We start from the raw sequence: 72,089 nt of genomic DNA, 5'->3' as shown, positions 1-72,089 counted from the left end.
AGCGGGGAACACATCCTCACTGGATCTCTCCTCTAGTTGCTTACCTTCACTTACCACTTGCAGTCATTTGACTTGTCTCTGACCCACCAGGTCTTTCCGTCAGTTGTCAAGTCCGTTGACCCAACTGGACTTCTGTCGGTTGTCAGGTCCCGTGGATCCAACCAAACTTCCTGCCATATATCAGGCCCGGTGGACCTATCTGGACTTTCCACCAGCTATCAGGTCTGCAGACTTAGTTGGATTTCAGACTAGTGTCAGGTCTCTCAGACCAGTCAACTTCTGCACACTTGGTAGAAAAGGTTAGACAAACATCACATCTAACTTTAACTTATTTGCCATACATCAAAATCAGATTATTAGTGCAACCTGCACTAACAATCTTCCCCTTTTTGATGTAATGATAACTCGAGATAAAGTTAGAAAAAATACAATAAGGCAATAAAGCATAAAATATTTAAAGTGAGTAGATTTTTCTAATCTAACCCACTATCCTCCTACTTTGTCATACATCAAAAAATACATGCATAAAGCATAAATAATTGAGGAGCAATTTGTGCAAAAGAATTTTGCAATATTAGTTTTTCAAGCAAACCTCAAACAAATATGTCAAGTAATTTTGAAAGAAAATAAGGTTTTGAAAAACCATCTACTTAAAAGAATTGCAAAGCGATGGTTTTAAATAAAAACTTAGCTTTATTTAAGGCAATATAAAAAATTTTGCAAGTAAGTTTTCAAAAGTAATACTTTTTCAAAAATATTTTAAAGTTTTTTTCAAATTAATTTCCAAAGATTTAAATTTTCTAAGTAGGACTTTTTAAAGAACTTGGACAAAAAAGTTAAGAAACAATTTAAGGAAAAATTCTCTATGTAAGATTTTCAAGAGAAAGTTTAAAGAGAAATTTCTCAATAATATTTTTAAGGGAAGTTTAAAGCAAACGTCTAAGGAGTTATTTTTAAGAGCATTTTTTTGAAGTAAATCTTTACAAATAATTTTTTCTAAAGTTTAAGTTTGAAAATTTTTCAAAATAATTTTGGCAAAACAATGTTAAACAAAATTATCTAAGTAACAATTTCAAAGTGATTTCAAAAAACTTTTCTAAAAGTAATTTCAAAGTAATTGCAAAGAAAATTTTCTAATAAAGATTGTTAAGGTAAAAGATAATAAAGAAATTCTTCAAATTAATTTTTATAACATTTTAGAAGTAATTTTCACATAGAATAACTTTTCAAAATATTCTAAAATATTTTTCTAAAAAGTATTAAAATCATGTTTAAATGCTTAATTTAATAAGAGGTTTTCAAAGGTTAAGTTAAAGCAATTTTCGAAAAAAAAACTTTCTAAGTTATCCATTTTCAAAGTAATTTTGTAATTTTTAAAAAGTTTAGTGTCTTTAGATTTTCAAATTTTAAAACTTTGCAATAATTTTAAAAAACATTGTCAAAGAGAAGAAAGTTAGTTTTGAAACATTTTATATTTTTCAAACAAGATTCAACAAAGCATGTTATAAGGATTATTATATATTTTTTGACAAATTTTACAAGAATTTTTTCAAATCGATGTTTCAAAGAAATTCAGCAAATTAATTTTGAAAATATTATCGAAATGTATTTTAGAATAAAGTAAAAATATTTTTCAAAATAATTTTGAAGAAAAAATTTCTAAGAAAGATTTTCAATATAAGTTTGAAAGAAATTCAAAGTAATTTTACAGAAAAAATTTAAGACAGATTTTCAAAATGGAAGAAAATTTTTTCAAAAAAAAATGATTTGATTTTTCAAAAACTTTCTCAAAGAAAATAATTTTTCGTAAGTTGCAAAAAAAAAATTGTTTTTTTAAAAAAAAATTCCACATCAATGTTTCGACATATTTTTAAAATAATTGAACCCTTTCTTCCTCTTAAGTTAACACTCCCCCTTAAATTATACTAGGGCTTGGACATATTAAATTAAACATATTTTCAAATCTCTTGCTCCCCCTTAACCTAGCACTTTCTAGTTATTTTTGTTAGCAACAAGGATTTCTATCTTAGTGTCTAGGAAATTTACTATTCGTAAAACAAATGTTCATCAAATATATTATTTACACCTTATTATGATTGTTCACTTAAGTTTGATTAATAATAATAAAAAATAACCTTAGATTTAGGTGTATTATGTTAAAATTAAGTTTTAGATTAAATGAAATAATTTGTTATTAATTCAATAATAGTTAATCATTATCAATGATTTATTGATTAACTTTTACTTAACTCAATTCAATAATTTACTAAATATTTGATTAAAACAACTTATATTTCATATTAACTGATTGAGTTAATTGACTAATGAATGAAAGTATTAGTTTTAATTTTAAGTTTTGATTAGGTTAGCTTAAACAAATTCATTGATTAAAGTTAAGTTAGGATTAACTAAGTAGTAAGTTTGAATTAATTTAGAGTTAAATTTGTTAAAGTTAGTAAATAAGTTTTGGTTCAATTTGAGTCAATATTTAATTAATATAAATTATGATTTAATTAAAGTAAAATTAAGATTTTTTATTAACATTGCACTTAAAGTTGATTAAGTTAAATAAAAGTTAAGCATTAATTAACTTGTAAATTCAAGGTTGATTTAAAGTGCATTAGAGTAAAATTAATGTTTTAATTTGATTAAATTAGGGTACTAATCAAGTTAAGTTAAATCATAAATAATGTTAGACTAAACAATTAAATTTTAATTATTTATTATTAATTGCTTAATTGAGTTTAAATTTTAAGTTAATTGAAATTTGATCGTTTGTTAATAAATATTTAAGTTTTAAGTTAAGTATTTTTTAAAGGATTTTTTTATTATAAAAAAAAATTAAAGGATTGTGTTTTTAAAGGGTTTTTGAAAGAATTTTTAAAGAAATTTAAAAAAAAATTAAATAATTTTTAAAATATTTTTTAAAGGATTTTTAAAAGATTTTTAAAATAATTTTTTAAAAAATATTTTTAAAAGAATTATGAAAATAATTTTTTAAAGGAATTTAAAAAATAAATAAAATAATTTTTTAAAAGATTTTTACAATAATAATTTTTTAAAAATAATATAAATATATATATATGATACATTAATTAAAATATGTTTAATACAATTTTGATTTTGGTGTTTAATTAAATTAATATTCATATTTAATTTAGTTTAAATTAATTTAATCCTTATTTAATTAAATTTAAATTTAATTTAATTTTTAATTTAATTTAATTTTAATTTAATTTTAATCTTAATTTTATTTTTAATTTTAAATCCTTAATTATCTCACCCGATCTATGTTTTCAAATAAGGAATCTAATAGTTTTGTGAGATAAGTTAAGTTTAATTTCAGGGTTGTGTTTAACATTATGTTAGATTCAAGTTTAGCTTTGGGTTCAACAAGTAAGGATTCTTTGGATAAACTTTTGGGTTATGGTGAGTCCCCTAAATATCATTAGAGTAACCATGCTTTCGAGATTTTTCAAATAGTCCTATCCACTGAACTTAGTATAAAACTTTAGTCTAACTAGTTAGGATTCATAAGAGGTAGCTTCAGTTAGTTCCACTAAACTAAATGCATCAGGTCGAAATCATATCTTCCTAGACATGCATAGACATAATTTTCCTAACCTACTGTCATCTAAAACTTCACCAGTATCGTTGATCAAGTTAAACTTTTGTCCCTTGTTGTCTAATCCTAATTACCCAGCCGAGTAAACTATTATTTTGGAGGTGCCAACTAATTTGGAGTCTCCCCTGAATTATTGAACTTTTAGTTTTATGTGGATTTGGTTTGGTTCTTCTTGCTTGGTTAGACAAGTTTTAGGAACTCTTTCTTTAAGTTTAATTTAATTATGTTTTAATTAAGGTTTAATTAATTGTAGTTTGGATTAAATTTACGTTTTTAATTTTGAATTAATTAAATTAGTTAACTTGTCTTTTTTTAAAGGAGTGTACTTAATATTAAATTTTCTTTCCATTTTAATTTTATTAAGTAATTATCTTTCTTTAAGAGATTATTTTTAATGCTTAAGTTTTTATTAATTATTAATTTTAAATTTGCTAAATTTGGTTTTGATTTTATAAAGTGTTTGATTTTATCCTTATATTTTCTTTATCTTTTAAGTTTATATTATTAATTGAATTTATTAGATTAATTTTATCTATATTCTTATCTTTAAGATTTAATTTTTTATTAATTAAATTATCTTGGTTTTAGATAGAATTTTATAGATTGATATTATCTAGATTATTAAATAATTTATTAAGGTATTTATTAAGTTTATCTAAATCTATTTTCACATTTTTAAGTTTTAAATTTAAATTTATTTTAATGTTTGAATTAATTATTTCTGAATTTTTATTTAATTTTAAAATTCTAAGTCAATTAATTTATTTGAATTGATTTGGTCAATGTTCGTTTGATCAAGTCAAGGTTGTTTCCAATTTGATTAAAGTCTTGATTGTCTTGATCAGAATCTAGATTATTTTGTAGTTCTTGAATCATATAAATCTAGATTATTATGGACCATATTTGGGATAATTTCATATTTATCTAAATTATCATGCAGATTATTTAAACTACTACTGACAGTGGTATTTTGGTAAATTATACTAACCATAAGCGCATCTCCTAATTCAGTAGACTTCTTCGTTGGATTTGACTCGAGTATGGATTCACTTTTGATTTGCTCCTCTACCTTCACTGGCTCCTCATGAAGCTTGGTCAGCGGGTCCAGAACTCATGGGCATCTTTTAACTTGCCTATCTTGCTTGTAATTTTATTAGGTATTAAGTCTGAAATTAATTTTATTACCTTTTGGTTTGCTTCTATATTTTGGGTTGATCGCCTCAACGTCATGCCGCCATCAAAGTCGTTCATACGGATGAAATTTTCCATCTGCATCCTCTACAGATTGAATTCGTGCCGCTTGTACATCTCATATGGTGGTGGTTCGTGGATGCTCCATTTTTCTTGATGAGACATTAGTATACAGGCAAAAAATATAGACGAGAAGCAATTTTCAAGACTTTGTCTTGGGATAAGTAGTGTGAGAGATAAAAAGAAAATAAAGGTGTTTCACCAATTTTGAAAAATAATAAAATAATAAAAAATAATTAAAAAATATTATGGAAATTTTTTTTTAAAAGGATTATTTCACCAATTCTAACTAATGGTGAAAAAATGACAATGAATTTTTCAAAAAAAAAAATGGAGGGAAAAAACAAAAGGCGGCATCAAAAAGAAAGCTAGGGGTGGTACCCGCTCTGATACCACTTGTAGGATCGAAAGAAAGCTAGGGGGTGAATAGCGATCATCAAAAAATTCGAATTAAGACTAAGTTACGCAGCGGAAGAAAGATAAACTAATGCTAACAAATCGAGTTTTACTTGGTTCGGAGCATTCGACGACTCCTACTCCAAGGCCCGCACTCGTCGAGTGCTTTCGTTGAGCAATCCACTAATAGTTCACAAAAAGTTTACAGGAGTTAAGTACAAGAACTGGAAATAAAAGTTACCAACAACAACAAAATGAGAAAGTCTTGGTCGCCGGTTGTCGGAGGAGCTTCACAGCGTCGCAGGAGTGTTTTTGGAGCAAAAGAGAAATTTGTCGTCATTGTTGTTCTGAAGCTTCGGATCAAAGGCCTTTAAATAGGTCCATTCCAGGTGCATGGAACTCGTCCGGGTGCTTGGACCATGCGGCTTGACCAATCAACGTGCTCCACATTAGCTTATGGATAATTTTTCGGTTCCAAGCACCTGGACCGAGTCTGGGTGCCCTGATCGCCTGGGCACCTTGGGCGAGCCTGCTCTAGGCGCCCGGACTCCGGGCGCCCGGAGTCCTTTTCTTTAGCATTCTTCTCCCTACAAGAAAAAGGTTAGTCCTGACAATAAAAATTATATCTACCCTACAAAACAGAGTTAGCACAACATAGCAGATAGGGTAGTAATTCGATCCTGTCTTCTCGAGACCAGAATCTAGTCAAGATCTCAACTTAAACAATAAAAAAGAAATACATAAAATAAGTAAGAGGAAAAATGAATTGCTTGGTTATAATGTAGGTGGTTCTTAATCTAAGGCAAGTGAAAGTGCACTAAAAGTTCTCCTTTGTTGAAGGCGAAGTAGCCTCTTACAGACTTTGGAAGCTCACAAATGACTAAAGAAATGAGTACAATAATTGTTATTCAATTTCTAACTCCAAGAAGCTTTTTATAACCTCTTGAGAGAATATTACCATTGGTTGATATGGCTCGAAGGCGCCTCTAAAGGGATCCAGGGCGCCTCTAGTGTGTAGGATCGGAAAGAATGCAAGAGGGGGGTGAATAGCGATCATCGAAAATTCGATTTTAAAATAGATACACAGTGGAAGAATAAGAAGCAATGCTAACACGACCAAGTTTTTTACTTAGTTCGGAGCTTTCGATGACTCCTACTCCAAGGCCCGCACTCGTCGAGTACTTTTGTTGGGAAATCCACTAATAGTTGAAAATGATTACAAATTGCAAGTACAAGAACTATATATAAAAATTATCGATAATAAAAAACTAATTAAAGCTGAAGTCCGGTTATCGGTGGAGCATAGCAGCGTTGTGGAAACCTTTTTGGAGCACCAAGCAGAAGAGAAAGTCGTTGCAATTCATTTTCCTGAAGCTCTGGGTCGAAGGCCTTTAAATAGGTCCATTTTGGACGCCAAGAACCCCTCCAGGCGCCTGGACCACATGGCCCGACCAATCAACGCGCTGCATGTCAATGCCTAGGATTTGGAGTCCGATTTTTTTTTTTTAAAAAAAAAAAGTTTTCCACATCAATGTTTCAACGTATTTTCAAAATAATTGAACTCTTTCTCCCCTTTAAGTTAACATTCCCCTTAAATTGTAGTAGGATTTAGACATATTAAATTAAACACATTTTCAAGGCCCTTGCTCCCCCTTAACCTAAGCACCTTCTAGTTGTCTTTGTTAGCAACAAGGATTTCTATCTTAATGTCTAGGGAATTTACTATTCATAACACAAATATTCATCAAATATATTATTTATAAATTATTATGATTGTTCACTTAAGTTTGATTAGTCATTAATAAAAAAATAACCTTAGATTTAGGTGTATTAAGTTAAAATTAAGTTTTAGGTTAAATGAAATAATTCAATAATAGTTAATCATTATCAATGATTTATTGATTAACTTTTACTTGACTCAATTCAATAATTTAATACTTATTTGATTAAAACAACTTACATTTCATATTAACTGATTGAGTTAACTGACTAATGAACGAAAGTATTAGTTTTGATTAGGTTTAACTTAAACAAATTATTGATTAAAGTTAAGTTAGGATTAACTAAGTTGTAATTTTGAATTAATTCAGAGTTAAATTTGTTAAAGTTAGTAAACAAGTTAAGGTTCAATTTGAGTCAATCTTTAATTAATATAAATTATGATTTAATTAAAGTAAAGTTAAGATTTTTGATTAACGTTGAAATTAAAGTTGATTAAGTTAAATTAAGGTTAAGCATTAATTAACTTGTAAATTCAAGTTTGATTTAAAATGCATTAGAGTAAAGTTAATGTTTTAATTAAGGTACTAATCAGGTTAATTTAAATCTTTAGTCAAATTAAGTTTTTAATTAATATTGAACTGAGTTCTTAATTAAAATTAGTTTAAAGTTAAGTTTAGATTAATATTTTGAGTTTTTAATTTAATTAAGTTTTAATTAATTATTTAATTCAATTTAAAGTTTAAGTTAATTAAATTTTAATTGATTTAATTATTTGTATAATCAACAAGATCAGATTTTCAGTGGGTGGACCGGGTTCAACCAGGGGATCGGTCGATCGAACATCGGGTTTAGTCGACCGAACCAAGATAAGAAGCTACTTGATCGAGTAGGGTCAATTAGCTCGGAGATCATCGGTGGATCAATCGACCGAACGCGGGATCGATCGACCGAACGAGGACTTATCCGAGCAGCAGAACTTGGATGAGAAGTTGGGCCAATTCAAGCAAGATTGGTCAATCAGTCCGGGGGATCATTCGACCGCGAGATCAGTGGATTTGGATCAGATCTGAGTGATTATAAAAGGAGGGTCGACCAGCAGCTTCTAAAACAACACTTTTCTGGGATCAAGAACGAACAACTGCGCGCACTCCGGAAACGTCTAAATGCTGCTCCAACGATGATCAAGCCAGAAGATTGATTTCACCAAGTCGTCGGTAACAAGTTATATTTAAGATTTGTAAAGCTTCATACTTGTATTGTTCTTTTGTAAAGCTTTCCGAACTGATAGTGAATTGCCCAACGATCGCGAGCCTTGGATTAGGAGTCGGCAAAGGCTCCGAACCAAGTAACCAAAAGTGTTAGCGATTGTTCTTGTGTTTCTCTCTATCTTCCGCTATGTTATTCTGTGTTTTCTAAAATGAGTGAAAAAGTTACGAGTGTTATTCACCCCTCGCCCCCTCTAGCACATCATCGATCTTACACTGTTCACTCTACGGGAAACGCGTCCTCACCTACTATTCTCAGGAGAGTTTACCTTTTGTCAAACTGGTTCTCCAGATCGTTTGAACTTTTTCTTAGTATCTAAGACTTTAGGACTTTCCATTGGATGCCCGAACCCTTACCTGTCTAGTCTTCTGCTTGGTGTCCATGACCACAAGGACTTTCACCTAGTGTCCTTGACCTTATGATTTCTGCCCGATATCCTCAACCTGCCAAGACTTCGCCTAGTCCCATGGACTAGGACTTCCTTGCCTAGCCGCAACTAGGATTTTTTATCTGCTTAGTGTCTACTAGGACTTCTTTGCCTAGACTCAACTAGGACTTTCATCTTACCTAAGATCACTTAGGATTTTCCTATACACTTAGTCAGACTTGCTAGATTAACAACAAACCTTAATTTTGAATCCTTTGTCATTTTCAAAACTTATGTTCGATTATTTGGTGCTTCCTACACCAACATCCATGTCTATCTCATGAGCACTGCATATGTTCCCATCACACTGATTCTCACCTTTTGAGTTTGATGGTAATTAACTTCACCTTCATCTGATCTAGAACTTGCTTATAGTCGAAAATCCACTCCACTTTATTGATCCAATCGACAAAGCTCTTTGCTTGCAATGTACCAGAATATTCGGGTAGTTCAACCAGAAAATTGAGGTCTCCATAGGGCTCCTCCTGACCACGACACTCCTAGTATGTAGCTTGTTGGTGATAAGGGCTCTCGAAGGAAGGCTAAAATCCACAATTTGAGATCCCATGATTTGAGTTCTTACAATCTGAGATCCCATGCTCTGAGAGCCCATGAGCCTCAATAATTCATGTCACCTCGGCTAAACGTTAGGTTAAGTCTGCGACTTGCCTCTATAAATCCTCTATCATCATTATTTCATGAACACTATAACCATGACGCGAGACTATCAGCGGGAACCTAGCTACCGCGACCACGAGCACAACGATCATCCATAGGATCTACACCTTTCTTTGGTACAAACTGATGTCGGGTAGGATAGCAACTATCCTGTGAGCTGACGAGAATGAGAGAATAGAGGAGAAAGCAAGAAGAGAATCTGAAGAAATAAGGAGAAAAACCATCATTTTCTAAAAAAGGAAATTTTATTAATAATTGAGGGATAAATCCTCTTACAACTAGATAGGAGTTTATATAAACTCTAGATCCTAAGACAAAGAAAGAAAAAAAATCTCAATATATATATGGACCTCAATTCCAATCTTGTAGAAAAAGAAAAGAAATCTTTCCAAAAAAGGAAATCTCTTGGCAAAAATTAAAACTAGTAAAACAAGATGTTGTTTTAGACTAATTATGACCCATAATTACTAGAAATGCCAAAAATATCCTAAATATCATAAAATAAAATTACTAAAAATAATAATCAAATCTTCGGAGGATTGGATGAGGGTCTAAATAATGGAATTTGGACCTGAAAATTGACAATTATGGGTACCCCAAAATAAATGTAGATTTTCAAATTTTATACACATGGCGACAAACAAAACCTAATTCTAAGTCCTAAGTCAAAAATTATAACTGTTTGAAGTTCAAGGGGTTATGTTAGATTCTGCATCAAAATCATCATTTGTGGCCCCTCTAGAGATCATGTTGATGATTCCTTGAGCTAGTTGATTATTTGGGGGAGGTGCGTTTGGTTACGGTCTAGGTACGGACATATTATGTCTAGGGGGGTTTCTTAGGATACCTAGGCGACCTTGCCTCGGAGGGGACCGGGGGGAGGTTGATGTTGATATGAGGAGGATGTTGTAAGTAAGGCCCTCACTTAGGGTCTAAGGACCATGGCTCGTTCTAGTTAATTTTCTAATATCCGACAGCTATTAGTAGTGTGCCCATAATTATGATGAAAGACATAGTAAGCATCTATTTGAGGTTGTCTTAGACCTCGATCAAAGCCAAAAGATTTTTCTCTAAAGTTGATGTTCTTCACAAATATACATCGCCCTCTCCTTAGATATCCATAAGGGGGCCAAGGTTCCAAACATCGTTCAGGAATCTCTACTCATCGGGTCTGCCTTGATTCTTGTCGAGCTCTCCAAGCTTCCTCCATGTTTATATACTTCTCCACTTAGGTGAGAAGTTCACCATAATCATGCAGTGATTTCTTTGACAAGGAGTGAAAGAAATCTCTCTCCTTCAACCCTTGGGCGAAAGCGCCCATTAGAATCTGTAACATGACTGAAGCAATATCCAAAGTACTTTGGGTGAACCTCTGTAAATTGGTGTATGGGGATTCTTATGATTTCTGTTTAAAGTTAAAAAGGCTAAAGGGAGTAGGCGAGTGAGTACCTCTTGGAGCTAAAAAAGTGACGTAGGAATAACATAGCAAAGTCGTCGAAGGATTGTATAGATCCTATCTTAAGGGTATTAAACCATTGCTGGGTTGATCCGATAAGTGTAGGGAGAAAGACCAAACATTTGACTCTCTTAGAGTATTGATGTAAGAGAGTTGCATTTCAAAGCAACAAAGATGCTCCTTTGGAACGACAGTGTCGTTGTATTCATGAATGTGTAAGGGTTGGAAGTGTCAAGGCAACTCCTTCATGACTAAATTCTAATATCAACATACTAATTAAACTATACTTGAAGATTACCTGCTTGAGATTAATCTAATTTTGAAAGGCCAAGGTAGTCTGTATTAGTTTTTTTTGTCATGCTTTGATTAGCAAGTACTCTTTACAAGCTTTGTATGCAACTCCTATACATACATTAATTTAGAGGTTGTTATCTTCTTAAAATAGATCTGAAACCTATGAGAGTTGTATTTAATGACGATAATGGAAAATAATCTCGAAATAATTTTAATCAATTGAGATTTATTATATTTGGTATCACAATCAAGATCAACATTAATCAAATAGCAAAAATAATATTTCCAAATATATTATATTTATTACTATGCTTATAAATTGTATATCATATTTAATCTTTCCATTATTGTTTTGACAACTTGTATAAATAAATCTATTGGTTTTAGTAAACATTAATCAAAGAATTATTCTCTATTCTATTTCCTTTCTTTATCTATTAGTTTCAACATGGTATCAGAGCCTACGAGTTTCTGCATCGATGTTTTATATCATCATCTACAGTGCGGCAACCTCGGCAACTTCAACAATGGCAACTTTAGCAACAGCAGCTTTTCTTCTCCTTTCATCAACTCTTTTCCGTCGACGGTGGCAACTTCGATAACGTTAATCATAGCGAGGCAAAATTATTATTTGTTCATTTTATTTTTCTCTTTATTTTTTTTCTCTTCCCTTCTCCCTTTTTTTCTTTTATGTTTAATTATTATTTGTTCGTTTTATTTTTCTGTTTGTTTTTTTCTCCTCCCCTCTCCGTTTGTTTTTTCTTTTCCATTTCTATTAAGAAAAAAAAGAAGCAAAAAAAATGAACAGAGAAAAAAAAAGACAGGGAAAAAAGAAACAAAATTGAAAAAAAAAATGTCTTCTGTCAGTTCTACTGGAATTCAGGCGCCATCACAAAATACATCTTTCCCTTTTCATATAGTTCTTTCTTTTTCCGTTAATCTTGACCATGATAACTATTTACTTTGGAAATTACAATTTCATCATTTACTTTGTGTTTATGACTTGATCTTGTTGATGGTACTTCATCCTCACCTCAAAAAGATGATCCATCTTATGCTATTTGGTTTAAGAAGGATCAATTGGTCTTGTCTTGGTTAATCTCATCAATTACTGAACCTATACTTCCAATGCTTGTTGGCCTCAACACCTCTCGTCAGGTTTGGGAAGCTCTTGATCATTCTTTTGCATCCCACTCTCAAGCATGGGTTTTCTAACTTCATCTACAATTACAGTCTGTGCAACGAGGAGATGCCTCTATCAATGACTATATGTAATCAGTCAAGACCATTGCCAACAATGTAGTTGCAATTGGACATCTGGTCTCTGATCTAGAACTATTAATGTATGTTCTTACAAGTTTAGGTCTTCAATATAATAGCTTTGTTTCTAGTGTGACAACTCGCATGGATCAAGTATCACTCGAAACTCTTCATAGTATGCTATCCTCTCATGAAAGGGTTCTACAAACATAATCTCAAAGAATGTCAGATTCTCTGTCTTTATCAGCATGCATGATTAGCAAGTGCCACAAACTGATCAACATAATCAGTCTCCTCCTCAACATGGTCATCAAAATCAGATTGGAGGTTTCAGAGGCCAAGGTCGAGGTCGAGGTCGAGGTCGAAGTCAAGGACGCTGTCAGATTTGCTTCAACTATGGTCATTATGCTCAAAATTATTATAAAAGATATGATTTAAATTTTCGAGGAGGACCTGTATCATCAAATCAACTCCTCCCTCATCTTGGCAATCTAGTACTCAATTATCTCATTCTGGAGCATTCTCACTCTCCATTCCTCCTAATGCAACGTCATTGGTTCCTGAAACTTGAGGATGGCATCCGGATTATGGAGCAACTCATCATGTTACATCGGAGTATGATATTCTTACAAAAGCTTCACATTATCATGGACCCGACATGGTACAAATATGCAATGGCTCAGGTTTGTAAATTGCTTACTTTGAAAACACATCCTTTCATTTATGTGGTCGTACTTTTCACATGCGCAATACTCTTTATGTTCCTTCTATCACTAAAAATTTACTTTTCGTATATCATTTTTTTAATTTCATCCTCATCATTGTCTTGTAAAGGATCCCACGACAGGAACTATTCTACTCTAAGGGGACACTAAAAACAATCATTATCATCTTCAACCCACCTCTCTCAAAACCTTTGTTGGACAACGCACGGACAAATTCTCTTCGCATGCATGGTCATCCATCTCTACTCCTTATTCAGGACATTATTAATCGTTTTGGTTTACCAACTTCTTAATGTCATCATCTCATTAATGTGAAACTTGTATGAAAGTAAAATCTCATAAACTACATTTTGTATTCTCTACTCACAACTCTAGCTTTTCTTTAGAAATTATTCACTCTGATGTATGGGGTCCTGCTCCTATTCTTTCTAATCAAGATTTTCTTTACTATATTATTTTTATTGATAACTTTAACAAGTTCACTTGGATTTTTCCTATGAAAAGAAAATCTGATCTCTTCTATATTTTTTATCATTTTCAAAAACACGTTGAGCGTTATTTTGATCGTAAAATACTCCCCCTTCATTCTGATTGGGGTGGAGAGTATTAAGCACTTTATCATCATTTTACTTCATTTGGCATCCTCCATCGAGTCTCTTGTCCCCACACTCCTGAACAAAATGGATCCGCAGAGAGAAAACATCGTCATGTGGTTGAAACTGCCTTAGCTCTTCTTAATCATGACTTAGTTCCACTTAAATTTTAGGATGATGTCGCCCAAACCGCAATATACCTTATCAACCATTTACCCACTCCACTACTTCAAAATAAGTATCCATTGGAAAGATTTTATAATTATCTTCCATATTACTCTTTCTTTCGTATCTTTGGTTGCGCATATTATCCTTGGCTATGACCTTACTCTAAATACAAGTTAAACCCTCGCTCTCTACAATATGTTTTCCTTGGTTATAATAATTTGCATCATGGGTACCGTTACCTCCATATTTCGACCAAGAGGATATATATTTCTCGACATGTTACTTTTGTTGAATCTCTTTTTCTATCTGTAGTTGCTACTTCGGATCCTCCTTCAGATAATCAAGGCACCTATCTAATATCACCGAGTAATATACTAGAATCCATACATATTGATTCATCAGGACATATTAAAAGTATAAGGGTGGATGATATCTTGGGTCCAACTCCATCTCCACATATTCCTATAGACTTAGCGGCTGGTGGTGATCCACCTTCTAATTCTAATTCTCATCCGTCTGAACACTCATCTCCAAGTAGCTCTGATGATGATACTCCTCGGTGAATGCTTCCTCTAAGCGAAATTTATGCATGATGCCAACCAGTTTTCACTCGTTATCCTCTTCCACGTGCTCTTATTGCTTCTTTAAATTTTGTTAAACCTTCTACTTTAAGCAGGTAGTCAAAGATCCAAATTGGCATGCTACGATGACTACAGAATTTGAGGCTCTTCTTCGCAATACAACCTGGAGCTTAGTTTCTCGTACTTCATCTATGAATATCGTGGGCTCTAAATGGGTTTACCGAATTAAGTATCGTGCAGATGGATCTATTAAACGTTACAAAGATCACCTTATTGCTAAAGGCTTTAATCAATAATTAGGTATTGACTTTAATGATACTTTTAGTCCAGTGATCAAAATTACAACTATCAGATTGTTACTATCTATAGCTGTTAGCTTCAATTGACTAATACAACAATTAGATGTTTCCAATGCTTTCCTTCATAGACACCTTGAAGAAATTGTTTATATGGAGCAACCACCTAGATTCATCCACCCATAACTTTCGACACGTATGTGTCAACTTCAAAAATCTATATATGGTCTTTGGCAAGCACCTCATGCATGGTTTCATCGTCTATCTACCTAGCTTCATACTCAGGAATTTTCTGACTCAAAAATTAACTCTTCCCTATTCTGCAAATGTAATGAGAAATTTTCAATATTTGTTCTGATTTATGTGGATGATATATTAATAATTGGTAGTGATCAAAATGACATTACTACTTTACTCCATCTTCTTCGTCTAGAGTTTCCTATTCGGGATCTTAGCAATGCTCATTTTTTTTCTTGGCATAGAGTTTCTCTCACATTCTGAAGGTTGTCTTCTCTCTTAAAGCAAATATATTACTGGACTTCTATAACAAGTTAAAATGGATGGTGCACGTCCTATCTCCACACCAATCATTGAAGGTGGTTTTACCACACCTTCATCCTCCTCTTCAATGTCTGACCCTCAAATCTATCGAAGCATTGTTGGTACCCTACAATATGTCACCATTACATGACCCGATATTACTTTCGCTGTGAATCGTGTCTGACAATTTATGCATGCTCCTACTGAACACCATTAGGAAGGTATTAAAAGAATTCTTCGATATCTCAAAGATATTATTCTACATGATCTTCTTTTATATCGGCAGTCCTCACGAGAGTTGATTGCCTACAGTGATATCGATTGGATGGATCTCCTGAAGATAGATGATCTACTAGTGGATATGCCATATTTCTTGGGCTAAATCTTATATCCTGGCTTTCAAAGAAGTAACCTATAGTCTCTCGCTCAAGTACTGGAGCTGAATATAAAGCTATAGCTAATGCAACGTCAGAAATTATTTGGCTACAATCTCTTCTTTCTGAATTACACTTTTCCTCAACTGCTACGCCTAAAATCTGGTGTGATAATATTGGAGCAACTTATCTTGCAGTAAATCCTATTTTTCATGCTCGCACCAAACATATAGAGATTGATTTTCATTTTGTTCAGCGTGTGACGACTCGACAACTTTCAGTTTCTTACATCTCTACTAAAGATCAAATTGTTGATATATTTACCAAGCTATTATCTAGACGACGTTTCACCAAGTTAGTACTCAAACTCAATGTTTATGACAATAATGAAAAATAATTTTGAATTGATTTCAATCAATTGAGATTTATTATATTTGGTATCACAATCAAGATCGATAATCAAATAGTAAAAATAATATTTTCAAATCTATTATATTTATTACTATGCTTATAAATTTTACATCATATTTAATTTTTCCATTATTATTTGAACAATTTGTATAAATAAACTATTAGCTTTAGTAAACATTAATGAATTATTCTCTATTCTCTTTCTTCTCTTCATCTATTAATTTCAACAGTAGTCATACATGTGTAGAGAAATTCCTTGCTCGATCACTTATTAGCAGTGGGACGTACCGAGGATGAATCGTAATCCTAGCGTTCAGGGGAACAAAGCTTATTCTACTCCAAAACAACTCCTCCTTGGTTTGCACTTTAAGAATCCGATTCTAGCTACATAATAACACATACTTTGCTCTCAGAGCTACTTGTGTCACAGTAATGGTGTCCTCCCTTTTGGAACCTTTGCGGTGATGAATAATTTACTTGCAAGGAAAGAAGCTTTGAACGATGGCATCGACGCTTTGCCTGCAAATTTCAGAGGCAGAAAACTGAGGGCATCTTTGCAACCTTAGCTGCCAAGACAAACACACTTCATCCTTTACAGCAAAGGCCTCATCACTGCACCTACGTGCCATTTATCTCTTCTTTTCTCCCTTAGAGCTTCTGATGCAATCTTGGAATTGAACTAATTTAATTGAATTGGCCGCTTGCTTTTCGTGGCTACTATAAGTTTCCTGACAACCCAAGCCATGATATTTCCAATCCAAAACAGAGCAATGCACACAAAGTGCATGGCAGATTGGATGAGTTGGGTTTTCGTCATCTCCATCTTAGCGTCCCCTCCGCGTTTACAAGCCGAATCCGACGATAACTCGTTGCTATGCATCAGTAAATGTGATACCTGCCCAAAGATTTGTTCGCCAGCACCACCACCACCTCCTCCTCCATCACCACCGCCACTTTCATTACCTCCGCCACCCGATGATAGTTCCTTTTTATGCATTAGTAAGTGTGGGACATGTCCTGTGATATGCACACCACCACCACCTCCATCATCGCCGCCTCCTGCAATCTATGTTTGGACAAGTCATCCACCTCCGTCACCAGCCAAAGAAGGCCATGCGCCGCCACCAAAATCAGCACCCCCACCGCCAGAGGGAGGACAAAAAGGAGGCCTGTCGTACCCATACTACTACTTCTATACTTCGGGAACTAAGAGATTGTGTGTGCTCCCCAGACTTCTCCTCACGTTTCTCACAGTTGTGATGTCCATGTTTCTCTGGCTGTTCCTTGGCTGAAAAAGGAAGAGTTTGGCTTGTGCCTCTAGTCTATTTATTTATATAGGATTGTAACGATTGTGAGTACAAAGTTGTCAGTTATCTAGATACAATTGAAAATGTTCAATTGATTGCCTTCAAAATAGTTTAATGTAATACAATCTTCTTGGCCTTTAGTAATGGATTCACTCATTAGCTAAATGATTCTTGGCACAATTCTCATAATTAAACATAGAAAACTAACAAAAAACATAGATATGAAGAGAAACTTGGGGAATGTTTCATTTTGTGGCATATATTGAGTTATATCTACTTATTTTGTCCGGAAGCTGAGTCAGATGGAAGGTCAGTACGTACTGTGATTGAAATGTTGATCGAGTCGCCATGACCCAAAGGGAGAGGAGGGTGATGAGCTGTCTTCTATGTTTACTAAGTCGCTAGATCGTCAAAAAAGAGAAGGACCGAAGGTATCCGAAAGTCTTCGGTCAATGGTGTCTACTAGGTTGTTATAAAATAGATTGGGGGATGCCTCGGTCTAGCCCTCTGACACTCAAGCTAGCATCCGTTGATAGAAAGTAAATAGTACTATAATGAAGAACATAGAGACTGAATGCAAAGCATACCAGACCTGCCAGAGTAGACTGGAAGCAGCATGGAGCCAAAGACGATGGCTCGGAGCCAGATGCCATGGCGTGGAGTCGAAGGACAGCGCAAAGCAAGGGGAACAGAGCAGACAGACAAGTCGATGAGAGGGCAGGGATGTTGACGATGGAAGGACTTTCGAGCTGGAAATCAGGAGAAAACAGGTGAGTTGTCACTGTCACCAGAAGAGCGTGTGGAGAGTAAAAGAGAGAAGGTGAGGTTAGAACAGAGACCGGGTAGCCCCGATCATCCACTCTAATGCTCAAATCAGTTTCTGATAATGCCAAGAATAAAGAAGATGAACAGTGCATAACATAATGAAGATAAGTGTATGTATCAAAGAGTCTCCTCCCTCTCCCCTCCCATCGACGTACCGGGGCAGAACATTTTATAGGAGGGTCATATCAAGACAAAAGATATCAGAGGGTCATGATACCCTTGTATAGGTGTCAGAGGGTGATACCCTTGTCTAGGTGTCAGAGGGTGTTGCCCAGACAAAGATGTCAGATGGTCATGTGACCTCTGTCTAGGTGTCAGTAAATGAGACAAAATGGTTGATGGGTCTAGTGGTCTGCTCTGCTATACTCTACCAGGTAGACTGGTCAGCTCGACCAAGAAGACTAGTTGGCTTGACCCGGCCAGGAAAACTGGGGGGGTCGGATGCTTTGCTCTGCTAGGAAGGCTGGCTGGACCTGACCTGGAAGACTAACGGGTCAGATTCTCTGCTTTGCTAGGAAGACTAGATGAACCAACCTGCAAGACTGCTTGACCCGGCTGGAAATACTGGATGGTTGGATGCTCTGCTCTGCCAGGAAGGCTGGCTGGACCTGGCTTGGAAGACTAGCTGGACTCGGTCTATAAGACTAGCGGGTCGGATGCTATGCTTTCCTAGGAAGACTAGCTGGACCCCGCCTGGAAGACTAGCTGGATTCGGCCTAGAAGACTAGCTGGATTCGGCCTAGAAGACTAGTAAATTGAATGTTCTACTCTGGCAAAAAGACTAGCTGAACCTAGCCTAGAAGACTGGAGGGGCGTATGCTTCACTCTGCTAGAAAGACTAGCTGAACCCAGCCTGGAAGACTAGATGGACCCGGCCTAGAAGACTGGCGGGTCAACTTGGCCCTAAAATACTACCGGTCGGCTTTGGCTGGTCGGCCATGGGAAGGTTGGCCTTGTTGAGCCGACTGGAGAGGGTTGAGTTGTCTGAAACACTAAAACAAACACCTTCTCGATCTTTCAACTCAGGTTAGCAGCAATAACAAATAAAATTAAACAATAAGAAACAAAAGAAAGAGGCACCAGAATTTACTTGGTTACAACCTGAGTGGTTGTTAATCTAAGCCAAATGAAAGCTCTTAAAAAGTCTCCTTCGGTGAAGGTGGAGAAGCCTCTTACACTCGTTAATAGCTTAGACTATTGCTAGAAAATGAATACACAAGTTGTTACTTCTTTCCTAGGTCCAGGGGTCTTTTTATAGCCCTGGAAAAACTTATCCTCAGGCTAAAGGCGTCATCCATAGGGCTTAAAGGCACCTCCAGCGTGGCAAAGAATAAAACTTTATCCTTTCCACCAACGGCCAGATTGCCTGGTCGAAGGCGCCTTCCATGGCTGGTTGAAGGCGCCTTCAGCGGCTAGTTGAAGGAGCCTTTAGCCATTGAAAGCATCTTCTGCCTGAAGGTCGTGGAGGTGCCTTCAACTCCTATTAAAGGCGCCTCTAGCAGCTCCATAGCTCCACTCAAACTCTTCCGCTGCTCCAATCGCCTGGGTGATTTCAGCCAACCAAAATAAGGCTCACCCTAACCCAATTTTGACCTTTTCCTCGAGTAAGCTTTCGCTCCAGCTTCTCATCCCTCGAATGTCGTGCACGTCCTTCTCATCCACCAGCGTACTCTTCCGTAGCGTCTCGTCCCTCGAACGCACCGAGCCCGTCAGCTCTCTCCCGTGTCGTCCTTCTCGCTAGCCACGTCTTCCGCTCAACTTCCTGTGCTCTTGAGCTTCTGCACACTTAAACACAGGGATCAGAACACAACAAGACCTAACCTAACTTGGTTGATCACACCAAAAACAATCTTGGGATTCCAACAATGTCCTCCTTTTTTGATGTGAGCAACCCAAGTCAAGTTAGGATAAAAAAATATAAAGTTAAAGCAATAAAATTACAAGTATGCAAAAAAGTGCAAAAAATTAATTTTTAAATTTAAAAATTTTAACTACTACCTTCCCCATAGACTTAATCTTCCCTTCTCCTCATTTGATCACATCAAAAAAATTGGGGTAACACAAAAAAGCTAAGGGTAACTTTCCAAAAACAAAAAGTAAGTTTTTTTTTTAATTTCAACAATTTTTGAAACTTTAACTAAGTTATGAAAAAATATTTCTAAGTTATGAAATTGACAACAAATTGAAAGCATTATTTTAACTAACTATTTCATGCTTATCAGTTTGTCAATTAAATATTCAATTCAGTAATTAGCTTCCAGGCTGTGGCGAGACATTTAATGTACTCTTGGTTATTGGATCATCAACCACTTCTAGACAAAGGCTCTTAAAGAATTCAAATATTTAATGTACTCTCTGAAAGCCCTAAGTCTAATTAACTTTAATTTAGACAAGTCTTTAGAACCCAATATATGTTCCTTCCAACTAGGTTAATTAAAAATTTCGAGGGTACGTAACTTTTGGGTATTTTTCTTATTTGACCCTTGTGAAATCTAAGATACCAATTCAGATTTTTATATTTCCTAATATTTTTATTATATGAGCATGCACTATTTTTCAAATATTCTATCTCTATTTTGAATTTGTCATTTTCTATTCTCAAATTATCATATAAATCTAGTGGGCATGCTTTGGACAATTGTATTTTTAAATCTATGTTTTCTTTTTCTAACTTGCAATAATTTTTTGATAAGAACTTAACAAATTTGAATAGCTTATCAGGTGGAAGAGATCATACCTGACTTACCTTATCGATCCTGTCATCTATAGTTCCCCTTGAACTGCTGCTTTCTTCTGTTGATGCTCCCCCTTCATCGACGCTCTTGATACTCATTTTGGAAGAGCTTGCTTCGTCTTCTGGTAGGTACTTGGCTATTATAGTTATTCCGACGATTTCCTCGGTTTCAGATTCTTCTGATAATGACTTGGTGTTCATCAAGGAGTTGGATTCAGCTTCTTTTGGTTCTTCATGGAGCTTCAAGAACTTTACCCAAAGTTCTTTTGTACTTTGGTAGTCGCCGATTTTGTCAAGATCTTCAACCGGTAGTACGCTTAAAAGATAAAATTCAGCCTTACCATTTGACATAAAATCATCACACTACTTTTTGGTCCAGAGACATTTTTCGATTTCTTCTCCGTACGTGTTCTTCGGTGCTTCATAACCATATTTCATTATTAATAAAATATTAAAATTCATTTTGAGAAATACCTCCATTCGTCGCTTCCAAAACACGAACTCCCCCTCGAATGTTGGTGGGTAAATACTAGCTCTGGTCATTCCTTGTTTGCTTCAGTCGGCGGTTAGTCCTTCTGAGGTGGTTAGGCACTAATACCACTTGTTGGACTGGTTGGGCCGGCTGGAGATGGTTGAGTTTCCTGAAACATTAAAACAAATACCTTCTCGATCTTTCAACTTAGGTTAGCAGCAATAGAAAATAAAATTAAACAATAAGAAACTAAAGAAAGATGCACCAGAATTTACTTGGTTACAACCTGAGTGGTTGTTAGTCCAAGCCAAATGAAAGCTCTTCAAAAGTCTCCTTCAGTGAAGGCAGAGAAGTCTCTTACACTTGTTAATAGCTCAGACTATTGTTAGGAAATGAATACACAAGTTGTTACTTCTTTCCTAAGTCCAGGGGTTTTTTATAGCCCCTGGAAAACTTATCCTCAGACTGAAGGCGCCTTCCATAGGGTTGGAAGGCGCCTCTAGCGTGGCAAAGGATAAACTTTATCCTTTCCGCCAACAGCCAGATTGCCTAGTCGAAGGCGCCTTCCATAGCTGGTTGAAGGCGCTTTTAGCCATTGAAGGCGCCTTCTGCCTGAAGGTCGCGGAGGCACCTTCAACTCTTGTTAAAGGCGCCTCTAGCAGCTCCATAGCTCTACTCTAACTCTTCCACTGCTCCGATCGCCTGGATGATTTAGGCCAACCAAAATAAGGCTCACCCAAACTTAATTTCGACCTTCTTTTCGAGCAGGCTTTCGCTCCAGCTTCTCATCCCTCGAACGTCGTGCAAGTCCTTCTCGTCCACCAGCATATCTTCCGTAGTGTCTTGTCCCTCGGGCGCACCGAGCCCGTCGGCTCTCTCCCGTGTCGTCCTTCTCGCTAGCCACGTCTTCTGCTCGACTTCTTGTACTCCTAAGCTCCTGCACACTTAGACACGGGGATCAGAATACAACAGGACCTAACCTAACTTGGTTGATCACACCAAAAATAACCTTGGGGTTCCAACAGGTCGGTCGGCCCAGTCGTTAAGAGATGGTCATCGACCTCTCTTGACTTTGATCCAACTCAGCTTACCGTTTTAACTTTCTTTATCCCCATGACAACTTTAATACTCGCTGTATCATCTACTATCAAAAACCTCAGAGTACTAATGATAATAATGAAAAATAATATTTAATTGATTCAATTGAGATTTATTATATTTGGCATCATAATCAAGATCAACATGAAATAAACAGTAAAAATAATATTTTCAATTATATTATATAACTATGTTTATAATTATTACGATTATATGTCATATTTATCTTTCCATTATTATTTGAACAATTTGTATAAATAAATTTATTGATTTTAGTAATATTATGAATAAAAGATTTATTCTCTATTTATTTCTTTTCTTTATCTATTAGTTTTTACATGATATCGAAGCCAAGTTCTTTTACTCCTAATTTTTCTCTTCCGGATCTTTGTTACAGCGGCTACAAGAGCTTCTACATACTAATTTAATATCATTGGCTACAGCGCGGCAACCTCGACAACTTTAACAATTGTAGCTTTTCTTTATCTTTCATCAATAGCTTTTTTTCTATTGACGACAACAATTTTAGCAACATCAATCGTAGTAAAGTAGAGTTACTATTTATTAGTTTTGTTTTAGTTTTCTTGTTCGTTCTATTTTTTTCCTTTTGTTCACTCTGTTCGCAAGAGAGATAAAAAAAATGAGGAAAAAAACAAACGAGAAAGAAAAAAAAATAGACTGAGAAAAAAAAGGAAAAAAATGTGAAAGGAAAAACAAACAGAGAGAAAAAATATCTTCTTTATTGAAATCTTTTTGTTATCATAAAATATCGCTTTCCTATCTTTGCAAGAAAAAATATCTTCAAAAAAATATAACATTTCTTTATTCAATTATTGTTTCAACATGTACATCAAGGACTACTAATTTGTGTACCAAAAATCAATATGTACTACTATTATTGGCATATCCAATAAAAATGCAATTGATTGTCTTTGATCCTATTTTAGTTTGTTTTGGCTTAGGCACTTCCATTTTAGTCAAATACCCCCACACTTTCAAATATTTATAAGAAGGTTTATGACCCTTCTATAACTCATAAGGAGTTTTATCTTCTCTTTTGTGAGGGATTTTATTAAGAATATGGTTTTCCGATAAAATAGTTTCCCCCACAAATTCTGAGGTAAGCCCGAACTTATCATTTTCTTAAGAATTCGATTCTTATGCTTAGCAATCACATTTAATTGGGGAGAGTAAGGAGCTGTCGTTGATGAATAATGCCAGATTCTGTACAAAATTCATCAAATGAACCATCATATTTTCCTTCTCGATCACTTCAAATTATTTTAATTCATTGACCAATTTGATTATATTATTATGTTTATAATTACTATGTTTATAAGTATTACGATTATATGTCATATTTAATCTTTTCATTATTATTTGAATAATTTGTATAAATAAGTCTATTGGTTTTAGTAATATTATGATCAAAAAAAAATTTCTCTATCTATTAATTTTTACGTGGTATCAGAGCCTAAGTTCTATTTCTCCTAATTTTTCTCTTCTGAATCTTTGTTACAGCGGCTACAAGAGTTTCTATATACTAATTTAATATCATTGGCTACAGTGCGGCAACCTCATCAACTTCGATGATTGTAGTTTTTCTTCACCTTTCATCAATAGCTTTAATTTTTTTTCCCATCGACGACAGCAATTTTAGCAACGTCAATCGTAGCAAGGTAGAGTTACTATTTGTTCATTTTGTTTTACTTTTTTTGTTCGTTCTATTTTTTTTCCCTTCCGTTCGCTCTGTTCGCAAGAGATAGAAAAAAAGGAGAAAAAAATAAAAAAAAATAGAGGAAAAAAAAGAAAAAATGATAAAGGAAAAAAAATAAAGAGAAAAAATTAGAAAAAAATATCTTCTTTTGATACTGAGATCCCTTTGTCATCACAAAATACTTCTTTTCCTATTCCTATAGTTCTTTCTTTTTCATTAAACTTAACCAGGATAACTATTTACTATGAAAATTATAATTTCTTTCTTTACTTTGTATTTATGACTTACTTTGGTTTAAGAAGGATCAATTAGTCTTGACTTAGTTAATCTCATCAATTACTGAGTCTATACTTCCCATGCTCATTGGGCTCAACACCTCGTGTCAAGTTTGGGAAACTCTTGATCATACTTTTGCATCCCACTCTCAAGCATGAGTTCTTCAACTTTATCTACAATTACAGTTTGTGCAACAAGATGCTTCTATTAATGACTATATGCAATCAGTCAAGACCATTGCCAATAACCTAACTGCAATTGGGCATTCGGTCTCTGATCCAGAATTATTAATGCATGTTCTTGCAGGTTTAGATCCTCAATATGATAGTTTTGTTCCTAGTGTGATAACTCGTATGGATCAAGTGTCATTAGAAACTCTTCATGGTATGTTGTCCTCTCATGAAAGACCTCTATAAATATAATCTCAAAAGATGTGAAATTCTCTGTCTCTTGTCTCCACACTCTTGAACAAAATGGATTTGCCGAAAGAAAACATCATCATGTGGTTAAAACTGCCTTAGCTCTTCTTAAATATGCCTCAATTCCACTTAAATTTTAGGATAGCATCGTCCAAACTGCAATCTACCTTATCAATCATTTACCCACTTCACTACTTCAAAACAAGTATCCCTTGGAAAGACTTTATAATCATCCTCCAGATTACTTTTTCTTCCGTATCTTTGGTTACGCATGTTATCCTTACCTACGACCTTACTCTAAACACAAGTTAAACCCTCGCTCTTAACAATGTGTTTTCCTTAGTTATAATAATTTACATCATGGGCACCGTTGCCTCCATATTTCAACTAGATGGATATATATTTCTCAACGTGTTACTTTTGATGAATCTCTTTTTCCATTTTCAATTGATACCTTGAATCCTCCTTCAGATAATCAAAGCACCTTTCTAATATCACCGAGTAATATACTAGAATCCCCACAAATTGCTTCATCAGAACATATTGAAAGTACAAGGGGGATGATATCTTGGGTCCTACTCCATCTCCATAAATTTCTGTAGACTCAGCGGCTAGTAGTGATATAATATCTAGATCTGATTCTCATCGATCTGACCACTCATCTTTGAGTAGCTATGATGATACTCTTCGACGAATGCTTCCTCTAAGTGATATTTATGCACGATGTCAACCAGTTTCCACTCATTATCCTCTTCCACATGCTCTTATTGCTTCTTCAAATTTAGTTAAACCTTCTAGCTTTACACTGGCAGTCAAAGATCCAAATTGGTGTGCTGCGATAACTACAAAAATTTGATGCTCTTCTTCGCAATGCAACATGGAGCTTAGTTCCTCATATTCCATCTTTGAATATTGTGGGTTTTAAATGGATTTACCAAATTAAGTATTGTGCAGATAGATCTATTGAACGTTGCAAATCTCGCTTTATTGCTAAAGGTTTTAATCAACGACCAGGTATTGACTTCAATGATACTTTTAGTCCAGTCGTCAAAATTACAACTATCAGATTACTACTATCTATAGCTATTATCTCCAATTGGTTGATACGACAATTAGATATTTCCAACGCTTTCCTTCATGAACACCTTGAAGAAATTATTTTTATGGAGCAATCACCTGGATTCATCCACCCACAACTTCCAACACGTGTGTCAACTTTAGAAATTTATATATGATTTTCGGCAAACACCTCATGCATGGTTTCATCATCTATCTACCTGGCTTCATACTCAGGAATTTTCTGGCTCAAAAACTGACTCTTCCCTATTCTATAAATGTAATGAAGAATTTTTAATATTTGTTCTGATTTATGTGGATGATATCTTACTAACTGTAGTGATCAAAATAGCATTACTACTTTACTCCATCTTCTTCATCAAGAGTTTCCTATTTGGGATCCTGGTAACGCTCATTTTTTCCTTGGCATAGAGTTTCTTTCACATTCTGAAGGTTATCTTCTCTCTCAGAGAAAATATATTACTAGACTTCTACAATGAGCTAAAATGGATGATGCACATGTCATATCCACACCAATCATTGAAGGTGGTTTCACTGCACCTTCATCCTCTTCTTCAATGGTTGACTCTCAAATCTACCGAAGCATTGTTAGTGCTTTACAATATGTAACCATTACATGACCTGATATTGCTTTCGCTGTCAATCGTGTCTGTCAATTTATGCATGATCCTACTTAACACCATTGGGAAGATGTTAAGAGAATTTTTTTTATATATCTCAAATGCACTATTCTACATGGTATTCTTTTATATCGTTAGTTCTCACAAGAGTTGATTACCTACAGTGATACAGATTAGGCTAGATCTTCTGAAGATAGACATTCTACTAGTGGATATGCCATATTTCTTGAGAAAAATCTTATTTTCTTGCTTTCAAAGAAGCAACCTATAGTCTCTCACTCAAGCACTAAAGCTGAATATAAAGTTATAGCTAACACGACATCAGAAATTATTTGACTATAATCTTTTCTTTTGGAATTACACTTTTCCCCGACTACTACGCCTAAAATCTAGTATAATAATATTGGTGCAACTTATCTTGCGGCAAATCCTCAGTGAAGATAATGAAGTTGGTTTTGTACTTCATTCTTGAATTCTTTAAACTTTTCAAAGGATTTTGACTTGTGTCTCATCAGATATACATAGTCGTATCTACTGAAATCAACAGTGAAGGTAATGAAGTAATAATAGCCTCCTCCAGCTGCTATTCTGAAAGGGCCACATACATCAGTATGTATGAGTCCTAACAGATCATTATCCATTTCGCTGCGTCCAATAAATGGAGTCTTTGTCATCTCGCCTTGAAGACAAGATTCACATATCTCATATGATTCAAAATCAAATGAGTTCAAAAGTCCATCCTTATGGAGTTGGGATATGCAACTCTCATTTATGTGATATAAGTGACAATGCCAGATATTTGTTTGATTCAAATCATTAGACTTGAATCATTTGGTATTTATGTTATAGATGAGTTATCATAGTCTAGAACATAGAGTCCATTCATACGACGTGCACTACAATAGAACATTTCATTGAAATAAACAGAACAAAATTTGTCCTTTATTACAAATGAAAAGCATTTCTTGTCTAAACAAGAAACAGAGATAATGTTCTTAGTCAAGGTAGGCACAGAACAACACTCTTCAAGTTCTAAAACATGCCCGGTGGGCAAAGATAAAAAATATGCAGCAACTCTTGTGGCATTGCCTACTCGTAGATCCACTTTGCCCTTTGTCAATGATCTACTATTTCTCTGCCCCTTCACATTAGTACAAATGTGAGATGCACACTAGGTATCTAATACCCGTGAAGAAGAAATAGACAGATTGGCTTCTATAACATATATACCTAAGGCAGAATTCTCACTTCTCTTCCTTTTCAATTCCTCTAGGTATAACTTGCAGTTCCTCTTCTAGTGTACGGTCTCACCACAATGGAAGCAGGTTCCTTCCTTAACAACCCCATCTTTGGGTTTCAATGCATGAGTCTTGCCCTTTTCTTTGGCTTGGGTCTTACCCTTACATTTATCCTTCCACTTGCCTTTACCCTAAGACACCATCAAAATGGTACTAGGCTTTGCCTTCTTAAGGTTGAGTTCAGCAATTCTCAACATGCTCAACATCTCAGGCAGCGATTTGTCAATTTCATTCATATTATAGTTCATGACAAATTGACTATAGCTATCAGGCAATGACTGCAAGATAAGATCAATGGCCAATTCTTGGCCTAGTGGAAATCTCAATCACTGTAGGTTTTCTATATACCCAATCATTTTGAGTACATATAGCCCTACAAGACTTCCTTCTTACATTCTGCATCAGAACTGTTGGTTGCTACTCGGAATACCATTCTAATTCCCCTGTACAAAAATTTGTACAAGCATAGAACTATCCTAGCTACCCATGTGCTCTACTGAAGTTAAATTTGGATTGCAAACGATGCTTAACATTATTAATTCAAATTGTCCTTCAGAAGTTAAACTTGGATTGGAAACGATACTTAACATTTTTACTCCAAGTTTAACCGATATGATCTTCCTAAGTTAAACCATATTGCAGAAGTTAATCAAATATCCATTTCAAAGATCGGCCTCCGGGTTAAACATGGTGAGACACTAGGCCTTTTTGGGTATGAGATCATCCACAACTTCCTAGACAAAGCCTTTCAAAGAAATCAGATATTTAACTTCTTACAATAAACTAGGTTTAACTATAAAGACCTCAATAGAAGCACAATATCGAAACATGAAGTTGAACAATAAAATCGATAACAAAATTGATAACCTAAAATTGATAACCTCTTGTGTTTGGTTTTTCAAGATCTATACAAAAGATGAACTAGTTATGATGCGGAAACTAATAACTAGTTATACCTTTTGTAGCTTATAGACCTCTTGATCTTCTGTTGTATTCCTCTCCTTCTCTTGGACGTTGTGTGGGTGACGATCTTCCAAAACGAAATCCACCCAAGCTTCTTCCTTTACTTCCAAAATCCGGCCACCAACTAACCTCCAAGCGATGCTAGATAAGAGAGCTTCCTTCTCTTCTTCTTCTCCTTCAAACAACCTGTTGGTGCAACATCCCTCAGGTCAAGGTTGACCTGGTTGACCAAGCTGAGTCTTGGTTTGAGTTTAGATGTTTGACAATAAGATATTGATTGAAGAAGAGTCAAGTAGGTCAAGGGAGTGACCGGATACTTGACTGGGAAGTCCTAGTGAGTGAAGCTAGGCAGATGGGAAGTCCTAGTGAGTGAAGCTAGGCAGATGGGAAGTCCTAGTGAGTGAAGCTAGGCAGATGGAAAGTCCTAGTGAGTGAAGCTAGGCAGATGGGAAGTCCTAGTGAGTGAAGCTAGGCAGATGGAAAGTCCTAGTGAGTGAAGCTAGGCAGATGGAAAGTCCTAGTGAGTGAAGCTAGGCAGATGGAAAACCCTAGTGAGTGAAACTAGGTGAAAGTCCTGGTGAGTGAAGCCAGGCAAGGGAAAATTCAGATGGATCAAGGATGATCGGACATCTGGTGTTGGGAAGTCCAAGTAGGTCAAAGGATTGACTGGATACTTGGCATGAGGAAATCCAGATGGGTCAAGGTTGACCAGACATCTGGTGGAAGTCCAAGTAGGTCAAGGGAGTGACCGGATACTTGGCACGGCTAGAAAAGTCCAAGTGGGTCAAAGGGATTGACCAGACACTTGGTGGGAAGTCCTAGCAGGTCAAAGGAGTGACCAGATGCTAGGCATGATGTACCAACGGGTCAAGGTTGACCGGATGTTGGTTTGGGAGTCTTGGAACTTGGTTTTGGGAAAAAACTAAGTGCTGGATCGATCAGGGGATCGATCCAGGAGCTGGATCGATCAGTGGATCGATCCAGGATTTTCCCAGCGAACAGAAAGCCTCTGGATCGATCCAGATGTCCCAATCGATCAGTGGATCGATTGGGACGCGGCTGCTTCGCGCGATAAGCGCTGGATCGATCCAGGCATTTTTCCCAGAGCACAGAGGCGCTCTGGATCGATCCGTGAATCGATCCAAAGCCTCCCCGATCGATTGGGAACATTTGAATCGATCGGGTTCCGACCGTTGGCGTCGATTTAAGCTGCAGGCGTGCGATGGCTGCGGCATCTCTTCTCCGATTCACTCCAGATCTTTCGCCAACTTCTCCACAGCGCTCTCAAAGATCAGATCGCCAGTTCTTGAAGGATCTTGGAAGTTTTCCAAGTCAAGAGGCGGATCAAAGGCAAGAAGAGAAGCTAGGGTTAGGGTTTTCTGTACTCATTGTAAGCTTTGCGCTTGTATTTAGTTTCCCTTTCCTTTCTTCTTGTACTGAGAGTCTTGTAGCGCTTCTCCGCCCTCGGTAGTTACCGAAAAGGAGTGTTTTCATAGTGGAGGGTGCGTGCGTGGTGTGGATCCTTGGATTAGTCACCTCTTGTGAGGTGGATACCAAGTAAACCAACCTTGTTAGCGTTGTGTGTTTGTTTCTGTTATTTTTCGCTGCATATCCTTGAAGAAACAAGCCACGCCGAGCGACGAGCACGCGACGAGCTATTCACCCCCCCCTCTAGCTACTTTTGGTCCTAACAAGTGGTATCAGAGCAAGGCCGCTCTTCACCGGAATCATCGCCGGAAGGGTCAAGCATAACAAGAAAAGCTAGTGGGTGAAGAAGTTGGAGCAAATTCTTCAAGTTCAAGACTTTATCAAGCTCAACTTCAAGATGCAATTCCAAGATGGACTTGGATTTGACACAAGGGTGGCTCCACCATACACTTCTACGAGTTTCGATTCTTGGAAATCAAGAATCGAAAATTTTCTTATGATGGAGATAGAGCAATGGTTTGCTCTAATGGAAGGCTTCAAGGCTCCAAGAAATTCAAAGGGCAAAGTTCTCAAGAGGAGCAAGTGGAGCCAAGAGCAAGTCCAAAGGTGCGAGGCTAATGACAAAGTGACCAAGCTTTTGGTCAATTTATTGCCAAGCACCATCCTTTGCAAAATTGGAGAATTTGAAGATGCAAAGGAATTATGGAGCAAATTGGACAAGCTTCATGAAGAGATCCCCTCCACTGTACAAGATCATGAAGAATCCAGAGAGGGTGACTCTTTGGAGCAAGACCAAGAGGAGGACTCCGAGGTTGAGATGCTCAACCTCCGAAGAAGAGGAAATCCAAGAAGCTTCATCCTCAAGGGAATGCAACGAAGGGAACAAGGAGGGAGCATACTCCTTGTTTCATGTTCAAGATGATGAAGCCTCCACCTCTAGGATTGAGGGGGAGCAATCCTTGGTGACGCCGGATCAAGAAGAAGGAGAAGCTTCGACATCCGGGTCAAGTGAAGAAGAAGAAGGTGGTGCCACCTCCGAAATTCAAGAAATAGCAAATGGAGGAGGAAGTGTCATCCCTACACAAGAAGGTATAAATGTTTCAATTAAAAATAAAAATCATATAATATGTTTTGAGTGTAGGGAAAGTGGGCACTACAAGAGCAAGTGTCCCAACTTGGCCAAGAAGAAGGACCAAGTGGCAAAAAAGGGCAAGGAGAAGCCCAAGGAGACCATCCCCGGAACAAAAAGGAGCAAGGAGCACATTGTGTGTTTTTCTTGCAACCAAAAATGGCATTACCGAAGTCAATGCCCCAAGGGGAAGAAGATGGTCAAGGCTCAAGGAGGCATTAGTCAAGGGGGAGCCTCCAAGGTAAAGAAGAAGGTAACATTTATTGAGCCTACCCCTTTACATTATGGTAAAAAGCATGATAGTTCTAACTTTTATCATTTTAATGCAATTTACCATAAGAATAGGAAGCATGAGGGCTTTAAGGAAAAGCATGTGGCCCTACATGCCAAAACTACTACACCTAAGGCTAGGAATGTAGGTAAAAGTCTAGGCAAGAACTCTAAGGATTGTAGCTACAAGCCTAGAAACAAAAATGCTCATGAACTTAATGGAAAAACAAAAACTAAGGACTTAGTAATGGAAAATCAAGTCTTGAGGTCAAGACTTGATAAAATGGAAAAGACCCTAAAAAGGATGGAAAATATCCTATTAGGGCAAAAAGAGCATAACCTAGGTTTAGGGGTACAAAAGTCATCCAATGGCCATAGAGGTTTGGGATACAAACCAAAGGCTAAGAAGGATGTGCCCACTTACCATAGAGTTCCATATAGTTATAGAACAAACCCTAGGTCTAGTGGTCAAGCCAAAAATACTAGGGAAGTCATCCCTAAGAGTATTTTTGCAATAAATGTGACTAAGGCTTCTAAGAAGTCGAAGAAAGTCACAAACAAGGTCACAAGGGAGGCTATCCCTAGAGTTGACCTAGAAAGTGTGACCAAGGCCTCCAAGAAGCCAAACAAGGTCATTAGGAAGGTATCTAGGGAAGTTATCCCTAGTGAATACCTAGAGCATCCAAGGAGCACCAATAGGTGTTGGGTTCCTAGGAGCATCTTCTCTACCCCATAGATGGGTTAGAGAGTGTCAACTCCGATTAGAAGGGTAGTTAACCCAACTTTGAGGAAATTGACACTCAAGGAGCATTTTCAAGGTTTTTGTTAACCTTTGAAAATGAAATGGAAGTATTATTTACTCCTTGAAAGAGTAAAATGTGCCTAATGGTGGAAATTGATTTTATCTTAAAAAGGCATAAATTGGGAAAACCTAGAGAAATACCAAGTTGGGATTTTGGTATTCTCTTATAAATTTTAAGGCACTCCGGGCCTTGATTTATGTGATCACTCTTGAGGACATGCTTAATTTTTAAGTGGCATAAACAAATCAAGAGAAATAGAAATGTCAATTTAGGTTTTGGCATTTCTTTGAAGCATTTAGGGCAATCTAGGTTTAACGGTTTAAGTTAAAACAAGTGGTTTTGAGGTAGCTAAGTGGTTAAGGATACTTAGATAGATAATCTAGGTATATTTTATTTATGCTAAATCTTGCCATGATTGTTTGCCCATTATATGCCATGACATCATGTTTTATTTGTGCATTCATGTGCTATTATGAAAAATCCAAAAATATCATGTCATGACATACATACATCATGTAGTTATAGGATATTTTCTTTTGAAAATTATTTCATTTTGATGTATGCCATAACATAATCATGCATTAAGTTTAATTCCTTGTAATTAAGGACAAATGGCATTTAACAACACTTATTAACAAGTGACATCCTAGGTGGATGTCTAATAATCTCTAAAATGCCTAGATAGATATGCATGATCCCTAGATTAGGGCAAAACCAAAAATTTACATCTCACAAAGAACTATAAGGTGACTTGTATGTGTTTTAGTGCACATTAGATACAAGTGAGATGTTAGGAAGATGAACAAAACTCAAGATGTTGATTTAGTGCATTCTTTTGAGTTTTAGGTTCATCAAAACACATAGTTATGTGTTTTCCCATCATTGGGAAAGCTAATGTACGAGTCATGTGCATTATGCCCAAGGAACATGATGGGATATTGGTTTTGAAAATGTTTTCAAAATGAGTTTGGAAAACCTTGGTGAAGGCTATCTTTTGATAGTAATCACCATTGAATAGTTAGACACAAACTTGAAGAAAACACTAAAGTTTTTGTAAGTTTTCAAGTTTGTGTCAATCTTTGAAAATATGAAGTATTTTCATAGAAAACTATTTTTCCTTGATTGTATATACCCTAAATAATGTCTACACGAAATTTCATAATTTTTGGATTTTTGTAGAATTTTCTAGGGGGTTTCTGAAGTTGGCTGAATTTAAAATTCAGCAACTATCAGAGGCTCCGATCGATCCATGGATCGATTGGAGTGCCTGAATCGATCCGTGGATCGATTCAGAAGGCAACTCTTGCGAGCAGAAGCTCACTGGATCGATCGGCCGATCGATCCACACATCCTGAATCGATCAGTGGATCGATTCAAATAGGTTGAATCGATTGGAACCCAACTCCAATCGATCCAGGACGCTGATTTTGGCTGGGAATGTCTGATTTCAGCACTCTAAACCTATTTTAGTCTAGGTAACCATTCCAAACCCTTAAAATACATTTGTATACATAAAAAGGGTGTTTTCGTGTTGAAAACAAGGATGGAATGGTTAAGGAAGACTTCATTGAAGTTTAGGTTGAGGTTTGTTTCAAATCTTGAACATTTGAACCTCAAAACTTCTAAATCTGGGTTTCCTAAAGGTTTAGGGATTCCAAGTCATTGTTGGTGCAATGACAGAAGTTACCACCATGTCTTTAGGGGGAGGGACTCTTTAAAGACATGAAAAATTATTTTTCATGAACCTTGGAAGGTGGTTAACCTTCTTTAAAGAAAATGCTCATGGACGAGCTTTTGAACTTGAAATGGGGAGTGGATATCCTCATTATTTCAAGTGGAAACTCAAGTGGTTAGAAAATGCTCAAGGTTGGGTATTTGTCTACATTGAGGGAGAAGTTAAGGATAAATGAAGGGTATGGGACCTTCATTGTCGTGTTGATTACAACGAGTGATGTTGTGAACAACGATGAGCAACTCTTCAGGGGGAGAGTTGTCAACAAATGGATTTGTTGATGTATACCCAAAATTGGGGCATGGGGTGATGTGTGCCCAAAGATGGGTTGATGTGTGCCAATAGGGGGAGAATGAAAGGACCTGTGAATGGGTGTAAGTTAGGCTTTCATTACCTAGAGGGAGTGTGCCCTCTTAGGGGGAGAATGAAGAGCTTAACTTATGTGTTCATTACCTAGTGGCATGAAGATTGAGGCTATAGGATTAGCCTAACTTACATGTGGTATTGTAAGTGTTATTGTGGTATTGTCAAAATATTGTCAAACATCAAAAAGGGGGAGATTGTTGGTGCAACATCCCTCAGGTCAAGGTTGACCTGGTTGACCAAGCTGAGTCTTGGTTTGAGTTTAGATGTTTGACAATAAGATATTGATTGAAGAAGAGTCAAGTAGGTCAAGGGAGTGACCGGATACTTGACTGGGAAGTCCTAGTGAGTGAAGCTAGGCAGATGGAAAGTCCTAGTGAGTGAAGCTAGGCAGATGGGAAGTCCTAGTGAGTGAAGCTAGGCAGATGGGAAGTCCTAGTGAGTGAAGCTAGGCAGATGGAAAGTCCTAGTGAGTGAAGCTAGGCAGATGGAAAGTCCTAGTGAGTGAAGCTAGGCAGATGGGAAGTCCTAGTGAGTGAAGCTAGGCAGATGGAAAGTCCTAGTGAGTGAAGCTAGGCAGATGGAAAACCCTAGTGAGTGAAACTATGTGAAAGTCCTGGTGAGTGAAGCCAGGCAAGGGAAAATTCAGATGGATCAAGGATGATCGGACATCTGGTGTTGGGAAGTCCAAGTAGGTCAAAGGATTGACTGGATACTTGGCATGAGGAAATCCAGATGGGTCAAGGTTGACCAGACATCTGGTGGAAGTCCAAGTAGGTCAAGGGAGTGACCGGATACTTGGCACGACTAGAAAAGTCCAAGTGGGTCAAAGGGATTGACCAGACACTTGGTGGGAAGTCCTAGCAGGTCAAAGGAGTGACCAGATGCTAGGCATGATGTACCAACGGGTCAAGGTTGACCGGATGTTGGTTTGGGAGTCTTGGAACTTGGTTTTGGGCAAAAACTAAGTGCTGGATCGATCAGGGGATCGATCCAGGAGCTGGATCGATCAGTGGATCGATCCAGGATTTTCCCAGCGAACAAAAAGCCTCTGGATCGATCCGTGGATCGATCCAGATGTCCCAATCGATCAGTGGATCGATTGGGACGCGGCTGCTTCGCGCGATAAGCGCTGGATCGATCCAGGCGTTTTTCCCAGAGCACAGAGGCGCTCTGGATCGATCCGTGAATCGATCCAAAGCCTCCCCGATCGATTGGGAACATTTGAATCGATCGGGTTCCGACCGTTGGCGTCGATTTAAGCTGTAGGCGTGCGATGGCTGCGGCATCTCTTCTCCGATTCACTCCAGATCTTTCGCCAACTTCTCCACAGCGCTCTCAAAGATCAGATCGCCAGTTCTTGAAGGATCTTGGAAGCTTTCCAAGTCAAGAGGCGGATCAAAGGCAAGAAGAGAAGCTAGGGTTAGGGTTTTCTGTACTCATTGTAAGCTTTGTGCTTGTATTTAGTTTCCCTTTCCTTTCTTCTTGTACTGAGAGTCTTGTAGGGCTTCTCCGCCCTCGGTAGTTACCGAAAAGGAGTGTTTTCATAGTGGAGGGTGCGTGCGTGGTGTGGATCCTTGGATTAGTCACCTCTTGTGAGGTGGATACCAAGTAAACCAACCTTGTTAGCGTTGTGTGTTTGTTTCTGTTATTTTCCGCTGCATATCCTTGAAGAAACAAGCCACGCCGAGCGACGAGCACGCGACGAGCTATTCCCCCCCCCCCCCCCTCTAGCTACTTTTAGTCCTAACACAACCGGCCACCAAGAGATCACCACACTAGATGCCGCCGACCTCCAAGGAAGAAAACAAAAGGAAAAGAGAAAAGGAAGAGGGCCGACCACCAAAGGATTGGAAGAGAGAAATAGAAGATGTGTTATCTCATGAGGCACCCCTCCATCTCTTTTATAATCCTTGGTCTTGGCAATAAAGGAAAGTTTTAAGCATAATTAAAACTTCCTTGTATTCCTTGCCAATGACTAAAAAGGAAAGTTTTAAAACAAAAAATTAAAACTTCCTTTAATGCTTGTCATGGTCGGCCCTATACTTGTGCTCCAAACAAGAAAAGTTTTAAACACAAAATTAAAACTTCCTTATTTGTTTCCGGTAAGAAATTTTAATAAAAAATTTCTCTTTTAAATCCCTTGTTGGTTATAAAAGGAAAATTTTATAAATTAAAATCTCTCTTTTAAAACATGTGGATGGTTACAAAAAGGAAAGTTTTATCAAAAATTAAAATCTTCTTTTTAACTACAAATAAGGAAAGATATCAAACATCTCTCTTAATCCTTTGTAGAAAGCTATAAAAGGAAAGATTTTAAAATTTAAAAACTCTCTTTTAAAACCATGGCTTCCATAAAAGGAAATATTTTAAAATTTAAAATATCCTTTTATTTTAATGTGGTCGGCCACCTAGCTTGGGCTCCAAGCTTGGCTGGCCATAAACTTGGCTCCAATCTTTGGCTTGGCCAGCCCTAGCTTGGGCTCCAAGCTTGGCTTGAACGACCACCTCAAGATGGGTAAGAAGCTTGGCTTTAAGTAGATATAAGGATTTATAAATAAGAGGCTACAACAGGGACCGAGAGGAGGAATTGGTTTTGGTCTCCTGATGAGCTTGAGCTTCCCATGTTCACCCCGAACACTCAACTCAAGTTCATCAATAATAACTCATACCACTAAAAAGTTATTATTGCACTACCGCACCAATCCCATATTATAATATGGGATCCTTCTTATCATGAGTGTGTTAGTCTCCCTATGTTTAAGATATCGAATGTCCATTAATTAAATGAGTTACTGACAACTCACTTAATTAATATCTAGTTCCAAGAGTAGTACCACTCAACCTTATTGTCATGTCGGACTAAGTTCACCTGCAGTGTTTACCTGACAATCCTTATGAGCTACTCAAGGGGGCATCATCAACCTAGATTATTAGGACACGGTTTCATTCTATAATCAACAACATACCATATAAATAATATCACTTCTCAACTTATCGGGTCTATTGATTTAACGAACTAAATCTCACCCTTTGATAAATTAAAGAAATAAATATTAAGTATATGTGCTTGTTATTATATCATGATTAAGAGTACACATTTCCATAATAACAGAGGTTTTGTTCTTTTATGTAGTCAATATAAAAAGAAACTACCTCAAATGGTCTTGCTCAATACACTCATAGTGTACTAGTGTAATTTTATAGTCAAAATAAACTAATATCAAATTACACTACAACCACTCCAATAGTTTGTCCCATTCTATCTTGGTTGTGAGCTATTATTTATAAGTTATAAGGAACTGATAACATGATCTTGTGTGTGTCTCCTCACACCATGTTATCTACAATATAAATTAAATGGGTAACTACACTTATCATAAATATAGACATTTGACCAATGGGATTCTTATTTCTAAAAAAATATTTATATAAAAAAAACTAGACTTTTAGTATACATCCTGATCCGACAGTAAGGACGGGGGACCCCCTTTGTGGGGAGCCAATGACACGTAGAGGTCAGAAGTCAAAAGGGTCAGCATGAGGTCCAGCCGATCGGAGAAGGGTCGGGTCAACCGGCCGAACGGGTCCGGGCGGAATCAAAGACAACCCGACGGGGAGTTGGGTTTCCGACGCTCATGGTGAACAGGGTCGCCGGGCCGAGCGGGTAGCCCGCTCGGCCAAGGCGTAAAGCAGCAATGTTGTGAAGGAACAGTCTCAGCCGAGCACACGACCGGGAATCTTCCCGGTCGGACCGATACCTACGCCCGGTCAGAAGTGATGTGCCTGCCGAGCGGCTGGACGCTCGGCTCGGGGAAAAAAGAGACAAGGACAAGGGGACATTGGGGAACATCATCTTCTGACAACAGGCATGCTCGACGACCAGGCCATACGCAAAATCCTACGACGGAAGGTTCTACTGTCCCATCAGAGAGGTGCTCGGACTGTAGCAATATGGTGTCAGGCATGCTCCTCTGGTAAGCCCATACTGAGGTATGGTAAAGGATGTTGGTGCAAGATGCACCAGAATCAAACCTGAGTTTTGATGTTGTCAAAGGTTCAAGTTAAGTCTTGTTATGATCTAGCAAGTTTACTGAGTGTGCAGAATATTTACTCAACCGGGAAAGACCTAGTTGGAGGCTAGGCAGGAGAAATCTTAGCAGATTGTGGAACCCAGGTGAAAGTCCAAGTAGGTCGAGGGGAGACGAAGCTTGGCAGTGTGATCGAGAGGTCTGAAGGACCGAAGATCAAAGGAAAAGTCCTGGGGAGCCGATCAAGGCTGAGTGAGAAGTCCAAACTAGATCTGGAGGATCAAAGTTTGGCAGGTAGGTTGAGGTAAGCAAACTGGAGGAGCGACAGTGAGGTCGGGTTCCCGGAGGGAACAACCTTAGGTCGCTGATCCAACTGAAGAAATCGGGAAGGTTTCCAAGTTGAGATCAAGACAGTTCTATTGCTGTCTTTTATATTACTCATTATGCTGTCTTTTATTCATTATTATGTTGTGTGCTAACATCTGTGTTGCAGGAAGTTTTTGTTCTAACACTGTGTTGCAGGACAAACTGGATCGGTCGACCAAACCAGCGGTTCAGTCGACCGAACATGAGCATAACAGAAAGCAAACAGTTCAGAACAGATCAAAGTCAAAATTCGATCAAAGCTTGATCGGTCGACCGAATAGTAAGATCGGTCGACCGAACTTGATGACTCAGCAAAGCCAGCTCGCCAGCACCGATCAGCAAGCAAAGGAAATAAGCTGATAGGTCGACCGAACCTGGGGATCGGTCGACTGATCCAATCAACATTAATTGCCCATTAATTCAAGATTCTGGCAGACTTCGACAAACAAGGTAAAAGCTTGTTCGGTCGACCGATAAAAGGGTTCGATCGACCGAACCATTGAAGGCTAGTTAATGCAGAATTTACGAGCCAGCGTCAGATTCCAGCTGTGGGTGATCGGAGCTGGTTCGGTCGACCGAACAGAGGGATCGGTCGACCGAACCTCAGTCCACCTATAAAACCAAGCTCGAAGACAGAGGCGAGTAGAACTTTCTGATAAACCAAAACTCTATTCTGCAAGCAATTTGAGCTACACGTCTTCGTTAATTCAGCAAGCCACATTGCCCGGAAGTGCCGACCACAAGCTTTGTCTTTCAATCTTCTTGTCGGTATAACTTTACTTTTTACTTGCATTGTATTTAACTTAAGCAAGATAGTAGGGTGTTACTATCTTGCTCATACTTGTACGATTTGCTTCTTTTCGAAGGATTTCGGAAAGAAGAAATATAGTGATTGCCCATCGGTGCGGTCAAGGACCGCGGGCCTTCGAGTAGGAGTCGAGCTAGGCTCCGAATGAAGTAAAACATTTGTGTCTCTATTAACTTTCCGCTGTGCACGACTTTGATTTAAATACGAAAAGAATAGTTTTTAAAAAGAAGTGATATTCACCCCCCCCTCTATCGCGCTACTCGATCCTATCAATTGGTATCAGAGCGAGGTTAGCTCTGAAATTTCTTAACCGATTTTCTAAGCATCTTTAAAATCTTTTCTTTTCTTCAAATTTCTTTAATATTTCTCATTATCTCTATTTTTTCAAGCACTACTAATCCCAAGACAAAAGTCTTGGAAATATTTTTTTTGTGCTTTGCAAGGATGTCGAATTCATATCAAGAAGGCTATAGCACAGTCCGACCTCCACTATTCAAAGGAGAAAACTTTAGCTACTGGAAGAATAGGATGGAGTGTTTCCTGAAGTCCGACATCGAGCTCTGGTTCACAATCTTGAAAGGTTATACTCCTCCAACGAAGGACGGAACAACTCTAGAACCGGAAGAATGGACTCCACAAATGGTCAAAAAGGCACAACTAAATTACAAGGCAATCAACACTATTCAGTGTGGACTCACAATGGAGGAATTGAACCGAGTTGGTCCCTACGACAACGCCAAAGACTTGTGGGACTCACTAATCAAATTACACGAAGGAACCGACGACTCAAAGGTAAACAAACGAGATCTTCTTTTAAATAATTTACTTAATATAAAAATGTTTCCTGGAGAGACGGCCTCTCAACTACACGCCCGACTGAAAGACATCCTCAACGGTCTTCACTTGATCGGACACGAACTCGAAAATCGCGACATGATAAGGTACGCTCTGAACGCCTTTCCGAGGAATACTTTGTGGACATCAATTGTAGATGCATACAAAGTTTCCAAAGATCTTTCAATTCTTAAGTTAGACGAATTATTTTGCGAGTTGGAATTACATGAGCAATCTAACATGAGCCATGTCGAGAAAGGAGTTGCTTTGTATGCAGGTTCAAACAAAGAGACAAAATCAAAAACGAAGATCGAGTCTGAAAGCGAGTCAGACTCAGATTCAACAAACGAAGAAGAACTAGTCAACATGGTCCGAAGATTGTTGATTAAGAAAAAGTTCAGAAGAAATACCAAAAAGATTCCACCGAACCAGATCCAAAACAAATCAGAAATGATTTGTTATGGATGCAACAAAAAGGGGCATTTCAAAAACGAATGCCCTAATCGGAAAGAAGAACGACCCAAATCGACAAGGCGGAAGAAGGCACTTCAAGCGACTTGGGACGAAACCTCTTCCGACGAATCTGACACGGAACAAACGAAGCACTCGAGTCACCTTGCATTTATGGCAAGGAACGAAGATTCCGAGTCTGAGTCCGACGAAGAATACGAGTCCGAGATCGACCTCGATTCCGAGAGAAGCCCCAGATCGAAAGATCCGAATATGGTAACGATTTATTCAAAGTCAAATTTACTTAAAGTAGTTAAATGTTTGTTTAAAAAATTAGCAAATTCGAAAAAATAAAATAACTTGTTACTTAAGGAAATAGACCACCTTAAGCAACAAGTTAGCTTGAGTGACTCGACTAACCAAGTTCAAATCAGAACTTCGACTCAAGTTGAAAAACTTGAGGAAGAAAATTTGGATTTGAAAGGTCAAGTCGAGCGACTCAAGAAAACTTTTGAAAGATTCGAAATGGGATCCAAGTGTCTAAATATGGTACTTGGATCGCAACGAGCCGTGTACAACAAATCGGGGCTTGGCTATAAACCGAACAAAACAAACAAATCATACATGTCTCTAATCAGTCAAAATGTTAGAAGTCAAGTCCAAACATGGGTTCAAACAAAACACTTAATCAAATCAATCAAACCAAACCACTACTTGGTCCCTAAGAGTCAAATCAATTACTTAGATAAACCTTATCTAAGCTATGACTCATGGGAGCAACTAGAAAAACAATCCAACCAACTTAATTAAACCAAATACTTAGGATTAGGATTATTAGAACGGTTAGATGAAAAAGGTTTACCAAACCCTATAACATAGCACCGGAATGGATTGGGATGATAGTACGTCAAGGAAACTCTGTCGAAGGCATGTCTAGGTTGAATATGGAATTCTACCTGGTGCACTATACTTAGTAGATCTGACCGAAGCTACCCCAGTCAAACATGGGCTAGTTAGACTAAAATTTAGTATTAAGTTTTTTGGGCAGGAACAGTTTGGAAAGTCTTCAGCAAGTGGTCTAATGATATTCAAGTAGGTCATATGCCTCGCCACTGAACTGAAACTTATCCTTAGGACGCCTGCTTGATTAACCTAAAGCTAAGTTTGAATCTAACATGGGTTCAATAACCTTTTTCAATAAAATTAATTCTAATTTGAACTAAATTAATTGAATTCAAATTTAATTCAAATTTAATTTAAATCTAATTCAAATCTAATTCAAACCAATTCAATTTTTAAAAATTAATTTTAAATTATTTTAAAACTTAAATTATTTTAAAACTTAATTAAAATTATTTTAAAACATAATTATTATAAAATTAATTAAAATTATTTTAAAACTTAATTAAAATTATTTTAAAACTTAATTATTATAAAATTAATTAAAATTATTTTAAAACTTAATTAAATTATTTTAAAACTTAATTAAAATTATTTTAAAACTTAATTAAAATTATTTTAAAACTTAATTAAAATTATTTTAAAACTTAATTAAATTATTTTAAAACTTAATTAAAATTATTTTAAAACTTAATTAAAATTATTTTAAAACTTAATTAAATTATTTTAAAACTTAATTCAAATTATTTTAAAACTTAATTAAAATTATTTTAAAACTTAATTAAAATTATTTTAAAACTTCATTAAAATTATTTTAAAACTTAATTAAATTATTAAAATTATTTTAAAACTTAATTAAATTATTTTAAACTTAATTTACATTATTATTAAAATTATTTTAAAAATTAATTAAAATTATTTTAAAACTTAATTATTTTAAAACTTAATTAAATTATTTTTAAAATTAATTTAAAAAATTAATTTAAATTATTAAATTATTTTAAAATTATTCTAAAACTTAATTAAATTATTTCAAAACTTAATTAAAATTATTTTAAAACATGGGACCGAGATAAAGATTCGGTCGGCATTCAAGGGGAAGCACCACTTGCCTATTATCTGGAGATGTGGGCAAGCTCGAAGCTCCCTGGGCAGGACCCTTCAAAGTCATCAAAAAGCTCCGCTCGGGTGCCTATTATCTGGAGGATGAAGACGGACGGCAGCTGGATCGACCGTGGAGCGCAAATCATCTCCAGCCGTACCGAGCTGGGTGAGAGGTGCGCCGATGTAATTCATTTTATGTATGTCTTGGTCGCCTGTGTCCTTTTAATGCAGGAAGCAAAGTGATAAAACGCATTTGGCATTATTCGCCAAACGACCGACTACACGACGACCTCGTGCCGCTCGGCAGGGCATATATCATTCATGTTGAAATTAGCCTTGAAGGTCGTCGAGCTCCGACGTTAAATATCGAGAGTCGGACCGGCGACTATAAACCCTCCGGCCGGAAGACCGTCGAGCTCCGACGTTAAATATCGAGAGTCGGACCGGCGACTATAAACCCTCCGGCCGGAAGACCGTCGAGCTCCGACGTTAAATATCGAGAGTCGGACCGGCGACTATAAACCCTCCGGCCGGAAGACCGTCGAGCTCCGACGTTAAATATCGAGAGTCGAACCAGCGACTATAAACCCCCCGGCCGGAAGACTGTCGAGCTCCGACGTTAAATATCGAGAGTCAGACCGGCAACTATAAACCCCCCGGCCGGAAGACCGTCGAGCTCCGACGTTAAATATCGAGAGTCGAACCTGCGACTATAAACTCCCCGGTCGGAAGACCGTCGAGCTCCGACGTTAAATATCGAGAGTCGGACCGGCGACTATAAACCCTCCGGCCGGAAGACCGTCGAGCTCCGACATTAAATATCGAGAGTCGGATCGGCGACTATAAACCCTCCGACCGGAAGACCGTCAAGCTCCAACGTTAAATATCGAGAGTCGGACCGGCGACTATAAACCCTCCGGCTGAAAGACCGTCGAGCTCCGACGTTAAATATCGAGAGTCGAACCGGCGACTATAAACCCCCTGGCCGGAAGACCGTCGAGCTCCGACGTTAAATATCGAGAGTCGAACCGGCGACTATAAACCCCTCGGTCGGAAGACCGTCGAGCTCCGACGTTAAATATCGAGAGTCAGACCAGCGACTATAAACCCTCCGGCCGGAATACCGTCGAGCTCCGACGTTAAATATCGAGAGTCGGACCGGCAACTATAAACCCTCCGGCCGGAAGACCGTCGAGCTCTGACGTTAAATATCGAGAGTCGAACCGACGACTATAAACCCCCCAGCCGGAAGACTGTCGAGCTCCGACATTAAATATCGAGAGTCGAACCGGCGACTATAAACCCCCCAGCCGGAAGACCGTCGAGCTCCAACGTTAAATATCGAGAGTCGAACCAGCGACTATAAACCCCCGACCGGAAGACCGTCGAGCTCCGACGTTAAATATTGAGAGTCGGACCGGTGACTATAAACCCTCCAGCCGGAATACAGTCGAGCTCCGACGTTAAATATCAAGAGTCGGACCGGCGACTATAAACCCTCCGGCCGGAAGACCGTCGAGCTCCAACGCTAAATATCGAGAGTCGAACCGGCGACTATAAACCCCTCGGTCGGAAGACCATCGAGCTCCGACGTTAAACCCGAGAATCGGACCGGCGACTATAAACCCCCCGGTCGGAACGAAAGACGCTTGAAGAGGAGCGGCAAGGGAAAGTAGTGACAAGTCACATGCCACCTACGCCCGCTCGGGAGGCCTAGTAGGCCGAGTTGTGTGTCATAGGCCCCGACCAATCACCCACAAGCATGCAAAGTAAAAACGAAGTTGCACAACACAGATAAATTTTTCATGGAAACTAGAGGAATCAAGGCCGAGCAGCCGAATTACAAAAAGGGAAGTTTTTCGCCGAACGGCCAAATTACATAAAGATTTATATTCCAGAAAATCATAAAGGTCCTTAGGGATGGTGCTAAGGAGCGCCGCATAGTCTTGGGCCGGGATGCTGGCGGAGTCAGGGAGCTGACCCTTGGACTTCAGATATTCCGTCGTGGCGGTGATGGCAAGCTCAAAGGCAGTATACATCCGCTCGCACACCTTTTTTGAAAATTCGGTCGAGCGGATGTGCTTCAGCCTCAGGGCTGCGACTCGGCCGGGCTCAGCCTCCTGTTACTCCTTGAAGGCAGCTTGGGAAGCTTCAAGAGCCTCCTGTAATTTCTTCAGCTCGTCCTTATGTTTGATGGATTCACCTGAGCGGCTCGCCTTCTCGCCATCCAGCTGCTACATCAGCTCTTTGACTCGTTGCTCCAGGCCCCGGGCCTCGACATTTTTCTTCTCCAGATCGGCGTAGCCGTTTTCTTCCGATCGGTTGCCAGGCTTATTTTTCGATCTAGTGATTTGACCTGTCGTTTGAGTTCGGCCAAAGTATGGGCCTGGTCGGCCGTCTTCTTTTGCTCATCCGCCAACAGATCTTGGGTCTTCTTGAGCTCTTTCTGCAGCTCGACGTATGAAGGACCCTGGGAGGGCGCGCCGCCCGAACTCCTTAGCCTCTTTAACTCTTCGTCCACCATGGCCAGACGATTGGAGACAGCGATCTCCTCTACCCATCTCTGACATAAATAAAATCATTAATAGTCGATCGGAGAAAGAGCGTAGAAGACTTCCAAGAAAACATAGTTACCCCAATGGCTTGTTGCATATGGTTGTTGGCCAGATTGCCGAGTGGAATCATCGCGACACGTGCCCGAGCGTCGGCCCACATCTCGGCTAGGGGCCCCTTCATGGTGATCATGTGCTCAGGCGCGGTTGGCCGATCGGACTCGGGCATCAACTCTTCGGTGGGGAGATGCAGGGAGACCCTGATAGTACGGCGTCGACCAGGAGTCGTCTGAGCGGAAGCTGGGGAAGGATCGGAGGCCGGTACAGAAAACTGGGACAAAATGGCCGAGCGTTGGACTCGGTGGGGAGAGGGCGAAAGGGCGCTGACAGGTATGGCCTCGAGGGGGTCCGCGGACGCGTCCAGTTGAGATGGGGTCCGATTGGACGAGATCGCCTCAACCGCTGGGGCTTTGCCGCGAGAATCGGCGGTGGTCCGTTCGGACGGCTGGACCACGGAAGTGGCCGATCGAAGTGGTGTCTCTGTTCGGCGCCTCTTTTGTCGGAGAGGGCGCTCTTCCTCTTGAGCGGAGCCTTCCTCCTGGACTGTTGGTCCCCTGCTGGGGGTGGCGTCTCTTGCCACATCCCGGGGAGAGGCTTGAGCGGCCGACTCCTCGTGGGTCTCGCTCTCCCCTTCGTGTGAGCCGACCGGCTCAATGCCACGCAACTCCATCTCCTTGGCAGCTGCGGCCTCGAGCGCCGCCGCTTTCCTCTTCAAAATCCCAGCCATCACGGACTCCATGACAATGTCCGCTGCAAAGGAAAAAAGGAGAAAATCAGTTAGCAATCAAGGCGAATGCACAAGTAAAATTCTTACCGAAGCTGCGCGGGAGGGGAGTCCGAATCGGACTCGGGCCAAATATGTACATCACCCCTTCAGGTAAGAACTTGTTGATGTCGAACTTTAGACCGGCTAGCATGTTGGCAGCGTGAAGATAGTTTGGTTGGGTCTTGAACCTCTTTAGCTGAGGGGAGGTTGGTGGTCCGACCTGCCACTGGGTTTGGAAAGGGACCCGTTCGGGAAGACGAAGATAGTAGAAGACCTCCGGTCGAAGGGGAATGTCGTGGATTCTGAACAAGACAACAACGCCACATAGAAGGCGGAAGGTGTTAGGGACTAAGCTTCCGAGCGGAATGCCGAAAAAATTACAGACTTCTACGATAAAGGGATGAAGAGGAAAGCGCAGACCGACTATGAACTGGTCGCGGGAAAAACAGATAGCTCCGCGCGGCGATTTGTGTGGCCGAGCGGAGGGGGAGGATAAGATAAGTTCAAAGTCAGAGGGGATGTCAAAATTGTCCATCAGAATATCGGCGTCACGCCGATCGAAGCGAGACTCCATGGTGGTATACTACGGGCCGAGGGCTGGGTCTTGAGGTTGAGAAGAGCTGGCCATAAGCCGAGCGGGAAAAGGAGCAAGAGATGTACGAAAGGGCAAAAAGCTTAAGAAAGGGGACCAAATCGTAACCAGGAGACGAGAACACGAAGCGAAGAAAAAAGCACGAGGAAAAACAAGAAATGAAAAGAAGATGGCAGAAGGACCTTACGAAAGAAAACGAAGATCGAAGGAAGAATGCGAGAGGTCGCCGGAAGAAGCAGCAGCAGGATCACCGGAGCAGGAATGGCATGGAAAACTTCTAGGCACGCGAAAGCAGGAATGCGGCAGAGGAAGAAGGCGAAAGCTTTATAGGGTTGGGCCCGAACGGCCTCAGCCGTTGGATGCAGGTCGCAAAAACCAAGGACTCTATCGGGCCGTCCATTTCAAATCGCCTCGGTCTCGTCGCCTGCAACGCCGTCGTCGTACGATGACGGCAGCAACGCCACGTGGCATTCGGCCACTAGAGTGCATTTAATGAGCGCCTTCACGAGTCACAAAGCGCATGCCTGTCCTTAATGTCGAAGATTGGCGCAAATTTCGAAGAGATCCGAGGAATGTTGGCGTTGACTAAGGTCATAGCTACCCCCGTGGGGGTCGAGCGGAGGATAGTTTCACAGAGACGCCGCTCGGCGTGACTGGCGGTCCAGTCAGTCGGACTAATCGCCTCCTTCGACTAGACTTAAAGGGGAGGCAAATGATCCGACAGCAAGGACGGGGGACCCCCTTTGTGGGGAGCCAATGACACGTAGAGGTCAGAAGTCAAAAGGGTCAGCATGAGGTCCAGCCGATCGGAGAAGGGTCGGGTCAACCGGCCGAACAGATCCGGGCGGAATCAAAGACAACCCGACGGGGAGTCGGGTTTCCGACACTCATGGTGAACAGGGTCGCCGGGCCAAGCGGGTAGCCCGCTCGGCCGAGGCATAAAGCAGCAATGTTGTGAAGGAACAGTCTCAGCCGAGCACGCGACCGGGAATCTTCCCGGTCGGACCGATACCTACGCCCGGTCGGAAGTGATGTGCCTGCCGAGCGGCTGGACGCTCGGCTCGGGGAAAAAAGAGACAAGGACAAGGGGACATTGGGGAAAATCATCTTCTGACAACAGGCATGCTCGACGACCAGGCCATACGTAGAATCCTATGACGAAAGGTTCTGTTGTCCCATCAGAGAGGTGCTCGGACTGTAGCAATATGGTGTCAGACATGCTCCTCTAGTAAGCCCATACTGAGGTATGGTAAAGGACACGTGTACGCCTCGACAGGTGTGCACAAGCCTCCCTAGAGCTCTATATAAGAGCCCACAAACTTCACCGGAGGTACGCGATCCCTCATCTTTGGAGCCACTTCATCGTTTTCCTCTTGCCTGACTTGAGTGTCGGAGGGTCGTCGTCGGGAATCCCTTCCCGGCTCGACTTCCTTGCAGGTTCGCCGGAGATTCGTTCAGCCAGTCGAAGACAGCGGAGAGCGCCACGTCCCCAGCATCCATCGACTCAACGTTCGGACAGGATCACATCCTAACAGGAACAGTGCTTTAGAGATCTCAAATCTCTCATGCCTTACTTGTCCTTGATATAGTTGTCTACGGTGTTCAGCCATATCATAAGCATTCATGTTCTCATGTTGCTTCTGAAGCTCAGAGTTCATGGTGGCGAGCATAAGGCATGACACATCTAATGCATCATTTTGATGCTTCTCGTAAGCATCCCTATCAGCTCTAGTGGCAGTAGCAGGGGTACTTCATGAATAGGCTGCTCTAGGACGTACAGTTTTCTTTCTCTCTTGAGAACTATTCTCATGTTTCTATACCAGTCCAGGAATTAGCTCTATTGAGCTTGTTCTTATCAATGACAGATCGCAGAGATAGTGTCTTCTACGTACTAGACGACATGGTGATCTACAACAATAAAATACAGAGAAGTATCATACTCGGATAATTTAATTAGGCCTTTGATTAAATGATTTTCCCACTGAATTCTAAAGCTTGATAGGAGCAAGTCACTACTGTTGGATCGAGAAGCGCTAGAGGGGGAGGTGAATAACGCTCGTGGCTTTCACTCGTTTCGGATTCGTAGAACTCGTTCAGAATAAAGCAGCAGAAAGATTAAAAGAAATAAGCACAAACATAGAAGACACTAGGAGTTACTTGGTTCGAAGCCTAGGGTGACTCCTACTCCAAGGCCCACGATCGTTGATCGCTTACTGTGGGCAACAACTATATCGCGCAAAATGTTTACAAATATATATTACAATAAGTGCAATAATAAAAATTTATACCGACGACAATAATCAGAATCTCGAAGCTTCAGGTCATCGGGGGACTTACAACAGCACTTCAGGGCGTCTCTTATGCAGCAGGATGTAGAAAGGTCGCTTGGAATTGAATATTTTGAGTGCTGCCTCGAGAGTTTCTTTTATACACTGCTGGAGGCGCCTCCAAGCCTGTCCAAGGCGCCTTCAGGCCTCCCGAGTCGCCCGCGTGGATCAGCACAGAACTGGTCGCAACTTATCTGGTTGAAGGCGCCTCCAAGCCACTCCAAGGCGCCTCCAACCTCAGGTCCAAGGCGCCTCCATCTTCATCCAAGGCGCCTCTAGCACTGCTTCGCAGCCAACTCCAGCTTTGCACCCGAGGCGCCTCCAAGCTCCATGGAGGCACCTCAGACACTGTTCATCCGAGGTATAACATGCTCCTTTGTTCCTGCAAAATGTGTTAGTCCCAAACACATACCCTGTAAAACAAAGTTAGCACATAATAGTCAAGGTAAATAAGATATTGACAGTCTCCCGACTGTCCAGGTCTGACTTCGGATTTCCTACCGAAAACCCTAGGTCAACCCGACGTCTACTGTTCCCTCTACGGGGAACGCGTCCTCACCTACTCCACTCAGGAGATTTACCTTTTGCCAGTTCGGTCCTCCAAATCGACTGGACTTTTGCTCAGCGTCATAAGCTTCCGGTCTTCATGCTGGATGTCCGGTCCTCGACCCATCCAGACTTCTACTTGGTTCGCGACACCAGGATTTTAACCTAGGGTTACCGCCCCCTAGAATTTTTACCCGAAGCTCCGACCCGCCAAGACTTCCAGCATAAGGTTACCACCCCCTATGACCTAGGGTTACCACCCCCTAGGGTTTTCTACTTGCCTAACCGCAGCTAGGATTTTCCTGAAACACTCAATCATACACATTAGATAACAATTAAGCTTAACTTTGAATCCCTTTGCCATTATCAAAACTAAGATTCGATCATCGGATGCTTCCCGCACCAACAACTACTAGATCTAAACCCAAAAGCAAAGACATTCAAGTGGGGCAAGATTCACATTATACCTCATCTTGAGTTAGCTTTGGCTAATCACCCAAGACTTGTATAAATTAGGTAGGCAACGTGTACCAATTGGACAACATTCAGATTATACCTTATCTTGAGTTAGCTTTGGCTAATTGCCCAAGACTTAGTACAACTTAGGTAGACAACGTTTACCAATTACATCCTATGTAACTCTTGTATTTTTAGGTGAACAAGACTATTTGTTCATTTGCCCATCTTATGAAATCTACATTATAACTCATCTTGAGTTAGCTTTGGCTAATCGCCCAAGACTAGTATAATTTGAATTTCATCATATGGGATATGCCTCTAAGTTCTCAACTTAGTTAAGTCACACCCAAAATCCAATAGTCGGACATCACAATTGTTCTGTCGCACTCTACCAAGATAAAATGAGTCACTTTGCTTTGGCAAACCTGACTACAAATGATCGAGGTAGTAGTGAGTACCAAACTTTGGTAGGCATATGAAAAGGACCTAATTATGATAGCTACATGTGCATCACATACATTCATGGTATATCATGGCATACATCAACATATATACTAATTTAAACGTGACATGGTTATGGCCCTATCACTACGATCTTCTCAAGCCAATGAGAAGAGCGATAAGTCAACCTAGGTCAAAGTAGCTTCTCCAAGCGCTTCCTTGGTCGTCGTATGTTGTTGTCCTTCTCCCTTTTCACCCGTCGTCCAGTAGACTAACTCCTTTCTGATTTATACATTACAAAATCTAAAGAAACTCAAGTTACATTCGAGTGTAGTCTAAATTACAACAAGAAGAAAAGGATGAAGGCACGACACGCAGACCGTATTATGAATTACAACATACACACACATCTAATCACATTGGATTTAAAGGTCATAACCATGCACCATGTCATATAACATTCACAATATTTTATGACATAAAATTTACTATGATCTCAACAACAAATTATGAGCCACAACGCCACAAAATCTGGCCAAGACTCATAGTCTGGCCGAGATTCACAATCTGGCTGAGACTTATAGTCTGGCCAAGACTCATAATTTTACAAATCACAGTAAACTTATCATGTAATTTCTATATCATATATAAAAATTCTAACAACTTAGTATATGCCTTCGCAAGTAGCTCTGATACCACTGTAGGGATCTAGCGCACTAAACACGCTTAAGCGTAGCGGAAAATTAACTAAATCCTCTCCAGAAGATCCATGCGAAGAAGAAAAACAATCATATATTAAGTTTTACATGAGAGGTATACCTTTGTTGCGTGCCCTTCGCAATCCCGACAGCAACCTTTTCTTTGGATCCAAATCTCAGCGCGTTCAAGCGTCCGCGCCTCTATGGTATCCACACAAACATATCCTTTGTTCGTTGCATGAACGAAGCCTTTGGAGAAGAATCATCTTCTTGTGCTAGCAAGAAACATGGTTCGACCAAGGAGGAAGATTCGGCCATGGAAGGAAGAGGAAGAAGAGGGAGATGAAGAGTCACCATTCTCTTCACTTATCAACACTTATGAAAAATTCATTACAAAAGGCTATTTATTTTCATCCCATGAATACCAAAGGTCTTTTGTCTCTTTGTATTCCTCTTAATGGGCTGGATTTATTATATTAGATTAACCATTAATCCAATAACCCAATAAGTCTAACCCATTGAGTTTAACACATTAATCCAATGTGTCTAATTCAGATTGGAGTCAATCCAATGAGTGGGTTCATTTGAGTCTAACTTAATGAGTAATCCAAAAGGCCTAATCATCTCATAATTGACTCTTAGGGCTAATTACTAATATTTCTCACTCAAGCACTAAAGTTGAATATGAAGATATAGCTAACGCGACATCAGAAATTATTTAACTATAATATTTTCTTTTGGAATTACACTTTTCCCCGACTACTATGCCCAAAATCTGGTATAATAATATTGGTGCAACTTATCTTGCGACAAATCCGATTTTTCATGCTTGTATCAAACATGTAGAGATTGATTTTTATTTTGTTCGTGAGCGTATGGTGACTCGACAACTTTCGGTTTCTTACATCTCTACAGAAGATCAAATTGATGATATATTTATCAAGTTATTATTTAGATAATGTTATCACTCAAACTCAACGTTCAGATACTCTCGTTGAGTTTGTCGGGGGTAATAACAATAATGAAAAATAATCTCTAATTGATTTCAATTAATTGAGATTTATTATATTTGGTATCACAATCAAGATCAACATAAAACAAATAGTAAAAATAATATTTTAAATATATTATATTACTATATTGATAATTATTATGATTATATGTCATATTTAATTTTTTCATTATTATTTAGACAACTTGATAAATAAGGTTATGAACTTTGGTAATATTATGATAAAAAGATTTATTTTCTATCTTATTTCTTTTCTCTATCTATTAGTTTATACTCTGGGAACATTTCACGGTATAATGAATTTGAATAAACAGAAACACTTGGATCAAAATGAAGGCGAGATAGCATTCCTCAAGTAATATATTGTTGGAAACCGGATTGCCAAGTACTAATGTGATAGTTATTAATCTTAAATACAATCCGAACCTCCAAGGGAAATAGATTTACTTGCAATAACTGTCGAGTGCTCCGGCAGAAAAAAATATTGATGGAATTTTAACATAACTGATGGGAAAAGTGTGTAGGCTAATCTGGGACTCAACCGATAAGCTAAAAATTGAATAATAACAAAAAGTAGGATCCATCTACTGTAGTAGGAAGGAATGTCCTAATGAATATAGAAGGTGAAGACTCTTAATCGAATTTTGCACGAGTGAAAAAAAAAACTCAATAATCCAAACCAAGAAAATATGATCTTGCATCAATGATGAGGCCATTATCCTTCGGATGCTCATGTTTAGAGCCATTTCAAGACGGTTCAAAATCTAGCCCTCACATTAAAATTGTTTTATTGATTAAACAAAGTTGATTTTATTTTGTTTTAGTTCTTATGGACGATGATTAACAAAATGACAAGAGTTTAGATGAACCACACCAATTACCCTGGTTCCCGACGTTCTTTTGGGGAAAAAAAACCTAATTTTTATATTTTTAGTAAGAGAAAATTATAATTTTGATCCTGTAACTTACCTTTTTTCCAACTTTCATCCTGTTAATAGTTAATTTACACTTTTAGTCCCGTAACTTAGTAATATTTTTCAATTTTAATCCTTTTTTCTAAAATTAAAATTTTTAACCTGTAATAGCTTAGTTGGCGGTCATTAAGTACATAGAAAAAAAAATACTAAAAAAAAAAGACGATCTTAAACCTACGCTAATACTCCTACGCCGATCTCCATTCTCCCTTCTCATCCTCGACTCGTGCACGAGGCATGCAGTTGGTCTTCCTCTAGTCGCGCGCTCTCCCACTACGTCCAGAAGATGCTGGCCTATGTCGAGAAGCACGACCATGGGAGCTGGAGAGCTTTGCCGGCGAAAGCCGGTGAGCTTCCTCTGCCGCCGCTACCTGAATTGCGCTTGAGAACGGTAAAAAGGACGATGAAGTGCGAATTGTGGTGGTGCTTTTGCAGGGCTGCAGCGGTGTGGGAAGAGTTGCAAGTTGAGGTGGACCAACTACCTGAGGTCGGACATCAACAGAGGGGAGTTTAGTTCGCAGGAGGAGCAGACCATCGTCCAACCGCATGCCCTGCTCGGGAACAGGTTCAATCTGCTCCTCAAATGCTGCATTGTTTTTCTCTGCGTGAGCATGATGTTGTTGATGGTTTGGAGGCTTCTTCGTTTCAGGTGGTCTGCGATCGCGACGCACTTGCCGAAGAGAACGGACAATGAGATCAAGAACTACTGGAACACGCACCTAAAGAAGCGGTTGGCGAAGATGGGCATCGACCCGTGCACGCACAAGGCGAAGACCGATGCCCTCGGCCCCGCCGTCGACGCCGGACCCTCCCGGAGTGCCGCCAACCTCAGCCACATGGCGCAGTGGGAGAGCGCGCGACTGGAGGCCGAGGCGCGCCTCGTGCGCGAGTCAAGGTTGAGAGGGGAGAATGGAGATCGGCGTAGGAATATTAGCGTAGGTTTAAGATCGTCTTATTTTTTTTTAGTATTTTTTTCCCACGTAAGCAATTAATGACTGTCAACTAAGCGATTACCGGTTAAAAATTTTAATTTTAGAAAAAAAGATTAAAATTGAAACATATTACTAAATTACGGGACTAAAAGTGTAAATTAACTATTAACAGGATGAAAATTAGAAGAAAGGTAAGTTACAAGACTAAAATTATAATTTTCTCTTTTTAGTAATTGACTTTAGTTCTCACTCAATTTGATCATAAACATTAAAATCATAATGGTACACTATTTAGTTAGTTGAAAAACATATATTAATTATTTGTAACATCTAATATGCACATAATTTCAGTCATATTACTAACACATTAAAAGTTGCACATAATTTGAACCACAGCATTGATCATAATCGTATTATTATGCTTTCTCCAATAATATATGAGCTCCTATATTTTTATTATGGCGCTAGAAAACAGGATACTTTTCTTAAATAATAAGAGTTGGATTTCCATGCAGAGTATATCTGCGATGATTGAATAACTGATGATGTTAGATGTTAGATGTTACGTCAAAGGCACCTCACTTTCTAGATTTAATTGGTGACTGAAATGTAGAATTGAAATGCAGAATCAAACCGTCGGGCATCTTTAATGCAAGATTTACTAAAAATTTATAAAATTTAAAAAATTAATAAAAAGTCTTGAATTATTATAGAAATGAGATTTAAGATTTATAGTAGTTTAAGAGTAGTAGTGAATGTATCTTCTTTCACATTCATAGGACCGATATTAAAAAGATTATTATTATAACGGATCTATATTTTTTAAAAAATAATAATGAAAATATAAACTTATTTTTTTATCTCAAATTTGATATAATATACATGAAATCATACAATTCATACTATAAATAGAATCATGCAAAAACTTTTATATATATATATGAGCTAATTTTCACAAAATATATATTAAATTATACTATGTTATTTCATAACTTTATTTCTTGACAGCTGGATCATTAGGAAGAAAACATGCTTTAAAGAGAATATGCACTTTCTGCCCAAAATATAAATGCACTTGGTGGATTTCTTTTTCCAAAAGAATTAAAGAAGCTACCTTTCCGATATGAACAACTTTGGAATTGATTCATCTTCGTATATTGTTCCTACCTCTTCATCTCAAGCCAATAACTTCTACTGTTTTCATGAAAAAAAAAAAACTTAATTATAACGTTCATGGGATTATCCTGACGGTAAATGAATTGAATATTTATGAATAAATTTAATTTTAATTTGATAGGAATTTATTTATATTTATTCAATATACATTTTTATAATTAATTAAATAAATAAGTTTGAATAATATGTTAAATTAAATAAATAAATTTGAATAACTCGTTAACATTCATCAACAATATTCGTAAATAATATTTATAAATCATATTTATTAATAAAAAATTTATCAATGTGTTAAATAAATAAAGAAACTTTTAAAATAAATAAAACAATTTAAATTATTAAGCTATAAAAATTTTAAACAATCAAATAAATTTGAATTGTGAGTTTGATAGCATCTAAACAAATTAAGCTCAATCCAAACTTGAATCAAGCTTAAACTTATTAAAAATAAATCAAACCAAATTTGAACAATCATTTAAATGGTTTGGTTCATTTTAGACTCAACTTTACTTTGCTTAGTTATCTTATTAATTAAGCTTGAATACTCCAAAATTTAACTCAATTTAACTTATTTACAATCCTACTTGAGGTGAGAATTATATATCACCTTTTACTCTAATAATTTATACTATCGTACATCACTTCAAAATTAGCATTAGGAGCTTTATCAAAGTATCAAAAAAGAAAAATTAAATGATATAATTCTTAAAAAATATATATCCAAAATTAATGTTTGATTTACATTAGTATTTGCTAATTTGGTCAACCACAATGAAATATTCTTTTTTAAAAAAATAAATGTGCAATTTTTAAAAAAAAATAGCTTTTGAAAAATGTTATTAATTTTTTTAAAAAAAAAACTTATACATGCTAATAATTTGTGTGTGCCCAAAAGTCTCACTGATTAAACTTTTTAAAAAATAGGATTACTAAGAACATATCTTTATAGATAAATTCTAAGATATAAATTTTGATATTTATGCATTATAATTTTTTTTAAAAGGAAAAGAATGAAAATAGATAATTTACTACATCCGATAGCCAACTTTTTTTTAATATCAAAATGTATACCCGAGTTTTATATTTACTAAAACATGTAGTATTTTCCATTATACTCCTTCATCAGTTCACTATTACGTGGGCAGTAAAGTATTTTCAGAGACAAATGTATGTAAAGGCTATAGCACTGTCTTTATTTTAAAATTAATCTATATAAATTTTGTTAAATGTTTAAATTTTTTAAATAAAATAAATAAATAAATCGGACATGAATTAAATGTGTTAAATTAAAATTAAATTGAGATTGAACAAAATCTATTAGATAGACTCATAGATAAGGAGTATGTTGATCTGAATCGAGATTGATTTGAACTTGATTTTGTTGGTATCTGATTATGGTGCATCTGAGCATGAGCAAAATGATAGTATAACACCGCTTTAATGAAATTAAAGTTATAATTAAACTCTATCTCTTTAAGATGAATTTATCTTACACACGGTGCTCATGGACCAGCTCCAGGCCAGACTGGTTTGGGTGCCTGAACTCCTTCCGGGCGTCCGGGCCTAAAAAAAAAGTTAGTCTTGGGCAACAAAAATAGGTTCATCCTACAAAATAGATTTAGGACAACTCAACAGATAGGAGTAGTAATTAGATCATATCTTCTCAAAACCAAGATCTAGTCAAGATCTTAACTTAGGTTTCCCAAATGAACCTTAGTTGGCTCGACGCTTACAGTTCCCTCAACGGGGAGCACGTCCTTACTTGATCTCTCCTCCAATTGTTTACCTTTACTTACCAACTACAGTCACTTGACTTGCCTTTGCCCCACTAGGTTTTCTCGCTAGTTGTCAGGTCCGCAAACCCAACTGTATTTTGGTCAGTTGTCAAGTTCCGCAGACCCAATAGGACTTCCCGCCAGATATCGAGCCCCTCGAATCTATCTAGACTTCCCACCAGGTATCAGGTCTCGCAAACCTAGCTAGATTTTAGCCTGGTGTCAGGTCCTTCAGACCAGTCAACTCCTGGACACTTAGTAAAAAGGTTAGATAAACAACAAATCTAACTTTAACCTATTTGTCATACATCAAAATCAAATTATTAGTGCAACCTGCACCAACAATTTCACGATTTTTGATATAATGACAACTTGGATTAAAATTAGAAAAAAATATATAATAAAGTAATAAAGCAAACATTAAGCATAAAATGTTTAAAATGAGTTGATTTTTCTAACATAACCCACTATCCTCCCCTTTTGGAATACATCAAAAAATAAATACATAAAGCATAAATAATTAAATAAAGGTTTTAGCAAAAAAGATTTTGCAATCTTAGTTCTTCAAGTAAGTTTCAAATAATTATGTCAATTATTTTGAGAAATTTTGAAACAAAAACAAAGTTTTGAAAACCAACTGCTTACAAAAATTTCAAGTGATATCTTTAAATAAAAACTTGATAAGGGAAAAACTCAAGTTCATTTGAGGAAAGAGTAAATATTTTCAAGAAAAATTTTGCAAGTTTTCAAATATTCTTTTTAAAATATTTTAAAGCTATATTTTTTTCAAAATAATTTCTAAAGTATTTTTGTAGAATATTTTCAAGGAAATTTCTAAAGAAATTTTTAAAGCAATTTTCAAAATAGATTTTGAAATACGATTTTGAATATAAACTTTTCAGATGATGTAAATATTTTAAAATATTTTTTAAGGTAATTTTTTAAAAAAATTGTTCTGAGTAATTTATTTTCAAAATTTCTGAGTAAAATTTTACAAAAATTTCTAAGAAATCTTTTGAGAAAAATAAATATTTACAAAGTAATAAAGAAAAAAAATCCTAAAATTTGAAAAGTAATTTTAAAGTACTTTTGTAAGAAAATTTTTTTAAAATACTTTTAAAGAAATAACTTTTAAGACAAATTTTCAAAGTACGTTTTTTAAAAAAAAAAATTAAAATAGAACTCTTTTGAAAGGAGTTTCCAAATAGTCTCCCCTTAATTTAACACTGCCCTTTAAGTTAATACTCCCCCTTAATTTAGTGCTAGGGTTTGAATATGTTAACATGAGCAATATATGTTCAAGGTTCTTCTTTATTCTAGCAACTTCTAATTGTCTTTGTTAGCTATGAGAAGTTCTGCCTAAAGGTTTAGGAAAATTAGTGTTGGGAATATTAAAAAAAAAACATATTATTTCAAAAACTTATATATATATATATATATATATATATATATATATATATATATATATAAAATCCCCTATTAAGTTTGGTTAACCATTAATTATTTAATCAATTATTAAACTTGATTAACTTAAGAACTAATTTGTTACTAACTCAATAATAGTTAATCATTTAACTTTTACTTAACTCAATTCAATAATTAAAATAAAATTAAGATTTTGATTAATGTTGAAATTAAGGTTGATTAAGTTAAATAAAGGTTGAATTTAATTAACTTTTTAATGTAAAGTCAAGTTTCATTTAAAGTGAATTAGAATAAAGATAGGTTATAATTAAAGTACTAATCAAGTTGATTTAAATGTTTAGCCAAATTAAAATTTCAATTAATGTTGAACTAACTTCTTAATTAAAGTTAGTTTAAAATTAGGTTTCTAAGTTTTTTATTTAATATTTATTTTTCTTTTTTTAAGGCTTTCAAGGATTTTTAAAAGATTAATTTAAAAGATTTAAAATAATTTTTAAAATGATTTTTTTACTAATTTTTTTTTAAAAAAAAAATTAAAATAATTTTGAAATAATTTTTTTAAAACATTTTAAAAATATTTTTAAAATAATTTTTAAAAGATTTTTAAAATCATTTCAAAAAGATTTTTAAAATAATTTCTAAAAGATTATTAAAATATTTTTAAAACAATTTTTTAAAACAATTTTTAAAATATTTTAAAAATAATTTAGAAAATTTCCAAAGGATTTTTGAAATATTTTTTAAAATATTTTAAAAACAATTTTCAAAGGAATTTTAAAATAATTTTTAAAACAATTTTTTTAAAAGATTTTTTAAAATAAATTTTAAATGATTTTTAAAACAATTTTTAAAAGATTTTTAAAAGATTTTTTAGAGGATTTTAAAATAAATTTTAAGATATTTTTAAAACAAATTTTTTTAAAAAAAAATTAAATAGTTTTAAAACAATTTTTAAAATAATTTTTTAAATGATTTTTAAAATAATTTTTATAGTATTTTTAAAATAATTTTTTAAATGATTTTTAAAATAATTTTATAGTATTTTTAAAATAATTTTTAAAAGAATATTTTTTAAAGATTTTAAAACAATTTTTAAAAGATTTTTAAAACAATTTTTTAAGGATTTTTAAAATAATTTTGTTAAAAAAATAAATTAATTTTGAAAATATTTTTAAAACAATTTTTAAAAGATTCTTAAAATAATTTTTTAAAAGATTTTTAAAATAATTTTTTAATAGATTTTTAAAGGATTTTTAAAATAATTTTTAAATGATTTTTAAAAAAATTAAAGATTGTTTAAAATAATTTTAAAAATAATTTTAAAATAATTTTTAAAAGATTTTTGAAACTATTTTTTAAAAGATTTTTAAAATAATTTTAAAATAATTTATATATAATACGTTAATTAATATATGTTTAATTCAATTTTGATTTTAGTATTTAATTAAATTAATGCTGATATTTATTTTAATTTAATCAATTTTAATTTAATTTAATTTTAATTTAATTGTTATTCATCTCACTCAGTCTAAGTGTTAACACAAAGGGATCCTATGATTTTATGAGATGAGTTAAATTAAATTTAAGGGTTTCATTTAACTTGTGTTAGATTTAAATTTAACTTTGGGTTCAACAAACAGACATTCTTTGGATAAACTTCTAAGATGTGGTGAGTCACCTGGACATCATTAGAATAACCACGCCTTCGAAATTTTCCAAATAATCATACCTACTGAACTTAATAATAAAATTCTGGCACTGCAACAAATATGACCTTTGGCAGCACACAAATATGCTATTTACAACACGTTTTGCATGCTGTACAACTACAAGCTGTTAAAAGTCATAAAATATCAACAACGTGCGCCACACGCTGTGATTAAGACCATTCGCAGCACGCGACGCATACTGTAGTTAAGTGCATTCGCAGTGCACGACGCATGCTATGGTTAACAACATTCACAGTGTGCACCGCAAGCTCCGATTAAAAGCATTTGCAGCACATGGCACACACTATGATTAACAACATTCATAGCGTGTGATGCATGCTGCAGTTAAATTACCATACAATTACCATTAATATTTATTTAAAATATATAATTCAAATTTACAATTTAGACATTATCATAATTCATCTCGCCGCTAAATTATACACTTTCGATATGCTTGAACTTTGATATAAAACAATAAGAATACAAGCTTGAACTTAAAATTACTCATGAAAAGGCAATAAGAATATAACCCTAGGATATGCAACAATAATGATGAAAATAAGGTATTACTCATTAACTGATAGTTATTGTACAGAATAGATTGCAAATATCTCATTACACTAACCCATATATGTAAGTTAAAAACCTATTGAATATGTTTGGCTAGCCATAATCCGAAGTATAGATTGATGTCATTTCACTAACTTCCAGTTCTTGTAAGTCCAACGCTTTAATTTGGTCCATAGGTGTATCTGTCAATATCATTAACCTTGCCTGTAATGAAAATAAAAAATTCAAGCACAGTTGCAGCAGATTAAAAACTTCATTAATTTTTTTTGAAAATAATAACAGTGGTAGCAATAGCAACATAAATTTGAGAACACACTTTCTACAACCAAACAAATAGCATCACTACAATGGTAAGAGTTAATTTTCTAACAAGGCTTTGACTATATAATTATCACAATTGGAAAATACCTTCTCAAAGCCCATAGCTACTAATTTCTTGAGCTCCTCTTCAAAGTTATCAAAACCTTGCAAAATTTAATAACACAGGTTTCTACTACCAAAGGAAGATAACAAAATATATATATATATGATGGGTCATGAGATATAACCTAAATGTTTGTCACTAGTTCAGAATCCACTTCAGTATTTAGAGACAAATGCCCAAATCAAAACAATATAAATGGAAATAGTTCCATAATCTTCGAAGAATATCTAATAATCTAGTGAGTATTTTATTTATCCAAAGATTTAGAATTTAATAGGATATTGGAAGCGTACCTAATAATCTGTTTAGTTTTTTTTACTTCTCTTTTCTTTCCCTTTAACTTAGCATCTCTTTAGGAACAAAACACATCTTAGGTCATAATCACAAATGGATCCACCTAACCAACCAAACACATCAGAATGGAAAATTTGAAAGTGTACCAGTCAATTGTACAACAAATTGATATCCTTGATCATCATTTTAAAAAGAGTAAACCCAATTGAATAGCCTTTGATTCATATTAATCCATAAATGTAATTGAGATGAAGGTATGTGAAGTTTACCTCTATTGCCCGCTGGACAACATCTGAGAACTTAAACTCCACGAAACCAAAGCAAGAATTTTGTAACTGTCATTTTGATGAAAATGCATAACCATAAAATTGTGAGGATTACTCAAATGAAAGCAATGAAATAGCAATTTACAAATTAGTGAATGAAAAAAGAGAGAAAAAAGAATAAAAGCAACCTTATAGCGTTTGACTTGTATTCCAACAGGCTTTATAGGACCAAACGTCTTGAAGTTAGTATATTGTGCCTTCTAGATTTTTTTTGCTTTAAGAACCAATCGATCCAGAAATAGGACCACGAGAAGCTGGACGATGTTAAGCAGGACATCATGCTGGAGAAGATTCTAAAGCAATATCCATCATAACTTTGACCTGTATACATCAAGTCATTCTGCTCTTTTACAGTTTTAATGAACATGTGCAAAACTAACAAATTATATGCATCTATTCAAGATCAACACTTACTACTGAAGCATAAGGCTTTTTGAGATTCTCCTCATGATCACTTTTAGTCTCTGATTTAACCAGTGGAGGTGGAAAGCTATCGGCAGTTACATCAATCACATTATCTGGTTCTTCCTCCTTCCAAGCTCAACTCTCTCTGTTGTTCAGAGGACCACAGTCTCTGTTCATTTTATCACTCATTTCATCCATACAAGGTGAATCTTTATTTTGGGAAGCTTCGGTGTAAAAGAAAGATCACCGCACAAACCAATAAGATGATCAAGAGCTTGTCTGATATAAACCTGAAATTTAATCGATGTGCAGGTAACGTTGCCATGGCCATTAGGATGGCCAAGTCTGCTCCTTTCCTAGTAAAACCGATGAACTAACTCCGCAGAATTGCAGAGGTAATTATAATACTGATCCACAAATGTTTCCCCAACCTAATAAAATCCAGAAGTTTCCCAAAGATCGACGATTGAGTACAATTGGAAAACCTCAATAAATCAACAACTAAAGCCGGAAAAAAGGTTTCAACCCTCATCACATTGCAAGAGAGATGAATCCGAATAGAAGGGAAGAAAGCATTACCATCTGTGCGTAACAAAGATATTCGACAGCGCTAGAAGATCAAACCGCCATCTGGTGAACGGAACTGCGCTATGCGTTAGCGATCTAAGCCAGATTGAACAGGAAGGATGCGACAGAAGGTACTACATCCTCACGCCGCAAGGATGAATCTCTTTCCCCTTCCTCCTCTCACAAACGCCGACTTTTAGATGGTCGAGATAGGGCGAAGGCGGCACCGGTTGGGAAGAAGAGATCTTAAGCACGACCTCCACATCCTGTGAGGAGACGCGGATGCCAGCGTCGCTGAGGGCGCGATAGATGAAGAAAGGGCTAGAGAAGGCAAGGATATTGCAGAGAAAATGAGCGGAGGCTTGATGAAGAGGAGAGAAGAGGATGGAAGAGGAGAGAAGAGGATGGAGGAGTAGAGGCAGGCGAAGTGGAGGAGGGAGAGGGAGTGGGCGGTGGATTGACGAGAAGCGGAAGAGGGAGAGGGTCGGAGAAGGTGATGAGATTTAGGAGGGTGTATTTGACTTTTAATTATTTTAAATGATTTTTTGTTAATTTTAAAAGTGTATGTATTTAATCTAGAATTTTATAAACTCTATAATTTAATGATATCTAAATTAAATTTTTTATAGAGTTTTAAAAAATCATGTGGTATTCAAATTCAACTTTTTAAAATTATATAAAAAAATTTTGGTATTCAAAATTTTAATAGATTTCCATGGATTCTTTTAGAATTCTTTGAATATAAATTTTAACTCTCCAAAATACTTGATACAAGTTTAAATATAAAATAAAAAGTCTTCTCCTCATCCTTAGATTTTTATAGACTTCAAATCATTTAATTGTTTACGAATAAGTTTTTTCTCTTTCCGTTCCTCGATTTTGATTATTTCTTCGAGTCTTGTCCAGAGCCTACCAATACAATAGTACACAGTCCAACTTGACACATATTCAACAAAGAATCTTCACCACCTTGATCAAATTTAATACTGTTCTCGATGTTAATTCTTCACTACCTTGATCACATCGACGATTTACCATAGAGATTACTTTAGAGATGTATTACTTTCTGTTACAAAACTAACTACACATGTTTTTTTTTTTGAATTTTATTATTATTTTTTAATTTTATGTTTTTTCTCTATTTTTTGTTTTTAAAGTTTACGTTTTTTTTTTTGAAATTTATGTTTTTTTAGTTTAGGTTTTTTTTTAAAGTTTTTCACTTTGCGTTTTTTTTAGTTTATGAGTTTTTTAATTTTTACGTTTTTTTTTCGATTTAAGTTTTTTTTTAAATTTATGTTTTTTTCTTTACATTTTTTTAAAGTTTAGGATTTTTTTTAAATTTGTCGTTTTTATAATTTTTTTTTAGTTTACCGTTTTTAAATTTTTCTTTAATATTTTTTAAAGTTTATCGTCTCTTTTAAAATAAAATTTTTATTATAAAAAGTTTGGTTTTTGCCGGATTACATAATTTTCTTCGCAAGGAGTGTCATTTTGATAAATTTCTAGTTGGACCAAATAATAAAGCTTTATTATCCTTACTAGAACAAGTTCATGATGTCAATTGCTTTGATCAATTATCTGATACTCAAGAATAATAACGAACAAATGTCAATGCATGGAGAGATACAATAGCAAATCAAATATGGAGCGCGAATTTTTCTTTATCATAAATCCACAAGTTTCCATGAAAAAGTTTATAAATGTCTGTAAAAGTCTTGCAAAAAAGTCTATAGAACTCGATAAAAAAAATTTCACAACTACGTGAGATTCTATACAAGTCAATAAAAATCAATTAACTTCACAAAAGTTTATCATTAAAAAAAGGTCAATGAAAGTCATTCAATCTTTTGATTGAATAGATGAGATTTGGGGATTGAGATTTTGTCGGTCGAGTGAAAAAAGACACAGTGAGATTTTACATTTAAACATGTGGTATGGACGGGGTTCTTTTTTGACACGTCGTCGTTAATAATATTAATAAATATTAAGAGCGTATTTTGTACGCTGTTAATATTAAATTTTAACAGCGCACTCTGTATACCGTAGAAAAATTTATTTACAGCATATATTTTTTACACGCCATGGTTTGTATAAACATTATACTATCCGCAACACACATAATTTAGCGCGCCGTAAAAACTATTATTAACAACGTGCTTTAATCATGCGCCATGATGATGCGCTGCGGAAAGTGATATTTATTGTAGTGTGGTCTAACCAACTAGGATTGGTAAGGGGTAGCTTCAGTTAGTTCCACTAAGTCAAATGCACTAGGTCGAAGTCATATCTTCCTAGACATGCATAGACAGAATTTCTCTAACCTACTATCATCCAAAACTTCTCCAGTATTATTTGTCAAGTTAAACTTTTGTCCCTTTTTAATCTAATCTCAATTACCATGTCGAGTAAACTATTATTTTGGAGTTGTCAATTAGTTTGGTACTTTCCCCTAAATTATTGAACTTTTATTTTATTTAATTAGGGTTAATCAAATTTTTAGTTAAGATTTAATTAATATTTAATTAATTGTAATGTAAATTCAAGTTTTTAATTTTGAATTAATTAAGTTGGTTAAATTATCCTTCTTTAAATAATAAGTGTATTTAAGTTTTAAGTTTTCTTTTAATTTTGAATTTATTAAATTATTATCTTTGTTTAAAAGATTATATAAGTTTTTATTAATTCTTAATTTCAAATTGATTAAGTTGTTTGAGTTATCTTTCTTTGGAGGTTTATCTTAATATTTAATTTCGAATTTGTTAGACTTAGTTTTGATTTTACCAAAGTGTTTGATTTTATCCTTATTTTTTTTGTATTGTTTAAGTTTATATTATTAGTTGGATTCATTAGATTAGTTTCATTACTATCTTTAAGATTTAAAATTTTATTTATTAAATTATTTTTATTTTGGATAGAAATTTCTAGATTGACATTATCTAGATTGTCAAATATTTTATTAAAATATTTATTAATTTTATCTAGATCTGTTTCTTCATTTTTAAGTTTTGAATTTATCTTAATATTTGAATTAATTAAGTTATTTGAATTGATTTAGTCATTGTTCTGTTTGACCAAATCAAGATTAATGTCGATTTGATTAAAATCTTTATTGACTTGATTAGAATCTAGATTATTTTGTAATTATGAATTTGAATCATGTAAATCTAGATTATCATGCACTATACTTGGGATAATTTCATATTTATCTAAAGTATCATGTAGATTATTTAAACTACAACTGATAGGGGTATCTTGATAAATTATACTAACCTTAAGTGCATCCCCTAATTTAGTAAGCTTCTCTGTTGAGTTGGACTCGAGTCTAGATTTGCTTTTGACTTGATCCTCTAGATCCATCGACTCTTCGTGAAGTTTGGTCAGACGAGTCCAGAACTTATGAACATCTCGGTGTTCTCTAATTTACATGTGATTTCATTAGGTAATAATTTTGCAATTGAATTTATTACCTTTCTATTAGCTTTTGTGTTTTGGGTTGATCGCTTTGGTGTCATGCCGCCATCGAAGTCATTCATAAGGATAAAGATTTTCATCTGCATCCTCTACAAATTGAATTCCTGCCTCTTTTACATCTCATATGGTGGTGGTTCGTGGATGCTCCATCCTTCTTGATGAGACATTGATATACTTGCAAAAAATATAGACAAGAAGTAATTTTCAAGAAATGAGTATAGTAAAGACATTTCACCAATTTTCAAGAAGTAATCTTCATAGACAAGAGTTTATCTTGGGATAAGTAGTGTGAGAGATAAAGAAATGAGGACATTTCACCAATTTCAAAAATAATAATAAAATAAACAAATATTATGATAAATTTTTTTAAACGGATTATTTCACCAATTCTAATTAATAGTGAAAAAATAAGAGTAAATTTTTCAAAAAAAAATGGAGGGAAAAAAACGAAATGCATCATATAATTAAAAATGATATATATATATATATTGTTAGAGTGTATACTAAAAGCCTAGCTTTTGGTATAAACATTTATCTAGAAATAAGAATCACATTGGTCAAATGTCTACATTTATGATAAATGTAGTTGCTCAATTAATTTATATTGTAGATAACATGGTGTGTGGTGTCACATACAGAAGATCATGTTATCGGTTCCTTATAAATTATAAACAGTAGCTCACGACCAAGATGGAAAGGAACAAACCATTGGAAGGTCGTAGTGTAATTAGGTATTAGTTTATCTTAACTATATAATTACATTAGTACACTTAGAGTGTATTGAGTAGGACCATTTGAGGTCGTTCCTTTTAGACTGACTTTATAAAGGAACAAAGACCTCAGTTATTATGGAAGTGTGTGCTCTTAATCCTAATATAATAACAAGCACATATATTTGATATTTATTTCTTTAATTTATCAATGGGTGAGATTTAGTTCGATAAATCAATAAGCCCGATAAGTTGGGAAATGATATCACTTATAGTGTGTGTTGTTGATTATAGAAGGAAACTGTGTCCTAGTGATCTAGGTTGAGAATGTCCCCAAGAGGAGCTCATAAGGATTGTCATGTTAAACCCTGCAGGTGTACTTAGTCCGACATGACGATGAAGTTGAGTGGTACTACTCTTGGAGCTAGATATTAATTAAGCGAGTTGTCAGTAACTTACTTAATTAGTGGACATTTGTTATCTTAAACATAGGGAGACTAACACACTCATAATAAGAAGGAGCCCAAAATGTAATTTGGGATTGGTGCGGTAGTTCAATAATAGTTCTTTAGTGGAATGAATTATTATTGATGAAATTAAGTTGTGTGTTCGGGACGAACACGGGATGCTTAATTTCATCGGGAGACTAAAATCAATTCCTCCTCTCGGTCTCTATCGTAGCCTCTAGTATATAGAAATTTATTCCCACCGCATACCCACATTCTTACCCATCCAATGGGGCCGGCCAAGCTAGCTTGGAACCCAAGCTAGGGCCGGCCAAGACCAAGTGGATGAGCCATGTAGGTGGCCGGCCAAAGCTTGGGTCCCAAGCTTAGGTGGCCGTCCACTAGAATATTAAAAAGGATTTTTATTAAAATTATTTCTTATGTGGATATCGTGATTTTAAAAGAGAGTTTAAAAATTAAAAATTTCCTTTTATAACTTTCTACAAAAGATTAAGAGAAGAGATTAATCTCTTTCCTTATTTGTAGTTTAAAAGGATGATTTTAAATTTTGGTAAAAACTTTCCTTATTTGTAAATCATCTACATGTTTAAAAAGAGTTTAAAATTTGAAATCTTTCCTTATTTGTTGATTAAAGGAGGATTTTAAATTTTAAGAAAACTTTCCTTTTTAACCATGTTCATGATTTAAAAGAGAATTTAAAATTAAATATTCTCTTTTATAAGTTTCTACAAAAGATTAAGAAAAGATTTGATATCTTTCCTTATTTGTAGATTAAAAGAGATTTTAATTTATAGAGATAACTTTCTTTTTATCCACATATTTAAAATAAAGATTTTAATTTATTAAATTTCCTTTTTATAAACCAATCATGAAGGGATTAAATTATTGGAGAAATTTTATAAATTTCTGGAGACAAATTAGGAAGTTTTAATTAATTAAAACTCTCCTTGTTTGTAGCTTTTATGTGGCCGGCCAAATAAAATTGAGAAAGAAAATTATTTTAATTAAATAATTTTTCCTTTTCAATGGAAAAAATAATTAAGAAATTTTTATTAAATTTTCCTTATTTGCCAGGATCAAGGATTATAAAAGAGGGGGTAGAGGAGGCTTCAAGGCGAACGACTCTATTCTATTTTTCTCCCTCTTTTCCTTGGTGGTGTGGCCCACCCTATTTCTCTCCTCTCCTCTTGTTGGCCGAAACTTATCTCTTGGTGGAGCTTTTATTAGTGGCCGGATCAAGGAAGGAGAAGAAGGAGAGAAAGCAAGCCTCGTTTCTAGCATCCCTTGGAGCATGGTGGTGGTGGCCGAACCTCTTCATCCTAGAAGATGTTTTGATGGCCGAAACTTGCAAGGAAGAAGAAGGTGATTGGTGGTTTCTCATCTCAGAAGAACGTTGCCCACACAACATCCGAGGTTAGAAGAGGAATACGGTAGAAGATCAAGAGGTCTTTTTAGAAGGTATAACTAGTAATTTTTCCTTTCCGCATCATGCTAGTTATTTATGGAAATAATATCAAATACAAGAGGCTTACGATTCTAGTATTTCGAATATGTTTTTCGATGATGTGTTCTTTTGTTTTATTTTTCCTTGTGATTTGATTGTTCTTTTCGGTTAACCTAAAGTTATTTTAGGAAATTAAATATTAACTTTTCATAAAAGGTTTTGTCTAGTCGGTGGTGGTTGCTCCCATATCCAAGAAGGCCATGTGCCTCGCCACGTCAGTACTAGGAACCAATTATGGAAATTAATATTTAATGGAATTAATAACTTAAGGTGATTTGGGTCGAACGTGTTAAGTTCCGCAGGAGATCCAAGTCAAAACCTAAAAGAACAAATAGATTAAGTTTTGGATCAAACGTGTTAAGTTCCGCAGGCGATCCAAAATTTAATTTAAAAGAACACATGGTAGCTAGGAAAAGGTTCAGACCTTTGTACAAAATTTTTGTACAGTGGAACCTCTAAGTTTTCCGAGTAGCAACCAACATATATATATATATATATATATATATATATATATATATATATATATATATATATATATATATATATATATATATATATATATATATATATATATATATATAATCTTTTAAAAAGGAACCTCTTTGCCTAATTGGTGGTTGCACCAATTCAGAGCGGTACTTGCTCTGATACCACTTGTAGGATCGGAAAAACGCAAGGGTGGTGAATAGCGATCGTCGAAAATTGATAGCGAATCGAAGTACGCAGCGAAAGAAAAGAAAACAATGCTAACAAATCAAGTTTTACTTGATTTGGAGCCTTCAACGACTTTTACTCTAAGGCCCGCACTCGTCGACTGCTTTCGTTGGGCAATCTACTCTCAGTTTATAAATGTATTACATGAATTGGTTACAAGAACTGAAAAGAATAATGTTATCAACACAAAAAGGAAATCTGAAGGACTCTTCATCCTTCGAACTTCAGAACAGCCTTTCGGTGTCGTTGGAGCATTTTCAGAGCCACACACAAGAGAGAAAATTATAATAGTTGTTCTTCTGAAGCTTCTGGTCTAAGCCCTTTATATAGGCCCATTCCGGATGTCTGGAACCCCTTCGGGCGCCTAGATCACATGGCTTGGCCAATCGACGCGCTCCACATCAGTTTGTAGATGAATTTTACGGTCCGGGTGCCTGGACCCACTCCGAGTGCCCGGATCGCTAGGGCACCCTAGGCACTCGCCTGATCACCAGGGCACCCCAGGCACCCGCCCGGACCCTTTCCAAGCACCCGGACCTGTAAAAAAAAGATTAGTCATGGTCAGCAAAAATAGGTTCATCATGCAAAACAAAGTTAGTACAATGCAACAAATAGGAGTAGTAATTAGATCCTGTCTCCTTGAGATCAAGATCTAGTCAAGATCTCAACTTAGATTTCCCAAATGGACCTAAGTTAGATCGACGCTTACAGTCCTCAACGGGGAATACATCCTCATTGCATCTCTCCTCTAGTTGCTTACCTTCACTTACCAACTGCAGTCACTTGACTTACCTTTGACCCACCAGGTCTTCCCGCTAGTTGTTAGGTCTGCAGACCCAATTGGATTTCGACTGGTTGTCAGGTCCCGCAGACCTAACCGGACTTCCCACCATATATCAGGCCCCACAGATCTATCTGGACTTCCCACCAACTATCAGGCCCCGCGGACCTAGCTAGATTTCAGCCTGGTGTCAGGTCTTTCAGACCAGTCAACTTCTGCACACTTGATAGAAATGTTAGACAAACAACAAATATAACTTTAACCTATTTATCATACATTAAAACTAGATTATTAGTGCAATCTGCACCAACATGATGTAGAACACATCCTTTCCTAAGAGACACACTACTTGTTCATTAGATGCTACCCTTTAGAAATCAATGAATGAGAGTGAGTCATCCAAATGTCACTTAAACCTTTCAAGTTGGAGGAACAAGATTTATCAATCTTGATCCAACGATCTAGATTTAATTTCTCTTTTAAATTTCTAACAAGTTTAACCAAGTTATAATTTCACCAAGTTTAATTGGCTTAAATCGGTTAAATCGATTTAAAACAAATTAGGAAATTTTTTAGAAAAATTGTTCATTTTTTTATTTTTCTCTTCCACATAGGCAGTCTCACTCTCATTTACCTCATGAGCAAGCCTCCACTTGTAGACTTCTTTTTCTTCTTATTCCTTCTTATATATTTTTTTCTTACGAATCATAGCTTAGTTATTTTTCTCTTCTCCTTCTCCAATAGCAACTCTCTTTTCTTCTTCATCTTCTCAAGAGCAGCAACCCTCCTTCTTTCCTTCCTTTTGGTATTTTCCAATGGACCAAAAGTAACCCTAGTCATTTTTCCTCTCCAACAAAAGTAGTCATTGTTTGCCTATTTTTTTGTCATTGGAGCTAGTCAAGACTGTCAGAAAAGAGGATAAGACTTTTATTCTTTTTTCCTTTCATCCTTATAGTTGAGCCAAATTGATTGACTATTACTTGTTTATTTATTTGATTGTTATTTTTTTGCTTATTTAAGGATATAACTTAAACTATTTTAAAATAGAACATCAATCTCCTATAAAGAAAGGAAAGACATTGATATTATCTTACTTTAAGAAGAAAGATCATTAAACTAGTGAAAGCACTTCAATTCCTACCATCTCTACAATGCAACATTGATCTAATGAAAATCTTCCAATTCACAATGTCTAAATTCCTTCAATTTCCTCTCTTAATGATGATCATTAATCATCCTCTATTTATATTGCACAAGATCCTAAAAAAAACAAATATGTGAATATCATATTAATATACAAGGTGAGATAAGACGTTTATATC

At 36.4% G+C, this 72,089-nt stretch overlaps 2 protein-coding genes and 1 long non-coding RNA gene across 3 annotated transcripts; 2 read left to right on the top strand and 1 right to left on the bottom strand.

Moving 5' to 3' along the window:
- Positions 1-16,848: 16,848 nt before the first annotated feature.
- LOC122048648 (leucine-rich repeat extensin-like protein 3) lies at positions 16,849-17,355 on the top strand. The gene has a single exon (XM_042610189.1). It carries the CDS (start codon positions 16,849-16,851, stop codon positions 17,353-17,355), a length of 507 nt encoding a protein of 168 aa, XP_042466123.1.
- Positions 17,356-18,021: 666 nt separating this feature from the next.
- Positions 18,022-54,985, top strand: LOC122048647 (transcription factor MYB106-like). The gene is made up of 5 exons (XM_042610188.1): positions 18,022-18,140; positions 53,758-53,861; positions 53,950-54,079; positions 54,164-54,449; positions 54,962-54,985. The coding sequence occupies exons 1-5, from the start codon at positions 18,022-18,024 to the stop codon at positions 54,983-54,985; spliced, it is 663 nt and encodes a 220-aa protein (XP_042466122.1).
- Positions 54,986-61,081: 6,096 nt separating this feature from the next.
- LOC122049503 lies at positions 61,082-63,599 on the bottom strand. The gene is made up of 5 exons (XR_006130977.1): positions 63,133-63,599; positions 62,563-62,984; positions 62,277-62,469; positions 62,092-62,157; positions 61,082-61,308 (listed from the first exon to the last, which is right to left on the bottom strand). It is a non-coding gene; the product is annotated as an uncharacterized LOC122049503 (long non-coding RNA).
- Positions 63,600-72,089: the final 8,490 nt, after the last annotated feature.

Source organism: Zingiber officinale, chromosome 2B (genome assembly GCF_018446385.1).
Source record: "Zingiber officinale cultivar Zhangliang chromosome 2B, Zo_v1.1, whole genome shotgun sequence".
Lineage (NCBI taxonomy): Eukaryota > Viridiplantae > Streptophyta > Magnoliopsida > Zingiberales > Zingiberaceae > Zingiber > Zingiber officinale.
The sequence above is the reverse complement of the archived record's forward strand: the minus strand, read 5'-3'. Positions and strand labels throughout refer to the sequence as shown.

Excerpts from the sequence above, each read along its gene's own strand:
- LOC122048647 (XM_042610188.1), top strand. The coding sequence starts at position 18,022 with ATGGCGTGGAGTCGAAGGACAGCGCAAAGCAAGGGGAACAGAGCAGAC. Across the intron at positions 18,141-53,757 it reads TGGAAATCAGGAGAAAACAG|TTGGTCTTCCTCTAGTCGCG; the intron begins GTGAGTTGTCAC and ends CGAGGCATGCAG. Across the intron at positions 53,862-53,949 it reads AGCTTTGCCGGCGAAAGCCG|GGCTGCAGCGGTGTGGGAAG; the intron begins GTGAGCTTCCTC and ends GTGCTTTTGCAG.
- LOC122048648 (XM_042610189.1), top strand. The coding sequence starts at position 16,849 with ATGGCAGATTGGATGAGTTGGGTTTTCGTCATCTCCATCTTAGCGTCC.